The sequence below is a fragment of the Chiloscyllium plagiosum genome, chromosome 27, assembly GCF_004010195.1.
Source record: "Chiloscyllium plagiosum isolate BGI_BamShark_2017 chromosome 27, ASM401019v2, whole genome shotgun sequence".
NCBI lineage: Eukaryota > Metazoa > Chordata > Chondrichthyes > Orectolobiformes > Hemiscylliidae > Chiloscyllium > Chiloscyllium plagiosum.
The window spans coordinates 5232973-5305061 of record NC_057736.1 but is presented as its reverse complement, the minus strand read 5'-3'; the positions used below and the strand labels follow the sequence as shown (position 1 = coordinate 5305061).

The 72089-nt window shown below is 40.5% G+C and overlaps 1 protein-coding gene and 1 long non-coding RNA gene across 2 annotated transcripts; one reads left to right on the top strand and one right to left on the bottom strand.

The window, feature by feature from the left end:
* Positions 1–32723: 32723 nt before the first annotated feature.
* Positions 32724–34778, bottom strand: cited4b (Cbp/p300-interacting transactivator, with Glu/Asp-rich carboxy-terminal domain, 4b). Its single transcript, XM_043717269.1, has 2 exons — positions 34623–34778; positions 32724–34326 (listed from the first exon to the last, which is right to left on the bottom strand). The coding sequence occupies exon 2, from the start codon at positions 34285–34287 to the stop codon at positions 33637–33639; it is 651 nt and encodes a 216-aa protein (XP_043573204.1). The 5' UTR covers positions 34288–34326; positions 34623–34778; the 3' UTR covers positions 32724–33636.
* A 171-nt stretch (positions 34779–34949) lies between these two features.
* Positions 34950–42180, top strand: LOC122563487. The gene is made up of 3 exons (XR_006315618.1): positions 34950–35207; positions 35717–36139; positions 39059–42180. It is a non-coding gene; the product is annotated as an uncharacterized LOC122563487 (long non-coding RNA).
* Positions 42181–72089: the final 29909 nt, after the last annotated feature.

The following is a 72089-nucleotide window of genomic DNA, read 5'->3' as shown; positions in this document are numbered from 1 at the left end:
CTAGGGATTCTGTGATTCTATATTAAAACTATTCTTTACATTTGGCACAATCACAGCAGATTAGAAGCTAATGAATGTACTCTCCCATTCAAGAAAGGAAGGAGAGGAAAAAGGGAACTGCAGGCAAATTAGCCCAACATTAGTCAACAATGAAGTACTGAAATCTATTAAGTCAGGAAATTGGATGGTCTACATCTTAAACAGACTGGAGCCAATGTCCTTGAGGGAGTTTTTGCTACCGCTGTTGGGGAGGTTTTAAACTAATGTGGCGGGGGCTGGGAACCAGAAGAGAAGACAAGTAGACAGCGAGGTGGAAACTGGAAACTGTAAGAATAATGAATCTAGCATTAATAAGGGGAAGAGTAGGCAGAGAGCAGGTGAACGCAAAAGAACTGATGGCCTGAAGAGCATCTACTTTAATGCAAGGAGTATAGTGGGTAAAACAGATGAACTTAGGGTTTGGATTGGTGCCTCGGAATTATAACGTTATTGCAATCTCAGAGACTTGGTTGAAGGAAGGGCAACTAAATGTTCCAGGAAATTGATGTTTCAGACAGGACGGGGAGGGAAGTAAAAGTGGGGAAGGAGTTGCATCGCTGGTCAGGGATGATATCACATTTGTGCTAAAGGAGGATGTTATGGAGGGCTTGAGTAGTGAAGCATTATGGGTGAAGCTGAGAAATAAGAAGGGTGCAGTTGCATTGTTGGGGCTGTATTGCAGGCCTCCCAACAGTGAGCGTGAAGTAGAAGAACAAATAAGTAAACAGATTATGGAAAGATGTAGAGGCAACAGGGTAGTGGTGATGGGAGATTTTAATTTTCTCAACATTGGCTTAGTGTCAGAGGTCTGGATGGGGCAGAATTTGTAAGAAGCGTCCAGGAGAGTTTTCTAGAGCAGTATGTCAATAGTTCGACAAGGGAAGGGGCCATACTGGACCTGGTGTTGGGGAATGAGCCTGGCAGGTGGTAGAAGTTGCAGTATGGAATTTCTTTGGGAGCAGTGACCACAATTCTATAAGTTTTAGAATACTCGTAGACAAAGATGAGAGTGGTCCTAAGGGAAGAGTACTAAACTGGGCCAAGGCCAATTATATCAAAATTAGGCAGGAGCTCAGACACAGCTATTTGAAGGGAAGTCCACATTTGATATGTGGGAGGCTTTCAAAGATAGGCTAATGATAGTGCAGGATAGGTATGTCCCGTTGAAGGCAAAGGTTAGGAGAGGTAAGATTCATGAACCGTGAATGTCAGGAGAAATCATACGACTAGCCAAGAGGAAATGGGAAGCATACATAAGGTCCAGGCAGCTAAGAACAAAACGGGCCTTGGAAGAGCGTAGGAAGAGTAGGACCAATCTTAAATGAGGAGTCAAGTGGGCTAAAAGGGATCATGAAATAGCTTTAGTGAGCAGAATTAAGGAGAATCCCAAAGCCTTTTATTCTTATATAAAAAGCAAGTGGGTAGCTAGAGAAAGGATTGGTCCACTAAAGGATAATGAAGGAAGGCTGTGTGTCGAACCTGAGAGAATGGGTGAGATTCTGAATGATTACTCTACATCAGTGTTCACTGAGGAGAGGGACATGATGAATGTTGAGTCTAGAAATTGAAGTTTGATAACTCTGGATCACGTTGACATAAGTAGGGAAGATGTGTTGGGTAGGCTAGGGGTTATTAAGGTCGAAAAATCTCCAGGAGCAGATAGGATCTATCCCAGGTTGCTGAAGGAGGCGAGAGTGGAAATAGCTGAGGCCCTGGCAGATATCTTTGTCACAACCTTAAACACAGGTGAGGTGCCGGAGGACTGGAGGGTTGCTCATGTTGTCCCTCTATACAAGAAAGGTAGTAGGGATATTCTGGGTAACGTCACACCAGTGAGCCTGACATCAGTGGTGGGAAAGTTGCTGGGGAAGGTACTGAGGGATAAAATCTATTGATATTTAGAAAAGAATGGGATTATCAGTGATAGGCAACATGATGTTGTGCAGGGGAGATCATGCCTTACCAACTTAATGGAGTTCTTTGAGGGAGTGACCAAGTGGATAGATGAAAAATGTGTTGCTGGAAAAGCGCAGCAGGTCAGGCAGCATCTAAGGAGCAGGAGAAGCGACGTTTCAGGCATAAGCCCTTCTTCAGGAATGAGGAGGGTGTGCCAAGCAGGCTAAGATAAAAGGTAGGTATGAGGGACTTGGGGGAGGGGCATTGTGAATGTGATAGGTGGAAGGAGGTTAAGGTGAAGGTGATAGGCCAGAGGGGGGGTGGGGGCGGGGAGAGGTCAGGAAGAAGATTGCAGGTACGGAGGCCGGGGGGGGGGACGGAGATAGGGGGGGGGGAGGGGAAATGAGGAAGCTGGAGAAATCTGTATTCATCCTTTGTGGTTGGAGGGTTCCTAGGCGGAAGATGAGGTGCTCTTCCTCCAGATGTCGTGTTGCCATGGTCTGGCGATGGAGGAGGCCAAGGACCTGTATGTCCTTGGCAGAGTGGGAGGGGGAGTTAAAGTGTTCAGCCACGGGGTGGTTGAGTTGGTTGGTGCGGGTGTCCCAGAGGTGTTCTCTGAAACGTTCCGCAAGTAGACGGCCTGTCTCTCCAATGTATAGGAGGCCCCATCGGGTGCAACGGATCCAGTAAATGATGTGTGTGGAGGTGCAGGTGAATTTGTGACGGATATGGAAGGATCCATTGGTGCCTTGGAGGGAAGTGAGGGGGGAGGTATGGGCGCAAGTTTTGCATTTCTTGCGATTGCAGGGGAAGGTGCCGGGAGTGGGTTGTGGACCTGATGAGGGAGTCGCAGAGGGAGTGGTTTTTCTGGAACGCTGATAGGGGAGGGGAGGGAAATATATCTTTGGTGGTGTAGTCTGTTTGGAGGTGGCGGAAATGACGAAGGATGATACGATGTATCTGGAGGTTGGTGGGTGGTAGGTGAGGACCAGTGGGGTTCTGTCCTGGTGGTGACTGGAGGGGCGGGGTTCAAGGGCGGAGGAGTGGGAAGTGGAGGAGATGTGGTGGAGAGTATCGTCAACTACGTCTGAGGGGAAATTACGGTCTTTGAAGAAGGAGGCCATCTGGGTTGTTCGGTATTGGAATTGGTCCTCCTGGGAGCAGATGCGGCAGAGGCAAAGGAATTGGAAATATGGGATGGCGTTTTTACAGGGGGCAGGGTGGGAGGAGGTGTAATCTAGGTAGCAGTGAGAGTCAGTCGGTTTGTACTAAATGTCCATGTTGAGTCGGTTGCCTGAGATAGAAATGGAGAGGTCTAGGAAGGGTAGGGAGGAGTCTGAGACGGTCCAGGTAAATTTGAGATCGGGGTGGAAGGTGTTAGTAAAGTGGTTGAACTGCTCAGTTCAGTTCAGTTGCCAGACCATGGCAACATGACGCCTGGAGGAAGAGAGCCTCATCTTCCACCTAGGAACCCTCCAACCACAAGGGATGAATACAGATTTCTCCAGCTTTCTCATTTCCCCTCCCCCCACCTTTTCTCAGTCCGAACCCTTGGACTCAGTATCGCCTTCTTGACCTGCAATCTTCTTCCCGACCTCTCCGCTCCCCCACCCCCTCTCCGGCCTATCACCCTCACCTTAACCTCCTTCCACCTATCGCATTCCCAACACCCTTCCCCCAAGTCCCTCCTCCCTACCTTTTATCTTAGCCTGCTTGGCACACTCTCCTCATTCCTGAAGAAGGGCTTATGCCTGAAACGTCGATTCTCTTGCTCCTTGGATGGTGCCTGACCTGCTGCGCTTTTCCAGAAACACATTTTTCAGCTCTGATCTCCAGCATCTGCAGTCCTCACTTTCTCCAAGTTGATAGATGAAGGAAGGGCTGTAGATGTCATATACATGGACTTTAGTAAGGCATTTGATAAGGTTCCCCATGGTAAACTAATAGAGAAAGTGAAGTCACATGGTGTGCAGGGTGTTCTAGCTAGGTGGATAAAGAACTGGTTGAGCTACAGGACACAGAGAGTAGTAGCTGAAGGGTGTTTCTCAAAATGGAGAAAGGTGACCAGAGGTGTTCCACAGGGGTCAGTGCTGGGGCCACTGCTGTGTGTGATATACATAAATGATCTAGAAGAGGGCACTGTTGGTATGATCAGCAAGTTTGCAGGTGACATGAAGATTGGTGGAGTAGCAGAAAGCATAGGAGACTGTCAAAGAATACAGGAGAATATAGATAGACTGGAGAGTTGGGCAGAGAACTGACAGATGAAGTTCAATTCAGGCAAATGTGAGGTGATGCATTTAGGCAAGTCTAATTCGAGAGCGAATTATACAGTAAACGGGCGAGCCTTGGGAAAAGTTGATGAGCAGAGAGATCTGGGAGTTCAGGTCCATTGTATCCTGAAGGTTGCTGCACATGGGGATAGAGTGGTCAAGAAGGCATTTGGTATGCTTGCCTTCATTGGAAGGAGTATTGAATATAAGAGCTGCCAGGTCATGTTAGAATTGTACACGACATAGGTTCAGTCGCATTTAGAACATTGTGTACAGTCTGGTTGCCACATTACCAAAAGGATGTGGACACTTTGGAGAGGTTGCAGAGAAGGTTTAGGAGGATATTGCCTGGTATGGAAGGTGCTAGCTATGAAGAGAGGTTGAGTAGGTTAAGTTGATTTTCAACAGAAAAAAGGAGATTGATGGGAGACCTGATTGAAGTCTACAAAATCATGAAGAGTATAGACGGGGTAGATAGCAATAAGCCTTTTCCCAGGGTGAAGGATTCAGTAACGGGAAGTCACGCTTTCAAGGTGAGAGGTGAAAAGTTTAAGGGGGAAACGCATAGCAAGTACTTTACAGAGAGGGTGGTAGGTGCCTGGAATGCGTTGCCAGCAGAGGTAGTAGAGGCAGGCACAGTAGATTCATTTAAGATGCATGTGGACAGATGCACGAGTAGGTGGGGAGCAGAGGGATACAGATGCTGAGGAATTGGGCGACAGGTTTAGACAGTAGATTTGGATCGGTTCAGGCTTGGAGGGCCGAAGAACCTATTCCTGGGTTGTAAATTTTCTTTGTTCTTTGAACAAAGGGACAGGAGTGGACCATTCAGCCCCTCAAGCCTATTCCAACATTCAATGAGATCATTGCTGATTTGTGGTCTAACTCCATTTACCCCCTAGGCCCATATCCTTTAATGCCTTTGCCTACTAAAAGTGCATGTATCACAGATTCAAAACTGGAAATAATTTATTTATCTACGGTGTTGTTTCCTGTTAATTGTTTGAAGATTTCAATCAGATCACCCATTAATCTTTTAGATTCCAGAAAAAACAGGCTTCAAGGAAAGATATCTATGGAAGTCGAAAAAAATATTACGTTTTGAACAAGTCAATATGGTTTTACAAAAGGGAAATCCTGCTTGTCAAATTTATCAACATTTCTTCACCAGTGTGACTACTAGAGTAGATAAGGAAATGCAGAGCAAATTTGGGTTTCTAAAAGGCATTCAACAAAGTACAACAGAAGAAGCTACTAAGTGAGATAAGGGCTCATAGAATTTGGGGTGATATGTTAGTGGAGAGGATTGTTTACAATAACAGATGGAATAACAGAAATAAAGATCAAAATCAGAAGTCACCCAACACCAGGTTATAGTTCAACATGTTTATTTGAAATCGCAAGCTTTTGGAGTGCTGATCCTTTATCAGGTGGAGTCTTCATTTGATGAAGGAGCAATGCTCCAAAAGCTTTGTGATTTCAAATAAACTTGTTGAACTGTAACCTGGTGTCAGGTGACTTCTGACTTTGTCCACTTGTGTCCAACACTGGCACCTCCACATCAGGAATAAAGGAAGCATTTTCAAGTTGGCAGGTTGAAAGTGCCACAAGGATCAGTCTAGGCCTCAATGATTTCCCATCTATTAATCACTCAGATGAAGAGGCAGATAGTAATGTATCTAAGTTTGCTGACAATATGAAAGCTGAGATTGCAAGCTTTGAAGAGGCCACAAAAGCTGCAAAGAGTTATGGGCAGGTTAAATGAGTTAGCAACATGTATAATTTGGGAAAGTTGAGATTATTCACTTTGGTTGTAAGACTTGAAATGCAAAATATCTTTTAAAAACGTATTCCGAACAAAAGTCACATTGAACTCAAGACATTACCTCTGTTTCTCCTTCTGTAAAAGCTTTCCACCAGTTTTTGCTTTTAGTTTAGATTTCAGGCACTTGTAGCTTTGTTGCTAAGGTTAAGTGAAACTTGGAAATATTGGCAATCAGATAAACCAATGTGCTCATGCAAAGAATTTTTAGATTAGATTCCCTACAGTATGGAAACAGGCCATTTGGCCCAACAAGTACACCCTGACCCTCTGAAGAGTAAGGGCCTGTGCCCGAAACGTCGAATCTCCTGTTCCCTGGATGCTGCCTGACCTGCTGTGCTGTTCCAGCAATAAAGTTTCAACTTTGATCTCCAGCATCTGCAGACCTCACTTTCTCCCCTCTGAAGAGTAACCCACCCAAACTCATTACTGCACCCTATATTTACCCCGACTAATGCACCTAACACTATGGGCAATTTACCGTGGGCTGCACATCTTTGGACTGTGGGAGAAAACTAGGGCACACCCGCGCAGACACAGGGAGAATATGCAAACTCCACACAGACAGTCACCTGAGGCAGGAATCGAAACCAGGTCCCTGGTGCTGTGAGGCAGCAGTGTTAACCACTGAGCCAGTGTGCCACCCAGTTTTAGCATCTAGGGACAGAAAGAAATTAGGAAAGCAATGGAAAGCCTTTTTTGCAAAGGGATTGGAGTTCAAAAATAAAGAGTTGCAACAATTGTGCAGGGCTTTGTTGAGACAATACTTGAGATACCATGTGCAATTTGGGATTCCATGTTTATGGAATATTGGAGGCAGTCCAATAAAGGTTCATCAAATTTATCCTGGCGCAAAGCATTATTCTTGATGGGATGTTGATTAAATTGAATTTATATTCTCTGGAGCTTAGAAGAATGAGAAGTGAACCTCATTGAAATATTTCATGAAGGAGCTGGACATGACCACATTGAGAGTGCCCCTTATGCAGAGCATCTAGAACAAGGGGATACAGTTTCAGGACAAGGGGCCAAGTATTTAGGAATGAGATATGGGGAACTTCCTTCATTCAAATGGTTATGGATCTTTGAAATTCTCAGAGTTATGGATAGGCCACTATCAAATACACTTAAGGTCCAGTTATACAGATACCAGAGAATCAAAAGATATGAGGAGTTGGTGGGAAAATGTAGCTGAAGACCAAGCTCCAACATAATTGTATTGAATGTGCATCAGGCTTGGTGAGCCAAATGGTTCCACTTCTTCCCCTATTTCTGATATTGTTCAATTTCACCAGTGAAGTTTGAGCTTGATTACACTCTCTGAGGTAAATGCCTACACTGCTATGTAGGTGAAGGAAAGTGGATTAAAAATTAGAGCCTGACCTTTTTGGAATAAAATTCAAAAAAGACTGTTGTACATTCAACAGGTGATGTAAGTATAGAACACTCTTACACTTGGCAGTAGATTGTTTTATTTATTCATAGGACATAGGCTTCAATGGCTGGCCCAGTATTTATTGTGCATCCCCTGAGCTGTGGTGAGCTGCCTTCTTGAACCATGCAGTCCATTTAGTCTAGAGACACCTCAAAATACTGTAAGAGAAGGAGTTCTATAATTTTGACACAGCAACACAGAAGGAACAAAAGATGTATTTCGGAGTCAAGATGGTGAGTGACTTGGAGAGGAACTTGTAAGTGGTGGTGTTCCCATGTATCTGCTACCTTTGTCCTTCTAAATGGAAGTGGTCGTGGGTTTGGAAGGTGCTATCTAAGAAGTGTTGGTGAGTTTCTGAAAGTCATTTTGTAGGTGATACTACTAAGCATCGGTGGTGGTGGCAGTAGATGTTTGCGGATATGCTGCCAATCAAATGGCCTGTTTTATCCTGGATAGCATCAAGGTGCTTGAGTATTGTTGGATCTGCACCCATCCAGACAAGTGGGGAGTATTTCATCACATTCCTAACCTGTGCCTTCTAGATAGTGAACAGGCTCTGGGGAGTCAAGAGGTCAGTTACTCACTGCAGGATTCCTAGCTTCTCACCTGCTCTTGTCATCATAGTATATTTATATGGCGAGTTCAGTTTCTCGTCAATGGTAATCCTCAGGATATTGATAGTGTGGGTTTCAATAATAATAATGCTATTGAATGTCAAGGGCTGATGGTTAGGTTTTTCTCATCGGAGTTGGTCATTGCCTCGCACATATGATGGAAATGTTACTTGTCATTGTCAGTCCAATCCTAGATACTATCCAGGTCTTGCTGCATTTGGACAAGGAATACTTCAGTATCTGAAGAGTCATGAATGGTGCTGAATGTTCTGTAATTATCAGGGAACATCCCTACTTCTGACCTTCTGATGGTGGAAGGTCATTGAACCAACTGATGATGGTTTGACCTAGGATGCTGAGTCAATTGCTAACTTTCAATATGAAATTGATAAAGCTGTAAGGGATATGTGGCAAAGATGGGTATATGGTATAAAGTTGCAGATCAACCATGAACTCATTGAATAGTGGGACAAACTTGAGTGACTGAATGGCTTTCTGTCCTATGGAAGTTGATTTGTGTACTGTGCCCCACATGGAGTGATGGTATTACTTGATGTTTGATTTTTGTCTGTGAAGGTGATCATTGTTGAGAAATCTTTTAGTGGGTAGAAAGAGGTGATTTATGTTTTAGGATCTGACCTGCGGAAGAAATGGTACGATTTGTAATGATAATGTTAAACCTCATGAATTGCAGGCAAGGCTAACTACAGTAGTCCAGTCAATCTAATATTAACTGGATTATATGGCATTTTCCATAAGCCTCTGGTTGCTATGAAAGCAAAACTTTCCACAGAGGAAGTATTTTAAAATGTTATAAGACCCAGAAGCATCATATTAGTAGTTTTGCTTTGGCAGACAAAATCTTTATATCTGGGTGAAGCAGAGTACCTTAAGAGACAAAGACACATAGATAGAAAACGGGACGGAACACCAGCACTTCACCTGAGGCACACTGATGATGTTACTTACCTAGCATGGTGACGAAACTTCTGAAAGGAAACCTTCCAGCTCAGCGAACACACTTACAACCTGAACCTCAACCGGAGCTACAAATCTTCTCAAAACTTGCAAGCAGAGCACCTCAGTTTTGTAACAGAATCACAGGACACAGCTTTAGTTGCCTGTGCAAAGTGACTGAATCAAAGGTAGAGGCAATTATGGAGTGTGACATCTTATTATATTGTACTTTTGCAAAGTTAGTATTAATTATTCTTTACTCCGTTTATGTACTGTGGTGATTTTCCTGCTTAAACCTTTGTGATTAATGTTTGGCACTAATTTTGATCTGAATGCATAATCATGACTGCATTTACTCAACTTTTTTAACCTGAATTCAGGGAACAATACAACTTGAAAATAAAGCTGAAATACTGGCGAACCACCTCAGTAAAACAACTTAAGTTCGTTTGCTGCACAGGTTGAATTGACTTTTCTTCCCCAATTTCTCTGGCCATTTTTTATTTCCTCTTGCGAAAATATTTTGATGCCGAGATGTAACATTAGATTATTTGTGCCTTTAATTACTTAGGCTGAGCAGAATCCCAGAATCAAATTCTATGAGATGATAATCAAGTGTGAGAGCTTGTGCTTGCTATTTGCCTTCATCCCGACCAACATCTGACCACTACCCAGTAAAAATTGAAGGATCCAATGTTTGCCTTTGATAAGGAATATGTGTCAGTGCTATTATCAGACAATGCAATTATGTGTTGCATCTTGGGAATTTTTTGTATACCTTCATAGATGTGAGTGTCACTGTCAAGGGCAGCATTTATTGTCCACCTTTACTGTCCTTGAACTGAGGCTTGTTGCACCATTTCAGAGGGCAGTTAAGACTCAACCACATTGCTGGTGTCGGGAGTCACATGTAGGCCAGACTGGGTAAGGATGGCAGATTTTCTTTATGTCATGATTGGATCCAGGGCCTAGTGATCTCATTGGTCAGGGTTATTAACTTGGACCAATCAGGGAGCCCTGGCTGACAGGTATAAAGAGAAGATTGTTCTGTTCACACTGAGAGCTGGCTCTGAGGGAGCTGGATCAGTGTCAAGAACTCTGCAAAAACAAACAGGAGTATCAGAGAGTGTGTTCACAAAAAAAAAGAGAAAATTCTCCTCAATCTAGGGACTGGATTTGAGCTGGTTGGTCAGAGCCCATGTACTCTGCACATGTAAATAAAGGGTGACTGAGGGAACTATTGGCCTTTGTGCAGTTATTTCACCTTCTCTAAAGGATATTAGTGAACCAGATGTGTATTTACAAAATCAACATTGGTTACATGGTTGTCATGACACTAGCTTTTAAATTATGGTTTATATTAAATTCAAATTTCACCATCTTGTTGGGATTGAACCCATGATCCCCAGCACATTACTCTAGGACTAGAGATTAGTAGTTCCATGACTGGTCCACTACATCAAAGCCACCTTTTTTGATAGAAAGTGTTGAAATGATCTGAAGCATGATTTGTATAGAAACTTTGTCAGCCAGTGGATTGTTTTTCATTCTTGCTTGTATTGCTGGTTATAGCCAATGTTCATCGTCCAGTCTTAATTGTTCTTGAGGGTGTGGTGGTGAGTCACCTTTTACAAAACAGCTGCAGGACTTGCTAGGCCATTTCAGAGGGCTTTTAAGAATCAACCGCCTTGCAGTGGGTGTGGAATCATATGTAGGTCGGACTGCATCTACACTGCAGAGTTCATTTAGGAAAGGACATTAGTGAATCAGTTGTTTTTGTAGCAATCTTGTAATGTTATGCACCATTAACACTACATTTTTAAAAATTACTCAATGACTTATTTGCATTATTCAAATTTAAATTTTGGTGTCACCATGATGGTTATAACACACTTGATTTTTACTCCAGTTTTAAAAAATATATAAATTTGCTATAGTTTGACCAGACCGTAGAGCACAGATGACTGGTGCTGGCTTAACCTGAGGGTCACCATGCCTCAGGTGAGGGGAGGTCAGGTGAGGGGTTGAGTCCTTCATGGTAGCCTCAGCTGGCATGGGGATTGAACTCATGCTGTTGGCATCACTCTGCATTGCAGACCAGCCACCTAAGCTGACCAAACCCAATTTTCAGATTACCATATATACTTGTGTAAAAGTCGACCTCATGTAAACGTTGAGATCTTATTTTTGGCCAAAAGATCTTGTATTTTTCATATATTTTGTGTGGAGGTCGACCCTACTGTATTGCATTATAAACCTCTTACAAAGGTCACTGCATGTTCCCATTAACCCACTTAAACAAAATCACATCCATTCATTCATACTGGTAACTACTCATTGCTCTTTGTTTACTATATTGCATCTCCATTCATTTAAGACACTACTTATCCCACTTGATTTATTACAGCACGTTTTGATTCACTTATTCATTCAGACCAGTACTACGTCTATTGGTACTTATCACACTTTGTTCACTAGGTACATCCAAAAGTTAATATCATTAAAAAGTAAATCATTTTAATTGTGCCATAATATCTGAATAAAAGTGAGATGTATTGGCTACATATATCTTTAATTCTTTGACAAATTTATTAATGTTGCTGAGGTTCATAACATATGAGAGTAAATGGGATGGAAACAGAAGAATTTGGTGGGAAAGTTCAAGATGCTTCCACATTGAGAATTTAATAAATGTTTCATTTTAAATGTGCCATTATACCAGGCCATGATGATGGTGAACAGCGAGATTTGGCAGGATTTCAATGAATCTTTGACACGTTAAATTTTTGTACCAGTAAGTATAAATAAGATTTCCTACCATTAATTCATTCTTGTTTCTCTTGCTTTTATCCAGTAATTAACTTTACCATAATTAATTGTATTTTTCCTCTTTACCCAGGATTTGTTGAGTGACCAAATCGACTTCTGCTAATAATATGATGTTTAAAACTGTAGCATAAATTTCAGCCCCTCCAAACTAGTACCTGTGTATTAGGCGACACTATGAATTTAACCTTTAAAAATAGTCTTTAAAATATTCAACTTTTACACGCTTATATGCGGTAATAACCATTTTGTAATATATGACTAAAGTATTGCTGCAAAAGTATTATTTTATCAAAGGTTCTTGTCTAGCGCTCACAGGTATGTTAGCAAATTGGCTTGATGAGTTCAAGACAAAAATATTTGACAAAATATGTCTTTTTTTTACCAATACTTCTGGATTACATGTTCGGTAGCATTATTGCCATGCTATTGACCGCTTTTAAACTCAGCATAGAAATGAAAAGAGAACAATGAATGCACCATATTGTCCAGGCTTAAGCCCAGTGATCAAAAACTAATTGGCAACATCGTTTTTCTATACCGTGTCAGTGTAATGGAAGGTGTAATGTTTTTGAATCAATCAGCTTACATTTTGTTTGATGAATTCCTTCAATTTTCTCTTTAGCAATTGGTTCTAATGATTGCACTTCATTTTCTAGATTGGCAATCTTCATTGAATGATTTTGTGATGTAGGAGAACTGCAAAAGCTCAGAGGTAAAATAATGCTAAGAATGTTATGAATAGGGTAGCAAAACTCTGCTTTGATCATTGGCAGTTTTCATCCTACGAACTGCTGTTTATTTTCTATATAGACAGGAGATAGTGCAAAAACAAGACTTAGAGGATGGTCACTGCAAGTGAGTAAAGATATTTCATGTGGCAAGCCAACAGCAAGTTACCTGTTTGTTAAAGTCATCAATGTACAGCTACAGTCACAGGACAGCAGGGCAAATCAGTTTAGTTTATTGGTCAAGTCACTTTTAAGGAGTCACCAAGGAGTCACTTAATTAAGATACTTTCTAATCAATCTGTTCAGCTATGTTATTACATACCTCTGGAGCAGGTGGGACTTAAACCTGGGCCTCCTGGCTCAGAGATAGGGGCATTACCACTCCACCACAAGAGACCCCCTACCAAGGTGATTAATTAACTGTAGCACCAATAATGATTCAGCTAGATGGCCTTTTCTGGAAAACCCCAAATCTATTTTCTTTCCAACACAGTCAGTCCTCGATTAATGTGGTTTCGACATAACACTGCTTTTACTTTACTTTCATGATTCAAATAACACGCGGCTGATTCCAAAAATGCAGTTTTTACAGGATAAATAGAACTGCAGAGTAGTAAATACATGCCAGAACTCCATATTCCTGGATGAGATCCTGTTCACCAGCTCATTTTGGCTGTTGCCTACATTAGTGAACCTTGATAGGTTATTTTAAAAATGATCCTTACCGTCTACCTCTGGATAATCTTATATATGAGTCAAGAAGCAATTCAAAGGTACTCCTTGTGTCCACTTTCATGTTTATTTTGGCATTTTATTTGAACTTTATACTTGAATTCTGTAACTGTTTGATGCTCCAGGAACATGATTTGAACAGTTATATGGGGTTCTATGAAAATGTCTGTTTCAAATCATGCAGTTTTACTCAACACAGTGATTTTCTGGAACAGAATCACTGTGTCAATTGAGGACCACCTGTATGATGAGAATGTAACATTTGAATAATGCCGGCAATTCTTCCTAGATCGCACATTGCCCATAAAAAGCATGATCAATTCAATTCTGACAATTACCACCCATCATCTTACACTCAATCATCAACAAGTAGTTGTTGACAGGACTGTAAAGAGGTACTCACTCATCAATATCTGTTTACTGCTGCTCATTTTGGGTTCTTCCAGGGCCAACCAATTCTAAACGTCATTGCAGCCTTCGTACCAATATGGAGGAAGGAGCTGAGCTGCAGAAGTGAGATGAAAATTAATATCCTCAGAACCAGCTTGACTGAGGAGTCAGGGTATAATGGAAGTTATTGGAAATGATGGAAAGCACTCCAATTGTTGAAGTCATGCTGTGTATAAAGGAAGATGGCTATTGATGATAGATGCAAATTATCTTAGTCGTAAGGTATTGTACAAAAGAATTTCTGGATTCAACTACCTTCAGCTTACTAATGACAATCACAGGACAAAAATGAGGTTATTTGGTTTTCGTTTGCTGTAGTTCATGCATCAAAACATAGATAGCAATTAGGATTGGGTTCATAAGATGCAAGGAACATACTTGCAATGCAAGTGCCAGGCAATGACCATCTCCATCAAGAGCAAATCTGACCATCTCTGCAACATGTAACCACATTACCACCACTGGATTCACAATATTCAACATTCCAGGGATTGCTGTTGACCAGCTGGATGAGCTGTATAATACTGTGATTGCAAGATCAGGTCAGAGGCTGGGAATATGGAGTTGTGTAACTCACTTCCTGACTCCCAAAGCCTATCCCCCATTGACAAGGCACAAATCAAGAGTGTGATAAGATTGCCTTCACTTGTCTGAGTGCAGCTCAGGAAGCTTGGCACTACAGACAAAGTAGGGCACTTGCTTGACATCAGGTCTTCACTTGAAATATTCACTCCTTCCCAATACCTTCCAAACTCTCAATCTCTACCATCAAGATGGACAGTAGCAAAAGATGCATGTCTAGGAATAGCACCACATGCACATTCTCCTCCAAGACACACTCCACCCTGTCTTGGAAATAAATCGTTTTGCCTTCACTAGGTTGGATCACGAAACTCTGTCCCTGATGGCACTGTGTATATTTCTGTGCTGTGAGCTCTCCGAAACAGGTTCCTCCAAGATCATTTGTGAATTTCACAGTTTGTTAATTTTCTCAGATGCACTCCGATGTCCAGCGACACATGAATTCAAACAGCAAAGGCAGTAACTGCACAAATTCACTGCTTTTGCCAGGGTTGGAGAATTTGAGCTATAGGGAGAGGTTGAATAGTCTAGGGCTGTTTTCCCTGGAATGTCGGAGGCTGAGGGGTGACCTTATAGAGGTTTATAAAATCGTGAGGGGCATGGATTGGATAAATAGAGAAAGTCTCTTCCCTGGGGTGGGAGAGTCTAGAACTAGAGGGCGTAGATTTAGGGTGAGAGGGGAAAGATATAAAAGAAACCTAAGGGGCAACTTTTTCACGCAGAGGATAGTACGTGTATGGAATGGGCTACCAGAGGAGTGTTGAAGGCTGGTACAATTGCAACATTTAAAAGGCACCTGGATGGGTATATGAATAGGAAGAGTTTGGAGGGATTTGGGCCGGGTGCTGGCAGGAGGGACTAGGTTGGGTTGGGATATCTAGTCAGCATGGACGAGTTGGACCGAAGGGTCTGTTTCTGTGCTGTACATCTCTATGACTCTATGTACCTATATCAGAAAAACTCCAGCAACTCAAAGAAATAGTTCACCACCACCTTTTCATGGGCAAATGGACAATAATGCTCACTGACCAGCTAGACATACATTTCAATATGCATTAAAAAAAGGAGTAATCTTATTTGTATTTTCCTTGAAAATGCCTTAGTTCTTTAATGAGAGAACATTGTTTCCTTACACGATGGATGATGCAAAACATGAAGATTTATAATCAGATAATAAGTTTGGAAAAGAGAATGTTTACAGGATAAATCTTCTCCTGCATGCTAATGAGTCACACTGAGTACGTTGTTCAGTTGTCGACCACTCTCTGGCACTGTACCAACTAACCATTGCTCATATATGAACATTGGACAATGAAATAAATTTGCCAATCTGCATATGTTTTCATATGGTGAAGGGGTTGGTGGAGGATGTTGGTGGGGAGGTAAGAAGGGTCAAATGCTGAACAAAAATCTGAATTTTGGTGATGTGGGCTTCTTTTCATTCTGTAGCCCTAGAGTGCTGAAGCTGTTTTCACCATCCTGTGTAACAACTGCCTGAGATTCGTTTACAAAATACAGGCTCAGATCTGAATTCTTGTTTCTGAAACAGTGACGGTTTGAGCTGAACTTTCATCCATTGGGTACTGATAATAACAAAATCATCTGCCAACCATCCTGAACTGTGTACAGCTGTGTTGTGTCACCATTCACCTTGAAATAAAGGAGTTCTGGATCGTGTTATTCAACGTTTCTATGGTGTTAGAGCCATTTGCCTGGCTACTGCTGGCTGTGTAATGATCAAGCCTCTGATTCGAATGATCCTGAGTGGGTCACATTATTCAACATGCATTGCCTTATGGTGAAATAATAATAAGCTTTCAGCAAGGTCAATGATTTACAGTCCTCTGCTCCATCTGAACTGAAATAACCTTTTCTTCTGAGAATCTGAATCAACTTCGCATAGAATAAACTTGGCTGCCACAAGGTGGACTTCTGCACAGTTCAACTGTGCAGTTCAAACACTTGGCTTATGAACAAAATACTGACAGCATATAAGCATCTCTCTTTAAACAAATGTGATAATCTGAATACACACATTAGACATTGATTATGTGCAGAGGCGTCAGTCCATGAAAAGATTACAAAATGTGCTGCTTTACAACAGAATAAGTGCATGTGTGCAGTAAGACAAATTAATCTCAGATTGATTTGGTTCACTTCTCGAGAACGATCACAGACTTACAGAACGTCTTTGTTTCTGTTCTGAAGAGCTGACTCTTGCATGATGGTGCTTCTCCAATGCTAACTACCCCCAAGTACCTCTCCCAAGAAAAGCATTTCTCGTGAGTGTGTTCTAGTACAGTTGCCATAGTCCAGAGGACTAAAGGGCTGCTCTCAGTGGCATCTCTTCAAGGAATTGTCAATTTGTGCTGACCATTCTGCTGTCACTGCTGTCTCTTTCTCACCTTTTCTTCCCAGCAACATTTCTCCCAGGTCCCCCCAACCATTGGAACACTGAGCTCGTAATATTTTGTGATTTATCTCTACCTTGCCTCTTCCAATGCTTGCACCCAGTTCCAGATAAATGAGAGTCTCTTTCTGCCCCATGCTTGCTGACATCCATCAACGGGTAGGTTTCTTCAGGGAACATCGAGTCATTACTTTTTTCAAACTTAATTTATTGGGCTTTGGGTGTCACGGGCAAGGTTGGCATTGTCTTTCCTGGTTGACATTGAGGAGGTGGTGGTGAGCTGCCTACTTGGAGCACTGCACACCACACAGTGAATGCTCTCTCACAATGCTGTTAGGCAGGGAGTTTTAGAACTGGGACCCAGCGACGAGGAAGAAACAGCAAAATGTAACCAAAATCATCAGGGGCATGGATAGGATAAAAAGACAAGGTCTTCTCCCTGGGGTGGGGGAGTCCAGAATTAGAGGACATAGGTTTAGGGTGAGAGGGGAAAGATATAAAAGAGGCATAAGGGGCAACTTTTTCACGCAGAGGGTGGTGTGTGTATGGAATGAGGAAGTGATGGAGGCTGATACAATTACAGCATTTAACAGGCATCTGGATGGGTATGTGAATAGGAAGGGTTTAAAGGGATATGGACCAAGTGCTGGAAAATGGGACTAGATTAGGTTAGAATATATGGTCAGCATGGATCAGCTGGACCGCAGAGTCCGTTTCCGTGCTGTACATCCCTGTGACTCTATGACCGTAAATGAGGAAACTGTGTGACTTGAGAGGAAACTGAAGAAGATTGTCTGACCTGGCTGGTGGAGGTCCTGCTGAAGAGGCCTCAGCAGGTTTCCACAGTGCATTCTGTAGACAGTGCACATATAACCACAGTGTTTTAATGGTGTAAGCAGAGGATGTTTAAACTGGAAGGTGGAGTGATGACCAAATGGACAGTTTTGTCCTGGATTGTTGGTCTTTTTAATTAGCCTGTTCAGGAATGTTGTGCCTTACTTCTGGAGCAGGTGGGACTTATACCTGGTTGCCTGGTCCAGAGGTAGGAACACTACCAGTGCCCTGCAAGACCCCCGTCAGAATTGTATCAAACTGCTCAAGATTTATTGTAGCTAAACTCATCTATGCTAATATTACAATGGGAGGTGAATCATTTGCTGTGAAATTCACTTGATTTTCTTTATAACAACTTTTTGTGTTCCTTTCCAAGTCTATACGTTTCCTCTCCTCCCACTGACTGCCATTAGCCACTTTAGGCTTGGAGATACCAATTAGTGCCATTAACCAAAGAAAGATTTTAAGCCATGTGGTAGAAAGTTTCAAAAACTGTTTTGCTTTCCTCTTGGTATGCTATTAATCTGAAATGTTAACTACCTTTTTGTCTTCATGGATGCCCCTGACCTGATGAGTACTTCCAGTATTTTCATGTATTTTGTCTGGGCTATTCAGAGATGTTATGACACATCTTAAAACAAGTGGGACTTGAACCCAGGTCTTCTGGCTCAAATGAACCACTGCATATCAAAGTCCTACAGACTCCGCTGTGTACTGGAGCCCTAGGTACCCAGTACAGTGGAATACTTGCATGTGATTGTCTGGTTTAGGACTGCTGGTATTGTGCTTCTCTTGTGACGTTGCTTTGGATGTTCCCTACCTCCATGCGGGACTGCGATTTTATCAAATGGCATTGGATGATTGCTTGGATTTGAATGATGCTCTGTCATTACTGAACCTTGCAGGATATCTGGACAACCTCTAATGACAGAAATAAATGCTAGTGTTTCAGATATTGTCTGTTGTGTGCAGACTGCAAATGAATACTGAGAATGTAATAGAAATGATTTGTCAAGCTAATAAAGGTGGAGATGCTGGATACATATAGAAATACTGTCAAAGTTAATCTAATTTTAAAATATTCAGTGCAATCTAATTCCCCAAGAGATAGTCATAATTTTTTATGTAACAGTGCGTTTACATTAGATATTAAGCCCAATTCAGGAAATTACTGTTAGCTGATTATAGCAGAAAAAACATTTAATTCATTTGATGACATTCCAAGAGTTAACCAACTTACTTTAATTAGTTTAATGCCTCTGCTGAAATAGCAAGCATTAATATTGTACCCAGTAATTTCAAAACTAAATAGTCCATTACTGCTACTGCTTGTAGCTGCTCCCGCCAGGAGAATGTGCTGTTATAGTTTGCCACAATGGGTTACCTTATGCCATCCTCACATATCTATTACCATACAAGCATACTCCTAAGAAATAAGAATAGACCAGTTGGCCCTTTGAGCCTGATCTGCCATTCAATCAGTACAAGGCTGATCAGCTTTTAATCTCCACTCTACATTCTGAGATAACCTGATAATCTTTCATCCCCTTGGTAATTAAAATCTATCTACCTCTTCCTTAAAAACATTTAAAGTGTCTTCATTCACTGCCTTTTGAGGGAGGGATTTCAAAGGCTCATAATCCTCAAAAAGAAAATAAAATGTTTCCTCACCTCTGTCTTGAATAAGGGACTCCTCTTTTTTAAACTATGACCCCTTGTTCTAGATTCAGGAGGAAACATCCTTTCCATGCCCACTGAGTTAAATTCCCTCAGGATCTGGCATGTTTTGATTATGTCACCTCTGACTCTCCTAAACTCCTGATGCTTATTCCTGATGAAGGGCTTTTGCCCGAAACGTTGATTTTGCTGCTCCTCGGATGCTGCCTGAACTGCTGTGCTCTTCCAGCACCACTAATCCAAAATCTGGTTTCCAGCATCTGCAGTCATTGTTTTTACCTAAACTCCTGTCCCAGCCCTTTCTCAGAAGGCAACCTGCTCCTTCCGAGTATTAGACTGACACTCGCCTGCTGCCATTCTGTTGACTGCCATGATCCAACTTATGCTCAGGTCAACCTCTCTTTCTACTGCTGTCACATGAGAAGACATTACTGTAGCTTTTCAGCTCTGACCATATGCCCAATTTTCTCATTGTCCTGAGAAACTCAGAACAGTTCTGATGAAGAATGACTGGACCCAAAACATTAACTCTGCTTTCTTCTCCCAGACCTGCTGCATTTTTCCAGCAATTTTTAATTTTTGTTCCTGATCTCCAACACCTGTAGTTCTTTGTCGTCTATGACTGGCATTTTCTTTTCTGAATGCCCACTAGTTTCCTTTGAGCTGAGCGTGTTTTAAAAATTGTGGTTTTGTGACATCAGCGATGTTGCAGTTGTCATATTTATTGCCCATAGAAAGACCCTGGGGGGTTTCCCAAGAACTGCAGCTCTCTATGTGCTTCTGGTTCTCTCATGGTGGTGATGGGTGAAGGATATCAGGAATCTGACCCAGGAATCTGACAAGGCAGGGAATGCTGTTGAATCCAACAGATTTGGAAAACCTTCCGTTGCATTTTACCATGCGCTATCTTCATTCCTATGAATCATAAAGGCAGTCACAACAAAAAAAGTCTCTGTTCTTGCTTAACTCTGCGTAAATAAAAGTCTGACTACTTTTGATTTAACTCAGTGACAGATCTACCCAGGTTTCGTTAAGAATCCTGTCATAGGAAACATTCCAGCGTTAAATATTCTCATAAACCAACAACTTCTCCATTCAATTCAGAGTCATAGCAATATACAGAATCGAGAGTGTCTTGCTGGAAAAGCACAGCAGGCCAGGCTGCATCCAAGGAGAAAGAGAATGACATTTCAGGCATGAGCCCTTCATCAAAAAAATTCCTGATGAAAGATTTATGCCCGAAACGTCGATTCTCCTGTTCCTCGGATGCTACCTGACCTGCTGTGCTTTTCCAGCAACACACTCTGATCTCCAGCATCTGCAGTCCTCACTTTCTCGTCATAGAGATGTACAGCATGGAAACATTCGGCCCAACTTGTCCATGCCAACCTGACATTCTAAATCAATTTAGTCTCATTTGCCAGCATTTGGCCCATGCCCTTCTAAATCCTTCCTATTCATATACCCATCCAGATGTCTTTTAAATGTTGTAATTGTACCAGCTTCCACCACTTCCTCTGTAGCACATTTCACACACGTATCGCCCTCTGCATGAAAACATTGCTCCTCAGGTCCCTTCTAAATCTTTTCACTCTAACCTTAAACCTATGCCTTCTAGTTTTGGTCTTCCTTACCCTGGGGAAAAGACCTTGACTGTTCACTGCATTCATGCCCCTCATGATTTTATGAACCTCTATAAGGTTACCCCTCCGTTTCCAATGCTCCAAGGAAAATAGCCCCTGTCTATTCAGCCTCTCCCTATAGCTCAAACCCTCCAACCTTTGTAAATCTTCTCTGAACCCTTTCAAGTTTCACAACATCTAGGAGACCAGAATTGCATACAATATTCCAAAATGGCCTAATCAATGTCCTGTACAGCTGCAACATGACCTCTCAATTCTGAAATTCAATGCACTGACCAATAAAAGTAAGCGTACCAAATGCCTTCTTCACTATCCTGTCTGCCTGCGACTCCACTTTCAAGGAACTATGAACCTGCACTCCAAGGTATTTTTTTTGGCAACACTCCCCAGGACCTTGCCATTAAGTGGATACAACCTGCTCTGATTTACCTTACCAAAATGCAGCACCTCACATTTATCGAAATTAAACTCCATCTGCCACTCCTTGGCCCATCCGATCGAGGTCATTGTACACTGCGATAATCTTCTTGCATGTCCATCAAACGACCAATTTTGATGTTATCTGCAAACTTACTAACCATTCCTCCTAGATTCACATCAAAATCTTTGATATAAATGACGAAAAGTAGTGGACCCAGCACCGATCCTTGTGGCACACCACTGGTTACAGGCCTCCGGTCTGAAAAGCAACCCTACACCACCACCCTTGGCCTCTTAACTTTGATCCAGTTATATATCCAAATGTGAAATGTATCCAATTTGTGAAAAGTAAGTGAATATTTCTGAACATGTATTTCCCACAAGATATCCGTAAGCCTGGTATACCATCACTATCATGATTCAATACACCGATGTGTGTTTTAGAAGTCAAGGAAAAACAATTTACTTTAATCTATAACCTTCCACAACCTCAGAATTCCTATAAAAAAACTTTTAAGGTATGTGTCGGTTGCAATGCAGGAGATTTCCTCATTTCATTTATCTTCTACAATTGCTAGTCTAGCATCCTGTGAATGAATAAAAAGGAACAGTCTCCTTCAGCATAGTGTCCTGTGATTGAATACATCCACCTGGGCAGGCAGGTGAATTTAACATCACATTTGAAGGACATAATCTCTGAGAATGCAGCCCTCTCTGTATCACACTGGAAGTGTCTGAGACATTTTGTAATCACGACTCTGGAGTGGGACCTCCACCATCAACCCAAGTGTTGAGGGTGCTACACAAAGTCATTGTTTTCTCAAAACATGCCCTCCACATAGTGACTGTTTGAATCTCCATTACTGGAAAGGTCCAATATTGGAGGACCAGTCCACACTGCAGAAGCAATTGCATGCAATGGGTAACAAGGATGGTGGGTCTGTTACTGAGAGTAACCCAAAGAGATAAGAGTTAAAACACTCAGTTTGGTTAATTTAATTTCACTCACTTAACTACATTTAGAATATAAAAACATTACTATTAGTGAAGATGAGGATACTACCAGATTGTTATAAAATCCCAACTGGTTCGTGAATATGTTTTGAGAAAGGAAACTTGATGTTCTTGTCTGGTTTAGCTTATATGTGACTCCAGACACAACAATATGGTTTGCTCAGTTCTCCCGTGCAAAATGTCCCAGCAAGGCTCTCAGCTGTCATCACCCCCTTTTCAGGGGTATCTCAGTACAGGCAATAAACATTGGCCTTCCCAGGGACATCTACATCCACAATAAGAAAATGGTAGCTTTGGCCCTCAGCAACCCAGTCTTGAGAAATGGAAATGAATAAGTCAGGTGGCTATAACGCAAATTTTGGAATGTAGGTTACAGTGGATTTGATTAAATGTCTGGTTGATAGTCAAATAATCTGTTTGCAGGAACATGTGTCAGGGACTGGTGGATCCCAGCAGGTAACAACCAACCAGTTCATGGTAGAAAGATCCCTGTTTGTGTGGAAGCTTAACAGTTCAATCAATAGAGGGCACTGGTGTGTTGTTTATAGCAACTCACCTAAATTCCACTTTACCTCAAAGGCTAGATTTTTGAGAAGTTTCAATCAACAAATTCCACATTTTAAAAAATTCAGTGTAATTCTGTCGACGTACAACTGCTCAAATGTTTGACAGCAAAAAGTTATGTTATCAAAATGTTAATGTGTTGGAATCAATGCAATGAATTGCATTTTCAGTCAGGGCATTGCAACTTCTATTGTACGTTGCTGAGAACACTATAGTGCAAGTTTTCTGTGGTTATAACCTAAAGGTTGCTTTCCATTTTAATTCATCATCTTGCTTGCACACTCACATTTTTGCCTTGGGTCTGCAGCACTGTATCAGTTAAACCCAATGTAAATGTGAGGAACTGCACCTCATCTTCCAATTAGGCATTTTACCACCTTCTGGAGCCAACATTACATTCAGTAGCTTCAGACCATGCACATATTTCCCCCCTTTAATTTTTAAAAATCAGTTCATGGGACGTATCCATGACTGGCTGGGCCAGCATTAATTGCCAGTCACTAATTATTGGTGAGAAGGTGATGACTAGCCACTTTCTTGAATGACTGCACTCCATGTGCTATAGCTTGACCCACCTTGCCCTGAGGGAAGGAGTTCCAGCAGTCTGACCAGCGAAAGAAACGGCGATAGTTGGGAAGATGAGTGGCTTGGAGGAGAACTTGCAGGGGGTGTGTTCCATATATCTGCTTCCTTTATCCTTTTAGATGGAAGCGGGCATTGATTTGCTGGGTGCTGTCAAAAGACCCTCGGGGAATTGATGTTTGTCTGTTTTTTTGCCAAGTGTTAGTCTGTAGCTTGTTTTCAGGTTTGCTTTGAGACAGAGCTGTTCATTATTCTGCCATTAACACATTTTAACTCAATAAAAGTTTGGTCATTAATCATGGTTGATTGTCATAAAACTCCATTTAGTTCATTCATACCCTTTACAGAAGGAAATATGCCCTCCTTACCTGGCCTGGTCTATTTGTGATTCCAGACCCGCAGCAATGTGATATGGTTGACTTTTAATTGCCAGTGATACCTTCATATCATGAATGAAAATAAGAAGTAGCATTTTATTGCTTGTATACTTAGAAAACCAGAATTCACTCTCCTCTAGGTACCTGGTTCAGAAATGGAAGAGGTGGAGAACTGGGGACAGGGCTGGGCAAGGTCTTGGAACAGGACTGAAAAATGTGTTGCTGGAAAACAGCAATTAGTAATATTGCCTTTACATCAAATAACACTACCATATGTGCATACTTTAAGAATTGAACAGATAATGTGACAACCTTTGCAAAGTGTCTTCTTCTAGCTCAATATGGGTTCTGTGATCTCTTCCAGAGCTGATTTGTAATCAAAATTTGCACAATTCTCCATTAAAACTACACCAACCGCGTTATTGATTGCTCTATTTGTGAAGCTAATGGGTAGCTAAGTCAGAGACCAGACGAAGGTCTAAAGTTCAATGGGTAGTCTGTGCTGAGTTGGCTCATTTCACCTAGTGGTCACAGACAGTAGTTAACCTCAGTACATTGGCGAACGTGAGGACTGTAGATGCTGGAGATCCAGTGGAGAAAATTGATCAGCCAGGCTCACCAATCACTGTGTCAAAACTGACCATTGGAAAGCATTGATGTGATGGGGTGGGGATCATCTGGCATGTCTGTGGTAGCATTGACCAAGTCTCCTTGCTTGGTTTCACACAGGAACTTAAAGCAAGCTTTGCTGGGCTGCTGAAGCCAATGGAACCCCACCATGAAATATTACCTTTGAAAAAGGAAGGGCAGAATGTTGGCAGGAACAGAGTTAGTTTCACAAGTTGTTTGCTCATCTATAACCATCTACACACTGTGCCCATGATCAGACAAATGACGTTTTGCAACAATCGCAAAGCCTCATATTTACATTTTGCTTGTTAGTAACTAATGTCTGCTAGTTAAACTGGCATCAATGGGATAATATCTTTCTGTAGGAAACCTTTGTAGGTGGCCTAACTGAAGTTCCTTTTATTCCATTTTCAATTGTGCTTTATGACCTAAGCATCACTTTTAATAAAGTGGAAACTTTTCATTTCACTTGTGTGGGAAACCACAATTTCATTTATGATGTTGAGCAGTACAGTTGGTAACTGACATGAATCGTGCTAAACAGAGCATTGGTATATGCACAGCAGAACATTACTGTTTCCTGATGAGCAGGTGAATCTTGTAAGCCGCAATAAATCAAATGCTCAGATCTCCTACCAGCATTTTTCCTGCAACTTGATGCAGCTTTTGTCTAAAGATCCAAATCTAAGATGATAATTCTATTGTGTTCATCCTGGAGCTCAATTCAGATATATAATCAAAGTACAACGTCAACATTGGTATGACTTTAAATGTATCATCAACAACTGGTCATAAATCACGTAACTGTCTTTATGGTGTAAGAAGGCGTGCGTGTCAGCATATGTTTTTATTAAAACTCTCATGTTTGAGTCAAAACATTGAATTTCTAACTTCACTCAAAGACTTGAATGTATAATCTAGGCTAACATTGAAGGAGTGCCATCTCTTAATGGAGATGAAATCTAAGTTCTCAATTATTCAGCTGGATGTTGGAAGATTCCAGGATATCTTTTGACAAAAAGATGGATCTCTCTTGGTGTTCTGATCAACACTAATTTCTGCAGCAGCATCAAAACAGATTTACTACTCATTTATTTAATTGCTGTTTCTGGGGCGTTGCTGAGTATGTAGGTTGTACAGGAATGTAACATTGTACAACGTTACAAGGATAGGGAGGATTGTACAATGTTACAGAGATAGGGAGGGTTGTATGGACTTGAGAATATATTGTTCGTACTTTTAAAAATTCGTTCATGGGATGTGAGCATCCCTGGCAGACCAGAGATGATTCTTGGGAAAGTGGCAAGGAGTCACTTTCTTGAATTGCTGTAGTTCATCTGATGGAGATCTGATAGTGCTGTTGAGGAAAGGTTTCCAGGATTTTGATCCAGCTATGACGAGGGAACGGCAAAATAATTCTAATTCAGGATAATATGTAACAGGGAAGTTGCTGATGATGGTTTTCCCTTCATCTGCTCTTTTTATCCTTCTGGGTGGTAGAGGGTGCAGATCTGAACGGTACTGGCAAAGGAATTTTGGAAATTTGGTGCAGTATCATTCTGTGACGGGAGTGAACATTGAGTGAATTGTGAAGGGAGTGTTGGTCAAGCAGACATCTTTGACCTGGATGGTGTCAAGATTCTTGAATGTTGTTGCTGCTGTATCATTCCTGTCAAGTGAGAATATTGTATCACACCTCCGACTTGTGCCTTGTAATTAATGGAGAGGCTTTGAGAAACTAGGAAGTTTTATTTTTGAAACAACAGTGATTGCTGTTAAAAAGAGACACATTCTTTAGGGACATTCTGAGGTTCTGCAAGGCACTGTACTTACATGTTAGCATATATTATATTAGTATAAATGCTATAACAAACATACATTTAACTTTGAAAGAAAAATGCAAAATACACAAAATTCAGATCATATTCTACAAAGAATGAGATTGCTTCCTCCACAATGGAGTCTGTGTGCATAAGATTTGTGATTGTGAAGCTTACACAGTACACTTGGAAAGTGCTAACAAAATCTAATATGTGACTATCAAATAAAGAGAATAATTTCAATTAGAAGGGAATATCTTTGTTACTATGGCAAGCTCTAGGCCTCTGGAAGCTGCCTTGATTTTGTCATACTTGAATGTTTGCACAGAAGAGATAAACTTGAAATCAAACTGAAGTGATTTTGCATCTTTATATAGATATGTTAGTAATTCTGACTCAATACTGGCGTGCCCTAATATGAGTTTCACTATGACAATAGGTTCATGGAATTTATCAAGATTTTTAAAGAAAAATTCCTTCATCTGTTTCTTCACCAAACTGCCACTCTTCAGAGCTGAAAATGTGTTGCTGGAAAAGCGCAGCAGGTCAGGCAACATCCAAGGAGCAGGAGAATCGACGTTTCGGGCATGAGCCCTTCTTCAGGACCTTGCCACTCTTCATAATTTGACCATGATGGCAACGTCAGATTTAAGCACAGAATCCCTACAGTGTGGAAGCTGGCCATTTGGCCCATCAAGTCCACACCAACCCTCCAAAGTGCATCCCCCCTCCCACCCTATCCCCAAAACCCTGCATTTTCCATCACTAATCTACCTAACCTGCACATTCCTGGACATTATAGGCAATTTAGCGTGTTCATTCGACCTAACTTGAACGTCTTTGGACTGTGGGGCACCCAGAGGAAACCCACACAGAGGAAGAACATACAAATTCCACACAGTCACCCAAGGATAGAATCAAACCCAGATCCCTGGCGCTGTGAGGCATCATTGCTAATCACTGAGCCACTGTCGGAGAGTTCTTCATTTGCTATCAATATACGTACAATTTCTAATAGAAATGACAGGAGAGTTAGTTATCAGGAACTGGATCTGGCTCTTGTTCCCCCTCCTTAGCCCATATTAATTGAAGTAAATGTCACCCTTCAATTGCTCCCCAAAATTCAGCAAATAAACCAGAAAGATATTCCTACATCGACTGAGGTTACCATGAAGATCCTGCCCTCTCAACACCTGCCTGAGGTGTAGTGATCTTCAGATTAAACCCACCACACGTCTTCACTCTCCTTACTAACACAGCAGTGCTTTGGTCCTCTGGAGCTTTTACCAATATTAGAGATCATATATGAGTTTCTTGTGCTCTGAACTCCAGCATTACACTGAGCAGTATCATATCAATTAGACTACTGAAAGAAGTTTGATAAATTAAATCATGATCTAAGCAGACTGACAAAATATTTGCTTTACCCTGTCAACATAAGTATGTCATTTTAACAACTTTCAATTTATTGAATTTTCTAGCCAACTTCTGCAGCTCATTATCTACACCTGCCATATCGGCTACCATGGTGTGCCACACTAGTCTGCCTTGTGCCATCCTCACACATCCACTGTAACACTAGGACTACTACTCATCTTTTATTGTAAAGTCCTGCCATTCACAGGGATAACGTTCTTGGAAAACCTCACAAAAAGGTAAATTTGCAAATGGTGAACATATTTTATAATGGCAGTCAACTGAATAGGTTTCAGCCATCCAAAACTTTGATTTTTACAGTGTACAGAAAATAGGAAACAAGAAATAAAATGCTTGGAGATGTCCTACTGGAAAATAGATGTTAAATATTAAGTTATATATATTTTATAAAATATATATAGCTTAATATTTAATGTATATTTTATATAATATATATATAAAATATAAGCTACCTTTATTACAAGACTCTGCTTCAAAAAACAATATTCATTACAACAATGAAAACTCAGTAACACCCAAATAACACGCTAAAAACAAAATGACATATGGCTTATACATAGTGCATACTTTGTGATCCAGGAAATATGGAACTTGTACATCATGTACCCCTTCCGTATCTTTTTTAAACATTCATTTCAGTGCTTTTGTTCTGACATTTTTTTCCCAAGATTTCTTTTATATTTTTTTTAAAAATCATGGATAAATGATCATTGGATGTGCATTGAATAAAATAGCATATAGAAGGTTCTGCGTGATTAAGCAAATTTGTGAAAGGCAGGACTTTGTGTATGTACCTCATGATGAAGGCGCAAGTATCATACCTCCCAGTAGAATGGTGTCTGCTCATTAGACAACCTCTTGCTTTTTCTGTTTAGGCAAGTTGACAAGATGTATTCTCTTGCAAGATACCTTCCCTCTTTAAGTACATGCTGTGCGAGAAGAAAATGCTCAGAGAAAGCCAATGCTTTCCATTTCATGTGTGGCTGTATATGATACATCAGTGATGAGTTGTCACTGGAGTTTCACATACTCCAGAAAAATTTGAACCGGTAATGCATTAAATACTAGTAATTTCTACAACGAAATGATGTAGTCTAATACTACACAGTTGAGTAACTCTTTTGAGAACTATAGAGAAGTTAATAACAGCTTTCTATATGTTGTTCTCAAAATGATACATCTTATAAAAAAAAAATTGTATTCACCTGTATCCTGTTTATACGTTACATCCAATTCATTACCACAGGAAAGTATCAAAGGGCATGGCCTGGTCTCTCACAGCCTAACTGTAAAACAGCAGGCTACTAAAAGTAACACAGCTGCAGAAATCATTTCAATCCATCCAAATCCCTAGGTGCGTTACTTGCCTTGCAATATATCCTAGTGTGAGAGTTAATGTTTTCATGCAAATATCTAAAATACAGAAGTTGGAACACAGTGGAATATTTTTATGTATGGAAGGAAATCAGGGATGTACTTTGTAAATTATACTGAACTAATATAACAAATGACTCACAATGTTTATTTGAACATTTGATACAGGAAATAAACACAAATTGTGCAATTTATTTGCTTTGTGTGTTCTGACTTTAAAAAATCACATACAAAAGAGTTAAATCTGTACTTTTCTGCCATAACAGTCATCTTATTTAAATGGTTTGTGTTTTAGTTGAAACATTCAGTAAACTTGGATCTGTACTTTTTGTAATTTCAACAATTATTGCAAGTTTTACACTTCAATTTTAACTATTGGTGGATATGGAATGCAAATTGCCTTTGTGAACTTATCACCACCCCCCACCCCCCCATTGCAACCTCCATCCTGTGGAGGTGCTGTCATCTACCACTGCTGAGACTGCAGTTGTTGCATAGTTTCGACAGCCAGTTTCCAGTGTAAAATAATCAGAGCTAGTAATTTAAATGCAGCATAGCTTTGTAATGGAGATTGATTCATGTGAATGTGCTCATCTCCCACTCTTTTAACCTCACTTCACTTTAAGGTGATAATCAGTCTTGAGTAACCATGCAGAATTCAACTTGGCATTGAGTTTGATATAAAACATTTAATACAGTAGTATCATATACTTGGGAATAGCATCACCCTTACCTACTGTGACTCTTCCCTCTTTATATAACTGAAGGTGTACCTATAATAATGTCATACCCTTTCAACAATGCCATGGGAAATCTGCTACAAAATACTTTTTCCACTTAATAGTAGTCAAACTATTAAGTCTGACCTTGTAGCCTTCGAACCATGTAGTTTAACAAGACTATATAATTGTTACACAGCTGATTTTAATGTGTGCAAATACATGCCTGACTAAAGTCCATTTAAATCAAATATTAATCAAAATTAATATTTAAAACTGTAGACAGTTTGCTCTGCTCCACCTACTTTCATTAATGTTGTACACATTTCCTGTAGGTATATAACAAAACAGGAAACTGGTGGTTTCATGTGTTTGTTTGAGAAGTGCAGGAGGAATGCTTGATCAAGCATTCCGCACAGACTTCACAGGGTTAACCTACATCAGCAAAAAATAAACCCTGAGCAGTTTACCTCATTTACATAGAAAAAAGTCAAGAGCCTCCAGTTGAGGACAAACAGCCGCAACATCTGCAATTAATTCGTAGGCAAATTGTATTAGGTTATACAATGTATTTAACAAGTATAGTTAGCCATTAGTTAACTTTACAAAATACATCTTAATCAAGAGTATCAAAATCCATTGATTTTTTGGAAAGCTACAAACATCATTTGGGAATTGATTTGTGCACAATAACAACACAGAATTATCAAGACATCCTGAAGATTCAATGGATGAATACATCAACTAGTGTAAAAATAGAGTAGAGGTAAAAACAATGACTGCAGATGCTGGAAACCAGATTCTGGATCAGTGGTGCTGGAAGAGCACAGCAGTCCAGGCAGCATCCAACAAGCAGCGAAATCGACGTTTCGGGATTAAAAACAGAGTAGGTAGACTCTAACTTCAATCCTTGCAATAAGTACATTGACCTGCTTTTCACCTGGGGCTTAAGCAGGGCATTAGTGTCAGTGACTCTCAAAGCATAGGTCTAAACAAGTAGATTTTCCTATTTATTAAGGTCAGTTCTCAGAACAATTCCCCCCTGCCACTATGTCCACCTGATGGGCAGCCTTCATGAATCGCAAATTTACCCTTATCTTGACAGCATCATAATTAAAGCAGCTTTTGATAATATCAGCTGGGTAGTTGTACAGATACTGTGCTTGACTACTGTCTCTGGAAAACAAGTCAATGAACTAAATTGCAAATCCTGCTGCACATAAATGTCACTTAAAACTTGGAATCATTTAATTCTAAGGTTTAAACATTGAGATGCCACTAATAGTGAGCCGTTAAGCACTTAAAACTGACATTAATTCAGTGTTTTATGAAAAGGTGAGAAAATTGGGAGAGTACATGGCACAGTTGAAGTATTATGGATAAAGGGTCAGATTGTTGGTTAGACTGCAAAGATACAGCAAAAACAAACCCAAAAACAAACAAAACAGCAAGAAACATTAAAGCTAATCAATGATTTGCAACAGTTCCTTTTTGCACTAGGGCACCAATGGCAAAAGTGACTATAACAAACTCTTTTGGGATTATATTCCAGTAAGATTATGCATTTCAACTGTCACTCATTTAATGAGGTCACATTCTTATTATATTAGCTTACTGACAGAACAATTCTGCTAACAGTACAGATTAAAGAGGTAAGATATACTCAGGAGAAAATTAGGCTTTTTGACTAGTGGTAATTTCAGAAGGGATTTTGAACTTAAATTGTAAAACCTGCATGTCTTTTTCTTCCATATGTAAGATGACTACAATACATTGGAAGCTGAATAACTTGGACTACTTTTAGTCAATGTACTTTAAGCTTACAACTCTTGAACTTTTACCCTCTGATCATATTTCTCTATTTCCTAATATGTTGATTTCTCTAATTTACTCAAAAAGAACCACCTGTGGCCCTAGTGACCAGCATTTGAAATACAAAAGTGCAATGTTCATAGCTTAATGATTAAGCTATCTGCACAATTCACCAGCAGGAAAAAAATGTAAGAAATACACAATTTTACACAAGAATTTACAGCTTTGATTAAGATGATTTATTTTGGAAAAGGGTAGTTGGATTTAATAAGCCTGAAAAATGCTGAAATTAGGATGGGTGGTAGTATTTGCTTGGCAGAGCTGATATCTTCACTAAAGGATTATACAACTATTACTTAAACAGAACCTAGCTTCAGAATAAGAGCATCAGTAATTAGTTACAGATTCATATAATGAGAGTCTGTATCAAAAATACCCTATTATTACTTTCCCAAATTAGACCTATAGCCCATCCAAGTACTTTGTGAAAAGTTAGAGATTTCCCACCTCAATTACCCTCTCGGGCAGTACATTCCAGTCTCCCACCACCCTCTGGGTGAAACTATTTTTCACCTCAATTTTAAAAGGTGAAAAGATTGGTTGAAAGGTCAATAACAACATAACCAAAGGTCACAGTTAAAGCAAAATTTCAGAGTTTTTTGGTGCTATTCTTGACAATTAGGTCAAGGAGAGTGAACCTTTCTTCCAGATTTCCTATTTGTTCTGACTTTGAAATAATTGAGAAAAAAGTCTTCATTAAGTCAGATATTGCAACTCCAAACCCCATATGCCAATTGAAGTTCTAAAATTGGATATGCCTGGGTGTTATTGTAATCCTTCCTACTACCCCATTTCTCCTGGAACTGGACTTTAAGGAATTGAAAATTCGAACTCAAGTTTTAACTACAAAAAGATTTCATAAATTCGCTCCAGAATACCAGATGTATTCTTTAGTTTCTGCTTTGCCCTCAAATCCGAAATCCTTGGAACTACCAATGTCACGCACAATGATTGAAGCAAAAACAAACAAAAAAAAAGAGAGTTCGCAGTAACTTCAAAAGAAAAAAAATGTCTTTATTCGTTTGTGTCTCGCTTCATCGATCAACAATGAGGAGTTGCAATTCTCTATCCTGAACAGAGAGTGGCGGTAGCAACTGGCAGTAGTCGAAATTAAACACTCCAAAAAAAAAGCAAAAAATATCCAGCGGTCAAACATAAAGTACAACTCGACTTTACACTGATCTTGTTCATAAAATAGTTAAAGTTATACACGATTGCATCCGTCATAAACAGCTCCATTCTCAAAGTCTACCTTGTTTGTAATATTTATACACGATACAGCTAATACTCTGCAGAGTTTTCCAAAAGAAAAATTTAGACTGGAACAACGGTGAAAGTTCTGAAGTCTCAAGTAATTCCTTTAACAGGCAGCAATGCTGTTCTTTGAGAAACAATGCTCCTTTTTTTTTGCAGCTGGAATTTCATCCCCATCCCCCTTCCCACAACTGCTGGCTATGTTCTAATCAAAAAAGCATTTTCAATCAAATTATAATCAAAATTACAGACAGCAAGTCATTGTGCCAACGGACAGTTAAAAATGATCAGGTTGAAATTGCACCGAAGCCTCTCGCGTCAGAAGAGAATTACTTGGGAATGTTGTTTTGCTTTTGTTGCGAACTGGATTACTTCTGGATTAGTCCTGGTTTCAGGTGGTCTAAGCATTCCTCCCCCACCCCCCTCCCCACCCCCAAAATACACTCCCAAAGGGCCAGCTGCCTGTTTAAAAAAAGGGACAATGATGCCTGGGTGTACGAAGGTAGACAGCGTCCACTTTCCCAAAAATGACCCCTTTTCTTTCCAGGTGCCAGGTTTGAGGGGGGTTTGTTATAAGAGGAACTGACTGGTTACCTTCCTCCCACCCATTCCCTCCTTCCCCGGCTAAAGACGGAAAGGGGGCAGGCCGTTCTCAACAGCTCACGGTGCTCGGCTGCTGTTTATTGACAAAGTCTGAAATGAAATCGAACTCGTTCTGTCCCAGCCAGAGTTCCGGGAGCTCCTGAATGCGATCCAAGCCGAGCTCCAACACCAGCGATGTTAAAACGTCCTCGTCAATGAGGTCGGTGTCCATAACGTTCAAGGAGAGTGAAGGGGCAGCGACGTGTGGTATCCCAGGCAGAGGGGTCGGGTTCATGGGACTCCGGTACTGCTGGCTGCTGTTCACCATCCCGTTGTTCATCCCAATCAGCGGGTGACCGTGGTATTGGTTGTTCAGTTTTTGTAAATGCATAGTGGCCATGAGCTGTTGAGGGCTCAGAGTCCCCAGAAACTGCTGTTGCTGCTGCTGCTGCTGTTGCTGGCTGCTGTACATCACGCTGGTGGACATTGGGTGGTGGGTCATCTGTCCGGCTAGGTTTCCCACCCCAGGGCGACCTCTCATACCCCCGTTCGAGTCTATGCTAGCCCCTCCGTAGTGCAGGAGCGGGGCGCTGGGGTGGTCTCGCCTTAATCCAGGTTGCGGGTTCTGCAGTCCGTTTATCCCCATGCGGTAAGTCTGAAGTCCGTTGGTAGCATCAGGAAACCGCCCGGGATTCATTGACACCATCATGTGTTCCGCCATACCGAGAGAGAAGACGCAAGAGGAGGGAGAAGAGAGTCACTGTAAAACAAAATAAACACCAGAGACATTGTAACCCAGGCTGATCATATACACACGTACACAGCGTTTCTAAAATTATATTAGAATTGCATTCGTCCCTCAACTGAAAAACAAAACTTTTACAACTGCAATTTCTCCAGCGGAATTAACGAAAGCCAAACTCTGAAACGGATGCCCCAATGGTTCGTTCCTCGGTTAACCTTCAAATTTCATGACGGGGCATTTAAGAATTTACACACACACACGAAAGTACAACTGGGAGAAATAGCAAGCGAGCAGAGAGAAACATTCCCTACCTTAACAAGCCTCTTTCTCTTCCAAGAATGCAAGACTGCAAAAAGAAAAAAAAACCCAACGATGAAACCGCAATCGCCTATGAAATTTCGTACATTACATTAATTGCTTAAAATTCACTTGTGCCGACCTCCTGAAGTGTGTCTCTTGTTACTGGGGTAGATAGAGATTATATAGTGTTCAGGCTAACGCGGGGTGGAGTTTGCTAACGTCTTGTACTCCAGGCTGATTGGTTTGACGACGACGCGTAAACGTATTATTTTAACTTTGGTATCACCCAGAGCCCTCGATAAGCTGCTGTTTACTTTTTCTCTGACCAATGATTGGTCTCCCCCCCCCCCCACTCTGAGTTTCCTGAATGCATCAAACTGACTCCCTACCGCCTGTTTGTTTTTAATTAGAGAGGGAGACGTCAGAACTTCGTCTTATTTACATTGCAGTTTGCCACGGAATATGCCTGCAAGGGCTATCCTTTCTAAAATAAAACATGAAGTGGGGGAAACAAGCACCATTAAAATTATTTAAACGAGTCTATAGCAAGAAGTTATGTTTATGACTGCACGCCTGTTCGGTGCTAAGCCTGCAAGGTAAGTACAGCAAGAGGAAGATCGAATAAAGATTAGCAGTTCAGGAGAATAAATAAACTGAAGGTTAAAGTACAAATTGCAGTTCTACCTTTGAAAACTGACCTCGAAAGTGAACAACAAAAAATTAAAATGCTCGTGCCCAGACCAGGTTGACATTCCCTCATCTCCAGGAATATACAGTTACAAAGCTGGGTTTAAGGTAGTTTATTTTACAAAGCTCAATCTGATGAGAACTACATTTACATTGCATTTAACTTGGCAATTTATCTTGTTTGGTTGTTCCCTGTTATCTAAACTAAATAGGTCAATGTCATTTCTTGAAATTGCTTAATAATGATCAGGTATTTATGCTCAAATCAGTCTAGAGAAATAAAGCGATCTTCAGTGGAATTGTCATTCATAACGAATATGAACTCGTGCAATCGTTTGTGTTCGATGCTTTACTGGATAATACATCAATTTTATGATATTTGCCAGCAAGTGATGGCCTCTCACTTTTTGTTTTACAGCTGACATTGCGAAAATATTAGCAGTGCAGTGTCGAAGCAGCAGTGTGGGTACCGTATTGCAAATACCTGGATAAATCCACCACTGTACATTGCACTGATATATGCATCTGTACACTTCGTGCAAGTTGCAATCTTATAATTCTTTGGAACTAGGAGATCCACGCAGTCAACTTTGTCCATGACCTTCCCATTCGGTGGAGCGATATCACAGACTTCTAGTCCCAGTCCTTTCTGGAGGGACAGAAACGTTTAAGCGTCATTGTCATGGAGAAGGCGTCAAACTTTGCACTAAGTTGCAGTGGTAACGTGACATTCCCGGGAAATGGCCTTTTCAAGTTAGTACAGTGAAGGCAGCCTGATCTCAGGATATAAGGATGGCTTACAGCACGTTTCGCCAGACAGCACAAGTCAAACTATGCAAAGGTAGCGGGGGTCGGATTGGAAGGATGTTTTCATTTCATCCGTAGCTGTAAATTGTTGCTTGAATTTTGTACGCAAGTTTCAAGTCTGCCACCACCCACAAGGATCGCAAGACACACACAGCATCGTCCTACATTTTGTACGATGTTGGTAATGTAAATAGAGTGAAAAAAAAGTACCATCAAAGGATCAACCATTCTGGTTTTCAGTCAGGTTGTGTATTGCAGAATGCAAAGTTTCTTGATCTTGCAAATTGCTTCTTGGTGTCTGAGAGGTTGGTAGCAACACTTGTTTGATTGCACTTTTGGTGCATTTGATTGGGGTTTGGATTTTCAGTTTGGCTGATTACACAAAGCCCCTGAGCAACAATAAAAAATGAATAGCTGCATCTGCTTGCTCAACATATTCCTCTTTTTATTCTCCGGCTTTAATCTCCTGTACCAACAGCTGCTTCTTTGATATTTTAAAAAAGAGAATGGTCTGAAGATATCCCAACATGATCACAATATTGTTCTTTGACTAACCTCTCTGGGTGCATCATTTCAATGAAATTGAAATAAAGATTTGCATTTATATATATATTTTTGTCACTATCTCAAGATGAAAGGCGACCACAAAATGTAAGAGCAGAGCCAGCTATCAGTCCATCGGGCCTGCTCCATCACTCAATAAGGTCATGGCTGTTTGAGTGCTGGGTCCCTCTTTGTTCATGATTTATGTAAAAATACAGGAGAAAATGTGGGGGTATAGTCAGTAAGTTGGGGTTATTGGTTGGCAGGTTGATGGAGAACAAGAAGGTCTTAGCTTGCAGGATAACATAGATGGATTGGTCATTTGAACAGACCAGCGGCAGATGCAATTTAACCCAGAGAAGTTTGAGGTGATGCATTTTAGAAGAAGTAATAAGAGAAGGGAACATTGAATGAATGGCAGCTCACCTTGGAAGATCAGAAGAACCAAGGGATCTTGGAGTACTTGTCCATATGCCCCTGAAGGCAGCAGGACAGGTTAATAATGTAGTTAAGAAAACTTATGGGACACTATATCAGTTGTGACATCGAGTATAAAAACAAGGAGGTTATGTTGGAGCTTTGGTTAGGCCATAATGTGTGCAGTTCCAGTCACCACACTATAGGATGGATGTGATTGTACTGGAGAGGGTGCAGAAGAAATTCAGCAGGATGTTGTCCAGAATGGAGCAGTTCAGCTTTGAAGAGAAGCTGGATAAGTGAGCAGGGAAGGCTGAAAGGGGACCTGTTAGGGGGATATAAGATTGAGTGACATGAATAAGGTGAATAGAAAGTAGTTATTCACCATAAATGAAGGGTCAGTAACAATGGGGCATGGTTTGAAGGTTAAATGCAGAAGATTTAGAGAGGATTTGAGGAAAATTATCTTGACTCAGAGGGTGGCAGGAATATAGAAATGTACTACCTGGAAGGGTAGTGAATGTGGGGAACCTCAAAACCTTTAAAAAATACTTGGCTGAAGACTTGACATAACATTCAAGTCTATGAGCCAAGTGCTGGAAAATGGGATGAAGGGAGACTCAGAATAGTCTTTTTTTGATGGTACAGACTCAATATTTGTACTGTATGATTCTTTGATAAAACTATTCATAGTTTTCTAGGTGTGGGCTAACTAGTGCCTTGTATAGTTTTACTAAGATTTCCCTGCTCTCTTTGAAATAAATACCATTTGACTTTCCTATTTCCTGCCAAACTTGGAAGCTAGTATTTTATGACTAATGGATGAGGATTCCCAAATCCCTCTGTTCTGTAGCTTTCTGTTGTCTTTCTCCATTTAAACAATACTCACATTTTCCCATATTATATTCCATTTGCCAAGTTCTTACCCACTTACTTAACCTGTCAATATACTTCCAAACATTTGTTGTGTCATTCCTAACACTTGCCTTCCTACTTTGTTTTGTCATCTGCAAACTTGGCTATAGTACTTCACTTTCCTCTTGAAGTCATTAATATAAATTGTGCATAATTGTGACCCTATCACTGATCCTGTGGCACTCCACTTGTAACAGGTTGCTATTTTATCCAAACTGTTTGTCATCTATCATTTAGCCAATCCTCTATCCATGCTACTATACAATCTCCAACACCACGGGCTCTCAATATATTAAGTAGCCTTATGTGTATTACTTTATTGAATGTCTTTTGGAAATCCAAATACATTACATCTACTGGCTCCTTTTTATTTATTCTGTTCATTATTTCCTCAAAGAATTCCAATAAATTTGCCGGACAAGATTTCCCCTTCATGAACTAATTCTGACTTTGCTTGATTATATTCTATATTTCTAAATGCTCTGCCAATACATCCTTTACAATAGAAACTAGGGATTAATTATTGTGTTTAGTTGCTCTCTTGTTTTCCCCTTGATTATTTAGTATTTTGATGCTATTAATCTCTTTTATTGTGAAGACTGATTGAAAATACTTATTCAACTCCACTGCCATTTCCTCGCTCCCCCTTATTTTTTCTCCAGTCTCATTAGCTAAGGAGTGATGTTCACTTTGATCACTATCTTTTCTTATGTTTATTTAATGAAGCGCTTACTGCCTATATTGATATTACTTGCTAGTTAAAATTTATTATCTCCCCTTTTTTGGACATGTTTTGTTGATTTTTGAAACTTGTCCAATCCTACGACTTAACATTAGTCATTGTCACATGGTATGTTTTCTTTCAATTCGATGCTACCCTTAACTTCCTGAGTTACCATGTTTACTTTTGAAGCATCCTAGAATCCTTCTTCCTCATTGGGTTAGCTATTTCTTGTGAGTAATGGACTATTTTCTTAAATGTTTGCCATTATTCTTAAACTGTATTTTCTGCTAAGATCTTTTTCCAGTTCACTCTAACCAGCTCTACGCTCATTCTTTTGTAATTGCCCTTATATAGGTATAATACAGTTATCCTATTCAAGGAAGGGATTTGAATTAGAGGAGGGCAAAGGAAGTGTTTCAAAGATTCCCTGAAGACTTCCCTCAAGAAACGCAACATTGATGTTAACACATGGGAGACCCTTGTTCAGAAGAAACCAACTTGGAGGAAAGTCCTATATGAAGGAACACCATGCTTTGAGAACACCCATTGGCAAGAGTAACTATGGAAAACGAACCAGACAAAGGAATCCCAATGGTTTCAAGGCCAAGGACCATTCTGACCTCCTGGAAACACTTGCTAAATGTGTGGTCATCTCATCAGCCTCACAAGGACTCACAGAATCAGTGACCAGTGACACAGAATTTCTTGGATGGATAATCAGATTCATTAGCTTGTGTTTTCCGATGACAACAGTCCCACTGCACTGCAGTTGACTCTGAATTGTCTGTTAAGATCCCAGATGATGTTTTTACTGAACAAGTCAGATAAAAGACTGAAACATGGCTTATTAGGTCATATTTTGTTTATTTTTTGGTTTTAATTAGGTGGTTTCAAAACCGAAACACAAGGACAAAATGCTATACGTTGGATTTATCAATGATAATGAACTTTATTATGCAAAACAAATGAAGACAGAGCAGAATAAATCAAACTATTTTCACATAACGCACATTCAAAAATTTGCACCACATAGTCAATCTCCCAGTGCATGAAATTGTTGGAATTCTAAAGTGTATTCCAGTGAAGCTAGGTTTGTAGTAGATAGTATGAGAGAACCCCTGGCAGATTGTACTATGAGTGCATTAAGGAAAGGAGCATATTTGACTGGTCCATTCCAAACTGCATATCCTTTGGCTGTTCACAAATAAAGTTAAAAACCATACCCAAACTTACAAAGTGCACAACAGAAATTCCAATATTAGATACAGTTCTGCAATTGGACAGCATTTGTTACTCAATTCTGAGTGTGAGAAGAAATATATTGACAATTTAGAATTGTCAGTCGGATCATAGTATTGTACACTTGTGTGTACCGGAAGCTACATATATGGATTCACAAGATAGAGTATGTTGATGCACTGTGCCTGTTTCAATATAACAAAATAGATGAAAGTCTTATCTGCTTCACTTCTTTGGACACTGCCTTGACCAATCAAAGTCAACCTACCTTGTTTAAAATTTAAACAAAGATTGGCAGTTAACTCTCAATCATCATTCACAGATTCTCTCTCCATGGTAACACCTCTACCAATTGGAGTCTGTTTGCCAATGAATCAACATTCACCTGTCATACAGTATCAATGTGGATTTCCCTTTATTTTGGTCTCTCTCATGAATTGGCCTGATGAGTATAATAATCTGTGTGCTTTTTCAGCAAATGAACACAACTAAACAACTATTTGTGGACTATATTGCTCCTTTGGTTGAAATTCAGTAACTGTACAAAGATTAGCAATCAAACCAGGGACTTTATAAATCTAAAAGTTTCAATATTGTATTTGGTGGGATATTTACTGATAGAGACATTGGGGCTTGACAAAATTTACATGCTATCTTTGTATGACCAGCTTCAATAAAAAGAAAATTCTCCCCTTCCTCAATATATATATTTTGTTTCTCCGTGATCCAGTCAGTGGAAGAACAGATTTTTAATTCATAAAATGTGCTCTATCAAATACTCTCTTGTTCCTGAACTATGTTGAAAAAAAGCATAAGTTCATGGTTTACAACTCCCTGCATGTAAAATAAAGTTTTCTTGCAGTTTTGTGGGCACTTTTGCAGGTAATAATGAAAAGGGATTTGGGTGAAACTGCACTAATGTTGTCGATAATGTTGCAATAACCTGAGTGAGCATGGTTTCTTTCTGTTAATATAATTTAGTTGCAAGGCAATATCCAATGAAGCAAATATTTGACGTCCATGTATGTTATAGAAGATATACAACTCTAATCAGCACATAGCACTGCTCCTTCTAACATATCAATGATTATTTTTCATTTGTTGATGGGACATGACACTGCGGGTAAGTTATTCCCATTTCTTCCTGGTCCTTAAGAACTTGGTAATGAACCATTGTAATAATTTGTCTTATTGAACTGTTGTATTTTATGTGGTGTGGATTTATTCACAGTGCTGCTAGGCAGGGAGTCCCAAGATTTTGAACCAGTAAATAGAAAGTGATATAGTCCAATTTAGGATAGAGCTTAATCTGCAAGTGAACCTATGGTAATGTTCCCCCAATATGCTTGTAGCCCTTGCCCTCCTCGGTCATAGATGTTGTTAGTTTAGAAAATGTTGTCCTGGAAAATAATTAATAGAAGCTTTCTAGTTGCAGTTATTTCACACAAATAACTTCCTACTGAAACAAACATTTGCATCCCATGTAATGGCCTCACATTGACTAAATGTAAGTCTTATGCGCAATCAAATAAGCCTGGGTCTTGACAGCATGGGATATGTTTTAAACAATGCTGCTGGCATGAGTGGTCAAGACATTGTCAATTAATCAGTGGTACATTGTCTTCCAGAGCTGATAGTTTGTAAGACAAAGAAAGTGACTAGTTTGCAAATAACATTGAAATGTTGATGCCTGGGTCATCAATCCTTCATTGCTCTTTTCTCTGTTTTCTTGGTCCCTACCAACTTTTGTAGTGTTTGATAGCTGTTTTCTGTTGCATGCATCTTGTCAGGATTCATTTGTGGTTTTTTTGGGCTGCACATGTTGCTGTATTCATCAGTATGTGTTGCCCATCTCCAGTTTCTCTTGGTGAGTTACACTTTTGAAGTACCCAAGTCTGAGCGACGTACGTTGATCAACAGAACTGTCAGGGAGAGCTTTCCAGAGTTTTGACCTAGCAGCACTGAAGGAAGGGCAATTTGGATGGTGTTGGAAGTGATTTTTGTCTCCCTTTTTTATAAAACTGTTCTCAGTCGGTTGGAACAAGTATATATTTTTTCATTTTTAGCATGCTTCAATTAAACTTAGTTAACCAGATTAATAATAAAGGAAAGCTAATTCCAAGGTTTTCTTGAGTGATAGATTGGAGTGTTATTATCTCCCCCTAAAAAGAGTCACATCAACAAAAACACACACACGTCCAGGCACATACACAAACACGCACACACACAAACAGAGAGACACACACACAAACATACACACATGCACAAACATGTGCACACACACACAAACACACACATGCACAGACATATACATACAAATACACACATGCACACACAGACATATGCACAGATACAAACGTATGCACACGCGCGCGCACACACACACACATAATGAGCTTACAATGAAGCTTGTTGGAAAGCAGAGTGTCTAATACAGACTGGAAGGTAAAGCCTGTATATTTTACAATTTTCTTTTAGAGTTTGTAAAAGTGAAAACTGACTCTCAATGGTTTGGCTATTGTCCTGTCCTGTCAGCATTGGGAAAGCTTGCAGGTAACCTTGATATCTCTGCCAACAGTTGTTTGCCAAGTAATATTTTCATTTGTATTGGTTTGCTGAAACTGAGACAAATGAAGGTAAGAGATTTTCGCATTCTTGCTGTGTTCAGTTCATATTGCTTTCTCTCTGCATTTTTGCTCAAAGCAAAGTGAAGTCAGAAATCAATTCTGAAGAAGGTTCACTCAACAGATGCTGCCAGATCTGCTTTTTTTCTCCACCAATTTCTGTCTTTGTTGCTAGCAAAATATAAGTTGTCTGGCTCAATTTTCTTTTTCAGATTGAACACACCATAGGTAACCTTTCATCTCCAATATGAGAAGTTGTCATGTAAGTGGGAGTAAAACAAGAGATGCAAATTTCTTGACATCTCACTAAGTTTCAATACCTCTTGATTAAAATGCTAATTCCAAGACAATTAGTTTTCTATGCTTCTTGTATTGCCTGGGCTTATCATGGGCTGACAGCAGCAAACTTAGGTTAGCAATGTCCTTTTTAAAGCCATTTTTAAATCTTGAAACTCTCAAGTATTAAAGTCAAATAGGGGCAGCATGCTGGCTCATTGCTGCCTCACAGCACCAGGGACCCAGATTCAATTCCAGTCTCAGGCAACTGTCTATGTGGAGTTTGCAAATTCTCCCTGTGTCTGCGTGTGTTTCCTCTGGGTGCTCCGGTTTCCTCCCACAGTCCGAAGATGTACAGGTTAAGTGGATTGGCCAGGCTAAATTGCCCAGTGTCCAGGGATGTACAAGCTAGATGGATTAGCCATGGAAAATGTCAGGTTACAGGGATACCGTAGGGGGATCAGTTTGGGTAGGATACTCTTTGGAGGGTTTAATGGCCTGCTTCCACACTGTAGGGATTCCATAAAGTCAAATGATCAATGCTGAATATTGACCGTCTACTTTACAATCCTTAATTGGTCTGTAATTTGGAGGGGAATTTACAGAGGTGGTGTTCCTGCGTCTCTGCTGTCATTGTACTTCTAGGCTGTGCAGGTCAGGAAGATTGAAAGACACTGTTGAAGGACTGTTAGTGAGTTAATGCAGGGCATCTTGCACATGGTAGGCATTGCTTCGACTGTGCATCGATGGTGAAAGGGGCGAATGTTGGTGGTGGTGCATGGGGTGCCAATCAACACGGCTGCTTTGTCCTGGATGATGTTGAGCTTTTTTAATACTGCTTTAGCTGTACTCATCCAGGGTAATGGAGAATGTTCCCTCACTTTCCTGATTTGTGTCTTGCAGCTGTTGGACAGGTACTGGGGAAACAGGAAGTAATTTACTGGCTGCAGAATTCCCAGCCTCTGACAGGTTATGATAGCCATGTAGTTATGTAGCCTGTCCAGCTCACCTTCTGGTCAATGATAACCGCCAAAATGTTGATAGTGGGGAATTTAGCAATGGCAATGCTTGAATATCATGGAGAGATGGTTAGATTCTGACCGGCTGGAGATGCTAATTCCCTGGTCTTTTTGTGGTGTCAATATTACTTTATCTTCAGTTAAGCTTTAACTTAACTTAGAGAGACCCATATTATGTCATGCAAATTCAAAAAGAAAGACTCCAGTAGGTTTAATCCATCACCATCAGGTTTATTCGGTTTATAATTTGCTGTGATTGCCATCGATCTAGAGTCTTATCTCATGTTTGAATATCTTTAAATTTATCTGCTGCTGAAACCTTCATTACTGCTTTAATTTGCTCAAAATTTCACTATTCCAATTTTGTCCTGGCCACCCTCCCATAATTTGTACTCTAAGATCTCCAGGTAATTCAAAACTCTTATTTCCTGTGTCCAACTTTATACTAAGTCTTGTTGAATTGTCCCCATTGCTGACCTAGATTGGCTCTGGTTAAGCAAGGTCTTAATTTTAAAATTATCGCCCTTGCCTTCAAGTCTCTCCACCTCTCATTCTCCATTCGTCACTGTAATCTCTCCCTTACAATTTCCTGAGACCTTTACACTTTGCCAGTTCTGGCCTCTGGAGAATTCCTAACTTCAATCTTTGCTCCAGAACTTACTGCATACCTAGCTAAGCTGTTCCAGTACAGTTACAACACTGTCATCTACCTGACGATGTGGAAAATTGCCCAGGTATGTGCTGTACGCAATACCACCCCATCAGTTTACTCTCAATCATGAGTAAAGTGATGGAACATGTCATCAACAGTGCTATCAAGCAGCAGCTGCTCAGCGATAACCTGTTCAGTGACGCCCAATTCGAGTTCCACCAGGGCCATTCAGCTCCTGACCTCATTACAGCCTTGGTTCAAATATGGACAAAAGAGCTGAATTCCAGAGGGGAGGTTAGAATCACTGCCTCAACATCAAGCCAGCATTTGATTGAGTGTGGCATCAAGGAACTCTAGCTAAACTGAATCAATGGGTATCGGGGCAAAGTTTCTGCTGGTTGGAATCATACATGGCACATTCATGACTCCTAAGATACTGTTGCATTGTTCAAATGCAACAAGATCTGGGCAATATCTGGGCTTGAGTTGACAAGTGGCAAGTAACATTGTGCTGCACAAATGCCAGGCAATGACCATTACCAAAAAGATATAACTACCACCCCTTGTCATTCAATGACATTACCATCACTCAATCTCCCATAATTAACATACTGGGGTTTACCATTGACTAGAAACTCACTGGACTCACCACATAAACACAATGGCTACAAGAGCAGATAAAAGGCTAAGAGTATTGTGGGGAGTAACTCACTTCCTGACTCCTCAAACCTTATCCATCATCTATGAAGCACAAATAAGGAGTATGATGGAATGCTCCGCAGTTGCATGGATGCATGCAGCTGCAAAGACACTTGACAATTGTGACACCATCCAGGACAAAGTGGCCCACTTGATTGGCACCACATCCACACGGACCACTGCCTCCACCATTGCTCAGTAGCAGCAGTGTATACTAACTACAAGATGCACAGCAAAAATTCACCAAAGATTCTTAGATAACACCTTCCAAACCCATGACCACTTCCATCTTGAAGGGCAACGGCAGCAGATACAGGAAAAGATGATTACCTGCAAGTTCCCCTCCAAGACACTCACCATCCTGACTTGGAAATATATTATCATTCCTTCGCTGTCACTTGGTGCAAATCCTGGAACTCCCTCCCAAATGGCTTTGTGGGTCTACCTACAGCACATGGACTGCAGTGGTTCAAGATGGCAACTCACCCCCACCTTATCTAGGGCAACCAGGGATGGGCAAGAAATGCTGGCCCAGCTCGGGACACCCATATCCCGCGAGTGAATAAAAGAATAGCTTCTTTTGTAAATCTGTTTGCTTCTTCATCCTCATTTAAGACACTCCTCAAGAGTGACTAAGCTTTTGGTCACCTGGCCTTGTATGGCTGGGTGTCAAATTTTTTCTAATAATGTTGAAACGGACAGTACAATTTTAATTGTATTGATAATGCTATAAAATGCAAGTTGTTGGATGCCTTGAATATCTTGCACCCATTAACCTTTCTCAAATGCAGTTTTGGATAATATATGCTGGAAGATGATGGATATTGCACCTGACCTTGATCGTGTTCTCATTTAACATCTGCATGTCCACACTTTACAGTACTCTTGACACTGCTGTGACAGAGATCAGATAACTCAGCACAGATTAGGAAGTTATCCTGGGAGCTTCTGGGCTTCTGTGGCTCATTGGAAGCTGGTTTATCTTACGTTGCCTCTTGAAAATTATGTCTGGTGAAAGAATGAGAGGGGAAATGAGAAACTATTTTACACAACAGATGCAAACAATCTGGAACACAGTGCCTGAAAGGTAAGCTTAATTGTGACTTCCACTAGGAAACTGGACATACGCTTAAAAGGAAAGAAGTGGTTGCTGAATGAAGGTAGAGCAAGAGTGTGCGTCAAATGGCATAGATTTTCCAAAGGACTGGTACAGCCATTTGCAGCAATGGTGGTGTAGCTGTATTGTTGTGGCACTAGTAATCCAGAGGCCTAGGCAAATGCTCTGGGGTCATAGGCTACAATACAAATAATGGCAGATTTAAATTCAATAAATTAGAAATATGAAGCTCGTAATAGCAAGTTGACAAATAACATTGATTGTTGTAAAAGGAAATCCTTTGTGTTCAATAGAGAAGGGATGTGCCATTTTAATCCAGACTGGCCTATATGTGATTCCAGACACACAGCAACATGACTCCTAACCGACCTCTGCCATCGTCCTAATGAGTCACTCAGTTCAAGGGCAATGAGGGATGGGCAACAAATACTGTCCCTGGAGTGATGCCCATGTCCTGTGAATGAATTTTAAAAATGTCAGGATGAATTTAATTAATCTGAACTGCACAGTTCCAGTTTCACAATTGAGCTGCAGTAAATGTTTTTTTTAAATCTCTTTCTAATAAACAGTTGTATGTTGTGAAGAACACAGTACCTGTTTTAGCACGCTTGTCAGAACATTGTGTCGTTTCCTGTTATTTTGTGGTTTGTAGTCCTGCTCGTACCAAGCTGCAGCATTTAGTATTGGCTGCAGAGTTTCCAATCAATTGACTGAGAATACAATGTGCACTTTGTCATATCAGTATTATTTTATTATATCTGCTTCTTATCATAGAAGTTCAGAACACAAACCCAGCCCTATAACTTCTCTGTCCTGTTGTGTGCCATAATGGAATTTGCAACAATGGGATTTATTAAAAGTCAGTGATTACTTAACATTACTGCCCACAACCCACTGTATTTTAACAATAGAGATCGCTAATGTGAGCTTTTAAACACTTAGGTTTGATAAAAAAAAAATTTTAACCAGAAAGAAAGATAAACTTGCATTTATATAGTACATTTTATGACCTCAAATGTTCCTTAGCTGCCTAATGAAGTACTTCTGAAGTGTGGTCACTATTGTAGAAATTCCTAAGACTTTCTGTTCCTGTTTCTGTCCAATGAGTCTCTATACTAAGGCCTTGATATGACCAAAGTCAACATTTTCACCATTCACAATGGTGTGATTTGTTCTGAATTCATAAACAGCTAGTGAAGATCTAAATAGAGGTCTGATAAAGTTGGATGACTGATGAGTTTGGTCTGTTGGCTAAAATAAAGGTAAAACTCATGAATCTGAAATAACTCCACACTGGAGAAAGTGAGGACTGCAGATGCTGGAGATCAGAGTCAAAAAGTGTGGAACAGCAGGTCAGGCAGCATCCGAGGAGCAGGAGAATCGACGTTTCAGGCATAAGCCCTTCATCAGGAGTAACTCCACAGAGGCCAGTATCCTGTCACCAAATCACCCTTTATTTACACATGAAGAGTTCTTGACACTTATCCAGCTTCCTCAGAGCAAGCTCATGGAGTGAACAGAACCCCTGACACTACTATTTATATCTGTCAGCCAGGCCTGTCAATTTTTTTAAATTCACTTATGGGACGTGAGCATTGCTGGCTGGTCAGTATTTATTGACCGTTCCTATTTGCCTTTGAACTGAATGGCTTGCTAGGCCATTTCAGAAGGCAGATGAGTGTCAACCACATTGTTGTGGGTCTGGAGTCAAATGTAGGCCAGATCAAATATGGATGGCAGATTTCCTTCTCTGAAGGATATCAGTGAACTAGATGGGTTTTTCTCACAATTGATAATGGTTTCACAGTCATCAGACGATTCATAATTCCAGATTATTATTGAATTCAAATCCCACTATCTGCCAGGTCCCCAGAACATTACTTGAGTTTCTGGATTAATTGTTGAGTGATAATACCACTAGTCCATTGCCTCCCCCTTGTAGCAGATTAACAATCCCAATCAGAGAGCTTATATTCTATCAGGTCCATCTGGCTGACCTCATTACAATCACTACAAATCATGATAAATTATATCAAAAATTATTATTGTCCTCCAAAGCCTCAATCAGAAATCCTCAAACTCTCAACTATGAAGACTTCTTCGGAGCTTGGTTAACTCTACTGTCTCAAAGACTTCTCTCATCACTCAAAATCTCTCGACTCTCTATAAAGCTCACACATTTTCTGGACTTAAAGAGAAGTCCTCATTCTAGTAGTGGTCCTTTTAGCAATCTCCACTTTCTCTTTTTAAAACTTTTTGAGCCTTCATTTTAAAATTACTATTAACATGATCAGTGCTCTTCAAAACTCCACAAATGCCATCCCACATCCTCCTCTATGTAACTCTACAATCAAGGCTGTCTACATAAGTTTAAAACCTTGTCTAAGACCCTCAAAGAAGGGAAATAGCTTCGCTCAGTTGGCCAAACAACTGGTTTGCAATACAGAATGATCTTCAATCTCTACCCTTGCCTGTGGCATTGTGACCCTCAGGTTAAACTACCACCAGTCATCTCTCTCTAATGAGAAAGCAGTCCTGTAAGACTATGGAAACTTTATCTTTTATTGAACAATGCCATCTCCTTTTGCAGTTTGTCCAGCATCTGACAATTGTCAGCTTTGTGAAGACTGAAGATGGCATTATCCATTAATGAATTCCTAATTTATCACTTGTGTCTTGAATCATGAACTAAGACCCTTCACTTGCAATGAAACCTAAAAAAACTGTTGGTCTGAAACATCAAAAATGCGTTATTCTAAGGCTGATCAATCCCACTGTAACATTGACACATATGCACTTTCAGCAGGATTGCTAGTTAGCAATTAGGATCAGGAAACATGGTGATTATTTCTCCTGTGACTGAGATCTAAAAATGGAAATCCACTGAGGATCAGTTTAATTCTTTCCCTCCATTATCTCCATTGCAGTGACAGCAACCATCATGTGACATAGTTATTCAACCTAATCAATATCTTCTCACATAAACACTACTGAAAATGGAAAGGAACTGAGAGTAATGTAGCCTTGATCAATAGTTCTCAAGTTCATCCATATTAGCTGTATTAAAAGGCTTTCAGTATGTTATCATGTCCACCTGATACATGTGCGTGTAATTGTCTTTTTCCACTATGTACATGAACATCATTAAAATGAATCAGAAGGCATCCTTTAAGAGCAATCAATTTCCCGTAGGTTTGCTAAGTCTGGCATGGTGCAATAATTCAATTCAGAAATCCTGGGTTTCATTCCCCTGGTCACTTAGCAAGTCAATTCAATAAGTAGCTGAGCCATTCAGTCGAGGATGATCCCAGACTTCTGCTGATTTTGCTAATCTCGGCTGGGGCGATATTTAAAAAGTTAGAACTAATTTTAATGCCAGAAATAGGGAATTAGGCAATGCTGTAGGTCCAGATCACTGTATGTCTATGATGTTGAGTGGGTCTCACCCTTGTCTGTGATGCTGCCTCCTATTGTGGAATTACTGCACAATTATGAAGAAATTGCTTAGTCAATCACTACAGTGTGGAAGCAGATCATTTGTTCCATTGAGTCCACGCCAACCCTCTGGGAAATAGCCCACCCAGACCCTATCCAGATCCCTGCAATTCCAAATTTCCCATGGCTAATCCATTTAACCTGCATATCCCTGGACACTGGGATGATCAATCCGCCTAACCTGAACACCTTTGGATTGTGGGAAGAAACCGGAGCACCTGGAGGAAAGCCACACAGACACTGGGAGAACATGCAAACTCCACGCAGACACTGAGAGATCATACAAACTCCACACAGTCACCTGAAGCTGGAATCGAACCCAGGTCCCTAGTGCTGAGAGGTAGCAGTGCTAACTGCTGGGCAACTCTGTCACCCACTATTACAGTCAAGGGAATCTGAGCTGCTGATACAGGTACTGAGTAGAGGATGGAAAAGTGATAGGTGCAGTAAAAATGCCAGCCCTGACTGGCAGTCATGTTGCTGTATTCTTACTATTTGAAGATCATGGGCTCTTAGATGATAGTGGAGAACCACATTGTGAGAAGGAGTGAAGATCGATGAAACAATGCCATGTGGAAAAGGACACACAGATTCATCACACAGTGACAAAAGTGCTACAGAAATGGGTTGTGAGCCTTTTTCTTTTAATGCTTATCTGTCAAAGGAAGGAAATCTTGGAAATATCGCTGTAGTTATATTTCTGAAACTGTAGCAGCTGTGCGCACCACCTACAAGATGCACTGCAGAAATTCACCAAGGATATTTAGGTAGCACCAACCAAACCCATGACCACTTCCAACTAGAAGTCAAAGGCACCAGATACATGGATCACCACACCCTACAAGCTCTCCTCCAAACCACTCACCATCCTGATTTGGAAATGTACAGCTGTTCCTTCACTGTTACTGGGTCAAAATCCTGGAAGTCCCTCCCTAACGACATTGTGGGTCTACCTACAGTGCACAGACTGCAGCAGTTCAAGAAAGCAGCTCACCAACACCTTCTCAAGGGCAACTAGGGCCAGGCAATAAATGCTGGCTCAATCAGTGACGCCCATGTATATGAGTATATTCTAAAAAAATTGTCATTAGGACAGAGTGGTACTGAGTACCTAAAGATTTAAGCAAACTAAAATGAGTGATTGATGCTTCTAATAAGAAACAATTATTAAACTCAGTTATTCTAGGCTGCAGGTGTTGTTCTGGCAGCTATCACCAGGAAGTTATGACAGGATGTGCCTTCCTCACCATTTTCTCAGTGTGCTCAAATTGCAGCACCAGCTGACACATAGTTTCTCCATCCATAAGAACATCTGACAACTGGCAAAACTAACTTATTGAATGTGACATGCTTAAGTTTCTGCTGAGGGAAGGACTTGCATGTGTCAGCCTCTGAGTAGAAATCCAAAATATTGTAACTTGATATTGCATAATAATGAAAAAGAATTTCTGAAGGAAACATTATTTGATAATATTTTCCTAACAAGTAAAGGCTTTTTTAAAATGAAACTGTGACTGTTTATCAATTCCTACAAAATGATGCACTTTTCGAATGGACATATTTTGATCATCGGCAACTTGGCTCACATTTAAAGTACTTTTCTACTGAAATGGACAATGTGGGAAGCTCAAAGGAATGTGAAAATGGAACAGTTAGTTTCACAACAGTAAGAACAAGGAAACAAGCCAGAATCAACTATCCCAAGTCATTGTTGGAAGGTCATGATTATCTAGTCTCGTTGTTCTCAGGATAGTGAGACATTTCTCTGAAATGACAGGATGAAATTGTCCTGTCAACATGTGTGGGCCTGAAGATATTGTGAACAGGTAGCAATTGATTAAAGTAGATATAATGGATAAAGCCACTTTCTGAACAATAAAATCAACACATTCAAATACTGAGGGCGAGTATCATCGTGCAGATATTTTCTTCAAGTTCAAGACAGATTGTCCAATAGATAAGCAGAGTCTGAGATTTAGCTTATACAACATTCCGCCTAAGAAGTTTTCTCCCCGTCCCCCCCATTGTTAACCCATTGTACAATCATGTATAGAACTATATTACATTTACCATTACCACATCTCTGTGCTTAGTCTGTAACTTCACTAATACAGGTTGTCTGGATAGGTCACATCTTTCTCAGACTTCAGACTCACTTGAGCACCATTGATCCTGCTACTGATCTGTGAATCATGTTTCTGCTAAATGATCTTTTATCTCTTGTATATTATTTGCAGAAGACATTGTTCTTTGTAGACCTTGTTATTGGTCCATTATCATATCTGAAGTATCTGTATTTTCCAGAATTTCCTTGTGATAATTACCTGGAACTTTGGGAGCTGGTACAAATGCATCAGCTCCCTCCAAAAGCTCAAGCAGAACTCTCCATTCATAGAGAAGAGACAGCTGAGGAGGGGGCATGCTGATTGAGGGATACAACTTTATCAGGGGCAAGGACAGTTTAGAAAGGGAGAAATTTCTTCCATTTTGTAGAGGAGTTAATAACCAATGGCACAATTTTAAGCTAAGGATTGGGAGGTTTACAGAGAATTTCAGGAAATTCCTTTTCGCTCAGAAGATGGTGAGTATCTGGAACTCACTGCTTAAAAGGACCCAGATCCAAATCCCACCATGGCAATAGGAAAAAAATCTGGAACTAAGAGTCTAACGATGACCATGAATCCATTGCTGACTGTTGAAAAAACCCATCTGGTTCACGAATGCCCTTCAGGGAAGGAAACTGCCATCCTTACCTGGTCTGGCCTACATATGACTCCAGACACACAGCAATGTGGTTGCCCTCTGGACAATTAGGGATTGGCAATAAATGCTGGCATAACCAGTGACACTTACATCCCATGAATAAAATTAAAAAATAGACGTACACACACACACACACACAAACACAAACACACACACAGTCTTTAGGGAAAGGGTGAAAATACACAGATTTCTCTGAAGAGATTGGTTTTCTGAAAAAAAATACTTTGGTTAATGGTTTTTTTCTTGAAGAAAAAAGAATAAGGTCAGAAGTCACACAACAACAGATTTATTTGAAATCACAAGCTTTCGAAGCGCTGCTCCTTCAACTTCACTTCACTTCACTTCACTTCACCTGGCAAAGGGGCAGCGCTCCAAAAAATTATGTTTTCAAATAAACCCGATGGACAATAACCTGGAGTCATGTGACTTCTGACCTTGTTCACCCCAGCAGCACTTCCACACAAAGGAATAAAGCATAGAACATTCAGGAGTCACATGAGCATATGATTTAACTGCAGAAGTAGGCCTTTTGGCCCTTCATGCCTTATCATTCAGTAAGATTATGGTTGATCTGTTAGTGTTCCAAATTTGACATTCCCATCTACCCCGTGATAACCTTTGATTTCCTTGTCCAACTAGAATCTATAACCCCTTCCCCCTTTAAATATTCAATGATCCCCACCCTCACTGAGTTCAGAGGCAGGGAGTTCCAAAGTCAAACAACCCTCTAAGAGAGAAAAGCATATCTCCTCACCACTGTCCCGAAGGGAATTTTAAACAATGCTCCCTAGTCTGGATTCACCCGCATGGGTAAACATCATTTCCGTGTCAACCTTGACAATATCATTCAGGATCTTATAAGTTTTAATCAAATCTTTTCCTGTTCTTCTAAACTCCAGTGAAGACATCCAGCCTGTTTCCTCATGCAGCAACTTGCTTATTCCAGGTATCAACCTCCTCTGATCCAACTCATATTTCCATCTTTCCTTAAATAAGGTGACCAAACTGCACACTATTCATGATGTGGTCTCTTGTGTAACTGAAGAATAATATTCCTTACTTTGATGTTCATTTCCTCTTCTAACAAAGGATAATGTCAAGTTAGCCTTCTTCATCAATTGCTATACCTCACACCAAAGTTTTGTGACTAACGCACTGCATTGAATACCTCTGCACCACAAACGTTTGTAACTGTTCGTTGTTTAAATAATATTCTACTTTTCTATTCTACTTGCTAAAGTGAACTTCATATTTACTCACATTATACCAAATCTGCCAGGTTTTTGCCCACTCACTTAACCTATCTATATTAGTCTACATCAAAGTTATAGAGTTATAGAGCTGTACAGCATGGAAACAGATCCTTCAGTCCAACTCATCCAAGCTGACCTGATACCCTAAATTAATATAGTCCCATTTATCAGGACTTGGCCAATATCTCTCTAAACCCTTTCTATTCATATGCCCATCTAGATGCCTTTTAAATGTTGTAATTGTACCAGCCTCCACCACTTCCTCTGGCAGCTCATTCCATACACACACCACCTTCTGCATGAAAAGGTTGCCCCTTAGGTTCTTTTCAAATCTTTCCCCTCTCACATTAAACCTATGCCTTGTACTTTTGGACTCTGCTACCTGGGGAAAAGACTTTGGCTATTCACCCTATCCATGCGCTTCATGATTTTATAAACTTCTATAAGGTTTCCCCACAGCCTCTGACGCTCCATGAAAAATAGCCCCAGCCTGTTCAGCCTCTCCCTATAGCTCAAACCCTCCAACCCTGGCAACATGCTTATAAATCTTTTCTGAACCCTTTCAACTTTCACAACATCCTTCCTGTAGCCGGGAGATCAGAAATAAAAGCAATATTCCAAAAGTGACCTAAACAGTATCAGCCAAATGCCTGTCCATCTGTGACTCTACTTTCAAAGAACTATGAACCTACACTCCCCAGGATCTTAGCATTAAGTGTATGAGTCCTGCCCTAATTTACCTTTCCAAAATGCAACACTCACACTTATCTAAGTCAAACCCTATGTGCGACTCCTCGGCACACTGGCCCATCTGGTCAGGATGCAGTGTAATCTGAGGTAACCTTCTTCACTGTCCACTACACCCTCAATTTTGGTGTCATCTGCAAACGTACTAACTACCCTCCTATGTTCACATCCAAACCATTTAAATAAATGACAAAACACAGTGGACCCAGCACTGATCCTTGTGGCACACCACTGGTTGCAGGCCTCCAGTCTGAAAAGCAACCATCCACCACCACTCTCTGTCTTCTGCCTTCGAGCCAGTTCTGTATCCAAATGGCTAGTTCTTCCTGGATTCCATGAGATCGAACCTTGCTAAGCAGTCTACCATGAGGAACCTTTTTGAATGCCTTACTGAAGTCCATATAGATCATGGCCACCGCTCTGCCCTCATCAATCCTCTTCATTACTTCTTCAAAAAACTCAATTAAGTTAGACATGATTTCCCACACACAAAGTCATGTTGACTATCCCTAATCAGTCTTTGCCTTTCTAAATATGGAAACTAGAGAACTTGGGGAAATAAATAGAGACATCTTGAAAAATGTCCATATTACAGAGGAGGAGGTGCTGAACATCTTAAAAAGTATAAATGTAGCTAAATCCCTGTGACCTGGTCAGATGTACCCTAGAACTTTGTGGAAAACTAGAGAAATGATTGTTGTCCTGTCCCTCAGGATGCTCTTCAACAACTTTCCCAGCGCTAATGTCAGGCTCACTGATCTATAGTTCCCTGACTTTTCCTTACCACCTTTCTTAAATAGTGGCACTATGTTAGTCAACCTCCAGTCTTCCAGCACCTTGCGTATGGCTATCGATGATACAAATATCTCAGCAAGGAGTCAGTAATCACTTCTCAAGTTTCCCACAAAGTTCTAGGGCACACCTGACCAGGTCTCAGGGATTTAGCCTCCTTTGTGATGTTCAGCACCTTCACCTCTGTAATATGGACTTTTTTCAAGATGTCTATTTATTTCCTCAGGTTCTCCAGCTTCCATATCCTTCTTCATAGTAAACACTGATCAGAATACTCATTTAGTCTCTCCCCCATCTCCTATCGTTCCACACATAGGTGGCTTTGCTGATCTTTAAGGGGGCCTATTCTCTCCCTTAACCTTTTGTCCTTAAAGTATTTGTAGAATCCCTTTTGATTTTCCTTAACCCTATTTGACAAAGATATCTCATGTCCCATTTTTGTCCTCCTGATTTCCCTCTTAAGTATACTCCTTTATACCTTTATACCTTTCTGGAGATTCATTCAATCTCTGCTGTCTATACCTGACTTTTACTTCCTTCTTTTGCTTGACCAAAACCTCAATTTCTCTAGTCATCCAACATTCCCTGCACCTACCAGCCTTGCCCTTTATGTTAATAGGAAAATACTGTCTCTAGATTCTCATTATCTCATTTTTGAAGGCTTCCCACTTCACAGCTGTCCCTATACCTGTGAATATCCGTCCCCAATCAACTTTTGAAAGTTCTTGTTTAAAATAATCAAAATTGGCCTTCCTCCAGTTTAGAACTTTAACTTTTAGATCCAATCTTTCCTTTTCCATCACTATTTTAAAACTAATAGAATTATGGTTGCTGGCCCCAAAGTGCTCCCCCACTGACATCTCAGTCACCTGCCCTGCCTTATTTCCCAACAGTAGATCCAGTTTTGCTCCCTCTCTAGTAGGTACATCCACATACTGAATCAGAACATTTTCTTGTACACAGTTAACAAATTCTTCTCGATCTGAACCCTTAACACTATGGCAGTCCCAGTCTATGTTTGGAAATTTAAAATCCCCTACCATAACCAGGTAACTGAGATCTCCTTCCAAATTTGCTTCAGAATTTCCCACTGATGATTGAGGGGTCTATAGTGCAATCCCAATAAAGTGATTAATCCTTTCTAATTTCTCAGTTCCACCCAAATAACTTCCCTGGGTGTATTCCCAGAAATATCGTCCCTAAGTACAGCCATAATGCTACCTCTAATCAAAAATGCCATTCCCCTCCTCTCTTGCCCCCCATTTTATCCTTCCTATAGCATATTATATTTAAACACTTTTTTCTCCTGACCTCTGTGTCGTCTGCAAAGTTAGCTATCATGCCTCTGATTCCCTCTTCTAAATCATTGACATCAATTTCACAAGTTTGAAACCCAGCATGAATTCCTTTGGGTCCCCTCTTGTTATATCCTGCCAAATGCTGACAAAAGGGATTAGATTAATTTAGGATATCTGGTTGGCATGGATGAGTTGGACAGAAGGATCTGTTTCCATGCTGTATGACCCAGTTATGCGTGATTGCTTCTCTTTTTTTGCCAACTAACCACTCTTCTATCCATGTTATTGGTCTGGTTGTCTAGCATGTGTGATCAAGTAATTAATTACACATGACTGCTTCTTGATATGGCAAATACAACTTGCTCAGGAAATAAAATATTGAGATGTTTATTCAATCAGTTTTACAAAGGAATGAATAGGTTTCACTGTGACCTCAACAAAAGTGCGACTTTTTCAGAAGTGATCGGCTGGTCAACTTGCAAGCTTTCCTCCAACTAAGCTTGTTCATAGCAGGCTTCCCTCCAAATGAACTGGACAAAACAAGTACCTGTGCAAGGTAGCCACTGTTTAAAACCAGCCCAGCAAAACAACTATTTATCACCAGTCTTATGATTTATAGGAAGCTTTCTAAAATGTCACCAATTTACAATAAATCCAATTCCACAATCCTTCAAACCGTAGAGTCATATAGATGTACAGCATGGACACACACCCTTCAGTCCAACTCATCCATGCTGACCAGATATCCCAAGCTATTCTAGTCCTATTTGCCAACTCTTAGCCCATATCCCTCTAAACCCTTCCTATTCATATACCCATCCAGATGCCTTGTAATTGTACCAGCCTCCACCACTTCCACTGGGAGTTCATTCCATACACGTACTACCGTCTGTGTGAAAAAGTTGCCCCTTAGGTGCCTTGTAAATCTTTCTCCTCTCACCCTAAATCTATGCCCTCTAGTTCTGGACTCCCCATCCCAGGGAAAACACCTTGCCTATTTACCCTATCCATGTCCCTCATGATTTTATAAACCTGTATGAAGTCATCCTTCAGACTCCGACACTCCAGGGAAAACAGCTCCAGCCTATTCAGCCTCTATCTGTAGCTCAAACCCGCCAACCCTGTCAACATCCTTGTAAATCCTTTCTGAACCCTTTCAAGTTCACCACATTGTTCTGATGGGAGGGAGACCAGAATTGCACACAATATTCCAAAAGTGGCCTAACCAAATCCTGTACAGCTGCAACATGACCTCCCAACTCTATAATCAATGTTCTGATCAATAAAGGAAAACATACTAAACACCTTCTTCACAAGTTGAGACTGTGGTGCTGGAAAAACACAGCAGGTCAGGCAGCATCCGAAGAACAGGAGAATCTGACCTGCTGTGCTTTTCCAGCACTACACTCTCAATTCTGATCTCCAGCATCTGCAGTCCTCACTTTCTCCTACCTTCTTCACTATCCAATCTGCCTGTGATGTTCAAGGAACTATGAACCTACACTCCACGGTATTTTAGTTCAGCTACATTCCTCAGGACCTTACCATTAAGTGTATAAGTCCTGCCCTGATTTGCCTTTCCAAAATACAGAACCTTACATTTATCTAAAACTCCATCTGCCACTCCTCAGCCCATTGGCCCATCTGATCAAGATCCCGTTGTAATCTGAGGTAACCTTCACTGTCCAATACACCTCTAATTTTGGTGTCATCTGCAAACTCACTAACCATACCGCCTATGTCCACATTCAAATCATTTATATAAATGATGAAAAGTAGTAGACCCAGCACCAAAGCCTCTAAGCACTATTAAATATAGAATGTTTGCATGGGATAATGCTGCTCAAAAATCTTCCTGATTTTGTCCATCTGTTTGTCCATTGAGAATTTAAACTTGTAGCTGAATTCTCTGCTGTCTCATATTTGATGAGTCACTAACTTTCTTAGGTGGGTAAGTAAACAGGATCTTGTTGGGAATTAACAGATTAAAAGCAAGCAGCCCACTGTGATGGTCCCAATCCTTATGCCTGAGCCAGCCTGGTCTACAGACTGCAGCCTGGTTTGCATTAAAATGACATCTGATCCGGTCTGATCTGCTGTACTCCAGGGTTCCTGTGATAGCTCGGACAACCAGCTTAGCTAAACAAAGGAACTTTCAGGTGTGTACTTTCTGAAATGCTCCCAATTCAGCTTCAGGTAAGCTTAAGCCCCAACCATTTTGGAAACCCTTACTAGACTAGTAACATAATACATGCATTACATTAGATAATAAACTATTACATTTCAACCATGTCACATTTGGATGTAGGGTTCATAATAGTGAATTGTGCAGAACAGAGAACTTTAGTGGTAGATTTTATACAGGCTTTCAAAGCAATGAGGGGCTTTTATAGACTAAATAAGGAGGTCATTTCTGTTTGTTCATGTGATGTGGGCATAACCAATAAAGCCAGCATTTATTGTCCACTCTTAATTGCCCTTGAGAATCTATAGCTGTCAGAATCTATAGCTGTCATGATACACCCAGACTGTTAGCAGGTAACCTGAGGACACAAACTTAATCTAACTGGCAGAAGAACAGAAGGGAGATGACGAAACCTGTTTTTTATGCAGTGAGTTCTCATAATCTGGAACACACTGCCTGAAAGGTGGTCAAAACAAATTCAATTGTACCTTTCAAATGGGATTCTGGTAAATACTTGAAAAAAAGAAACTTTCCTGGGGTATGGGGGAAAAGCAGGGGTCAGGGATTAGCTGGATAGCTCTTTCAAAGAACTGGCACAGACTTAATGAGCCAAATGGCCTTCTTCAATGCTGAACAGTTCTAATTGTGTACAATCTCTGGACTTTGGCATGTAGGGTGTGCCATTTTGCAGAGAGACCGTGTGCTTTCCATATCAGACAGCAGAAAACTATGTGAATTTATCAGTACCTTTGGACACGGTAATAGGTCTGTGTATATTCTGTAGACGCTTGGGTGATACAGAAAAAGATACCTTCTTGCAATCAATGAAGATACAAAACATTGTGATTTTCATGTCTTTTTCTTATTCTCACTCACCTGCTGTACTTTGCAAAAGATTAGTGGCATTACGTCACTGGAGATTGCAAACTGAGCAGCCTTCATTTCCTCAGCTCTGAGATCATTGCATTACGGAATTGTTAAAGAAGGAGGCCATTCAACCAATCATTGCTACTCCAGCCTTCCGAACCAGCAATTCACTTCATACCATTCCCTCACCTTCTCCCTGTGAATCTGCCCTTTGTCCCTGTGCAAATGATAAGTCTAATTCCCTTTTGACTGTTTTGGTTGAACCCTGCCTCCTCCACACTCTCAGGTGGATGAGCAGGAAGCTGGAAGAACACAGCACCAAGAGGTGGAGAAGTAGATGTTTCAGGTGTAACCTATCTTCAGTACTAGGATTGGGAGTGAGTGGAGTTGCAGATAAAGGGGGTTGCGGAGGCAGGGTGCTAAGGACTGTTCCCTTTGAGAGTCCTTGGTTTGCGTCAATCTCCCCACCAACCCCGCTGATCCCCCAGGTAACATCTCCTGCAACCAGAAAAGATGCAAAACCTGCTGGTACACCACACCCCTCACTTCCATCCAGGACTCCAGACAGTCCTTTCAGGTGAGCTAGAGGTTCACCTGCCTCTCTTCCAACCTAGTTTACTATATCAGGTGCTCCCGATGTGGTCTTCTCTACATTTCACCAAGCATCTCAGCCAAGCCCACAGCCTGACCTCCCAGTCACCAACCATTTTAATTCCCCTTCCCACCCTCTCTCTGACATGACCATCCTTGGCCTCCTCCATTGTCACAGTGAGTCTGATCACAAATTGGAGGAGCAACACCTCATCATCCACTTCGGCAGCCTACAGCACAGAGGACTCTACACCCAGAGTTCTCCCAATTTCAAATAACCTCCCTTCCCAATCCCTCCTCGTCCCTTCCACTGCACCCAGCCACCAACCAGATTCATTTCTCCCATCAACCAACCAGCTTGTACCCTAAACCTGTCTCAGCCTATCCACACCTCATCACTCTGCTCCCCCCACCCCTTTACCTGCAGCTCCCCTTACACCCACCTCCAGTCCTGAAGAAGGGTTACACCTGAATTGTTGACTTCTCCACCTCCTGATGCTGCCTGGCTTGCTGTGTCCTGCCAGCCTCCTGCTTGTCTACCTTGAATTCCAACATCTGCAGTTTTTTTTGTCTCCACCACACTCTCAAGCTGCACATTTCTGACCCTAACCACTCAGAATGAGAATAAATTTTCTTAAATGCTTTTTGCTTGTTTTACCAATTGGTTTAAGTCTGTGGCCTCACATTCTTACTCCATTCCTGAGTGGGAGCAGTTTATTTCCATTTTTTTCCTGACCTTTCATGATTTTAAATAACATTTTAAGACATCTGCTTTCAGCATTCTCATCTCCAAGGTAAGGAGCTCTTCCTTCTCCAATCTATTTTCATCATTGAAGTCCCTCATTCCTGGAACCATTTGAATGAATTGCTGACATTAAACATTAACTGCACTGTTTCTTACTGTGACTCAGTCTTTAACTGAAACTGAAAGCTGATAGTTCCTCCCTCTCTTAATTCTTTCAGCAATTGACTGATTACCCTCCCTGACCCATATCAGTACCCTGAATACCATCTCCCCCAAAATCAAAATCCTTCTTTCAAAGTTCCTCAAAACACATCTCTTGCTCCAATCTCCACCAGCTCTAAAGTTCCCTGAGCCCTCCATTACTCTGGCTCCAGCCCCCCATCCACTCGCTCCTACTAATTGTATCAAGGCCTTCAAATGCCCGGGGCTCATTCTGAAATGTTTTTCTCTAACCCTCTTAAAATCTTTAATGCTCGCTCTCTAATAAAAATCCCTTTCAAAATGCTTTTCCTCAATCAAACCTTTAGTGACCCCTTCTTAAACTTTTAAGTTACATTATTAGGTATGCAGCCTTTATTTGCAAAATACGTGGTGAGATATTTTACATTGTTGGCATTGTACAGCCTCAAATCAATGTTACTGCTCACTTCATCACCAATTGTAAATTGGCTAATTCATCATGCATCTCTGAATGTACGATCACTTGCTTAGGTTGTTCAAATTAAGGACTAATCTAACTACTTAAAAATGTGAACGAAGAGATCCCACTGTCCTAGTTTAGATTAGACAGCAGTATGTACATTCAGTTCATTGCCTCACAAGTTTCACTCAATTAAACACAACATTGCTGGGATTAGATGATGATATCCTGCAGTGCAGGATGCATGAGACGTAAGCTCATATAGTTAAATTCAATGTTTTAATCCCCTGGGAACAGACTTTCTTTATGAGGTTACAGGTATGTATGCATTCCAAGTACAAAGATGAAGTGCTTGCTTTCACGATAGTCTAGTGGATTTGATTGATTGGAAGTGATATATTTGCTCATGTGGCGAAACCTCCCACAATGCTCACAAACTAGGAAAGGTACCTTATGGCCTTCAGTTTTACTTGTCAAAGAAAGAAACCCTACCAGCTGCTGGCAAATTCTTTCATAGAGATTTCATTCAGTCAAGTGAGTACCTAACATTTCAGAAATGGATTTGGTCTAGTTCAGTTTGATCATCAGTTTCTTTGAGAAGAATACACCATTTGAATAAAAAGCAGGAAGAGCCCAATATTTTTCAATTCAACAACTAATGAAAAATATTTCTGCAAATGCAGAAAACAGTTGGATAAGTTCATTTTATATACTTTTCTTTTTAAAAAAACTCAACAATAGCTCTCAAAATAGCTCATGTTGATAAACCATTAACAGATGTTTCTGCTGTTAGGAAGAGGCCATAAACACTTTGGAAAATATTGTACCATTAAGATTGTAGCCAATATTTTCTTGACTGTCTTTATTGGTCAAATATGGTCCTAAAGAAATATATTAGAGGACAAGAATTAGGAGAAGCAGGCCATTCAGCCTCTTGAGCCTTGCTCTGTTATTCAGTACGAATGTGGCGAACACAAACATACACAGAGGTGCGGAAGAAGCTCAGCAGGTCTGGCAGCACCTATGGAGTTAGAAACATAGAGTTAACGTTTCAAGTACAGTATGATCCATCTTCAGAGCCGTGTGCCTAGGTTTTCAGTCGTGACTGATCTGGTTATGGTTTCTACTCTACTTTCATGTTCCCCGTGTACACCCACACTTGACTTGCTTATCCATCAAAGGTCTCCTTAATTCAGCCTTAAACATATCCAATAAACCGCCTCCACTGCTTGTGGGGAAGAGAATTCATCTTCACCTTAAATGGAAGATCCTGTATTTTTAAACTGAGGTCTTTAATTTCCAGATACGCCCACAGGTAAAAGTGAGGACTGCAGATGCTAGGGATCAGAGCTTAAAAATGTGTTGCTGGAAAAGCGCAGCAGGTCAGGCAGCATCAATGGAGAAGGAGAATCGATGTTTCGGGCATAAGCGGCTTATGCCCGAAATGTCGATTCTCCTTCTCCTTTGATGCTGCCTGACCTGCTGCGCTTTTCCATGCCCACAGGTAATCCAAGATGGAGGATGGGATGAAACCGTGGCTGTAAGCACTGCTCCTTTTATGAGGTATTTTCAATGATGGAGCTGATTACTCAAATTTTAGGAGCAGCGATTACTTTTTCATAGGCTGTTGCATTGTTTTGGAACTTTGGAAAAACAAGAGATCAAAACAGTAGCATTTAAAAAGGAGGAAGAGAGACAAAGGCAGTGATCATGCAGGAAGTGAAACAAATGAGTAAGTAAATCTGCACAGCTGTCTGACCCAGCAGTGAACCTGTACAGCTGACTACCTCGGCTGTTTGATTTCAACTTTTTCACGCAGAGAGTGGTGCGTATATGGAATGGGCTGCCACAGGAAGTGGTGGAGGATGGTACAATTGCAACATTTAAAAGGTATCTGGAAAGGTATATGAATAAGAAGGGTTTAGAGGGATATGGGCCAAATGCTGGCAAATGGGACTAGATTAATTTAGGATGTCTAGTTGGCATGGATGAGTTGAACCAATGAATCTGTTTCCATACTGTACAATTCCATGACTCCGAGTAAAAGCATCCTCTCAATCCACCCTGACAAGTCCCCTCAGGATCCTATAGAATTCAGTAAGATCACTCCTCATTTTTCCAAACTGACTACTACATTTACCTCACATTTTCTTTCTAGTGGAGGTAGAGTCACTAAGAACACATTGAACATCCTTGAGAAATCTCTTGTACTTCAAAATTATTTACAGTTTGGTAAAAGTGATTCCTTTCAGTGTTATGTACAACTTTTAATTCATTGTGCTCATAAAGGCAGAGACCCATCGTTTGTGCAGCCAGCTTTGTGATGACCCTACTTTCATGGCACATTTAATTTTATTAAAAAAGACACAACATACAGTATTTCAATCAAAAATTTCAGGTTATTTTGTCATCAATACACAGCAAATCATGCAGTGATTGAAAGTCACCAGTGTACATTTCAAAAGTGAACTGTTGCAAACCAAATATGGAACATGCCTGTATGACAATCCACACATCATACAGGAGCATGACAGACTGGAGTTTAATCTTCAGCATAAGAGCTGTAAGGTGATGCTGCTGTCTTTTGGCATGCTAAATCCCACCTATTTGTTTACATTTGTCAAGTTAAGACCATAAGCTCATAAGAAATAGGAGTGGAAGTAAGGCCATTCGGCCCATCGAGTCCACTCCGCCATTCAATCATGGCTGATGGGCATTTCAATGCCACTTACCCTGTACTCTTCCTGTGTCCCTTAATTCCTTGCGAGGTTAAGAATTTATCAATCTCTGCCTTGAAGACATTTAACGTCCCGGCCTCCACTGCGCTCCGTGGCAGTGAATTCCACAGGCCCACCACTCTCTGGCTGAAGAAAGTTTTCTGCAGCTTTTATCTCCTGTCTCTTCCTCACCTTGCTGTTAAAAGTCTGGCTCAAATCCTTCTCTAGAACTGTACATCTAGGCTGACATTTCACTGTAGTACTGAGGAGGGAATTATTTTAGAAGTGGAAAGGGAGGCAGTGAGATTAAACAAATGTTACTATTTCTCAGGGAGTCTGGGTCACTTCCTGTCCTGAATGTATATAGTCATACAGACACTTGACCATCTGGAGATAGGTATATGTCAACTCATTTGGCTGAGATTGTCAGCACCCCAGGGAGTTCTAACACCTCTGCTTCCCCTTAAATTTATGCCATCTAGTTACAGACTCACTGCTGTTAGTAAACCTCAATTTAAATACAACCATTACAGCTGGTCAAATGAGGGACCTCAGATCTGTGTGCACTCTGACTGTCTCTCTAGATGATTGACCACAGCACCATTTGGAGATTACCACCAACAGTGATTCTGATTACAGTGGCAAGCTTCTAATGCTAATGGAATGATACAGCTGTGATTGCAAGTCACATGCTCTACCAGGAGTCAGTGGTTTCTAGCAGCACCTTGAAGTACTTTGTTTGGTCAGAGATTGTAAAATAAAATGACCACTGAAGGGTAAAATGGTCAAATCATTTCCATCCACCTTGATTAGGCAACAGAATGGTTGTTTTGTAGGAATTCTGTGTGACTGGGAAAGACGCCAGCTCAATAACTTGCAGCATCTTTAATGCTGTAAAACATTTTAAGGTGCTGTCAGGAACATTATCAACCAAATTTAACCACTCCAACCACCAAAAAAAAATTGGGCCATTTGAACAAATTGGTTGGTCTTAAGGAGAAAAGGACAAAAATAGTAGAGAAACGAAGAGATTTTAGAGAGGGAATTTCAGAGCTAAGCAACTTGGCAATTGAAGGCAAGACTGGCAAAGGTGGAGAAAATAAAATAGGAAACAAAAATAGAAAATGCTGGAAAGGCTCAGTAGGTTAACATTTCGGGTTCAGTCACCCTTCCTCAGAACTGATGGTAGCTAATAAAATTGGGGATGTGCAAACAGTCCAGAAGTGAAGAAATGCAGAAACCTCAGTGATTTGTAGGTCTCCAGGAAGTTACAGTAATAGAGTTAAAAATCACACAACACCAGGTTATAGTCCAACAGGTTTAATTGGAAGCACACTAGCTTTCGGAGCGACGTTCCTTCATCAGGTGAGCGTCGCTCTGAAAGCTATTGTGCTTCCAATTAAACCTGTTGAACTATAACCTGGTGTTGTGTGATTTTTAACTTTGTACACCCCAGTCCAACACCGGCATCTCCAAATCATGACAGTAATAGAGAGTATTGAACTCAAGTAGCATTCGATGCTACCAGAGAAAGTAGCCATATAACAAGAAAGATTTGAATTTATATAGCACCCTTCAGGACCCTTCAAAGTGCTTTACTGGCGATTAAGTGTCTTTGAAATTATGTCACATACTGAAGCTGTGGGAATCACCTGAAAAATGAGCACTGCATGACTCAATTTCTAAACCTTAGTATGTTTATTGACCACCCAAATCAAGACAAATGCTAGGTGAGGCATCGAATTGCTAATAATAGTTCATATACCTTTCTCAAGAAGGTAACGCAAAAAAGTGAGTGAAAACTATTACCAAGTAAATAAGCAAGAAACTAAAAGGTGTTGCCAGCACACCAAAAGCAAGTAGGCCTCAATAAGGAAAGATGTCAGTTTAGTTAGCAAGCGACTAAGTTTATAGGAGCAAAACTGAAGTTCATTACTATATTATGGATAGAAATTTGAAATGGATATAAATGATCATGAATGATTGGAAACAGCAAGTTCACACTCGTTTGGTGATAACAGCTTAATTTCATTTGACAGCTTAATTTCAACTGAGTACTTTTAGTGAATGACCAAAAATCCATTTGTTCAAATGAGGAATTGGAGGAGGGAAATTAAATTGCTCATTAGATCTGGATTAACGCAGGTGAAACAATGCAGATAAAAATGCTGCTAAAATAGTTATAAGTGTACAGTTACTAAAATCAAGTAGAGGTGTAAACAAGGCAGCTGAGGTCTGGGCACAATCGTGAAGGTGTCTCTTCCAACACACGGCACGGTGGCACAGTGTTTAGCACTGCTGCCGCACAGTGCCAGGGACCCGGGTTCACTTCCGCCTCAGGCAACTCTCTGTGTGGAGTTTGCACATTCTCCCCGTGTCTGCGTGGGTTTCCTCCGGGTGCTCCGGTTTCCTCCCACAGTCCAACAATGTGCAGGTCAGGTGAATTGGCCATGCTAAATTGCCCGTAGTGTTAGATGTATAGGAATGGGTCTGGGTAGGTTACGCTTCGGTCTGGACTTGTTGGGCCGAAGGGCCTGTTTCCACACTGTAAGTAATCTAATTTAACACAGGGTGGGGGAGGGGGGAAATATTATCAAAGGGTGGTTTTGTCTGAGGCTGTGCAAACCAAATGTGGATGTGCATGTCTGTGTGTTTTCAAATGTGGACGTGGAGGTGATTGTAGAATGTGGTGGTGATGGCAAGGAACTGTTAGCAGCACCGCAGAGTTTCACCATTTTCTACAGGAAGAAAGTGGCTGTCAAAGGCAATCGTGACTTTTGAAAGTTACATGAGAATTAAACGCAAATAAGAGAAAGCGGTTCTTGGCAAGGGAAGGCTGGCTGTGTGCTCAGCGATGACCATGTGTTTACAAACAGCCAGTCAACCCAGGCCAGTTTTCAAAAGCAGATTGTCACCAATTGCCTCTCAGTATAGCGCAGTTCTCAGAGGCAAAGAAAGTTTGTTGCAAAGCCTTTCAAAATGAAGTTGAAATTCTCTCCCCAGGCAAGGTTTTATGAGCACATAAAACTGATAGCTTATGTTGTGGAATCAGTGCTATTTTCTGTAATCATTTCTTCCTTGTTCTTGCTCCCAGCAAGAAAATAGATGCTAGGAAACACTGTGGCTTATTGAAGCTGATAAAGATGGCGTTTGCTGATAATAAAGGTAGTGACAAACCAATTTAGATGCCTTCAGTTTTAGTGTAGATGGTGATTGTTGACTTTATTGAAGTGCAGCTGTCTTCACAGTCAGAAACTTTTCTGCTATTCTCAAAACCATTTTAGAGTTCAAAGGGGAATGATGACGTCTCGGAAGGCAGAAACCAGTAGCACACATTTCATATTGGATAGATAACTGTCATAAGAATCTGCTTTGTAGCATTGATTCCCTTTTCATTGTTCATTTTTATTTTTTGTTCCTGTTTCCTCGTCTTTGATGTCCTTCAGAAATTCTGTACCTTTCCAGAGTTAATATGTGTGGCTTGAAAGTCTTAAATTCAATCCCAGTTTGAACTACGATGTCTAATCTTAGTTCAGCTCAGACCAAAGGTCAATTACAATCATTGTGAAGATAATGGTGAGCTGCCGTCTACAAATGCGTTTGTTGTAGGAAAACCCACAATGCCCTCATACAGGGCATTCCAGGATTTTGACCCAGCAACAATGAGGGAATGGTGATATATTTCCAAGTCACAATAGTGGACGGCTTGGAGGGGAACTAGTAGGTGGTGGTGTTCCCATGTATCTGCTGTCCTTGCTCTTCTGCACAGAAATGATCATTTAGAACTGAGGTGAGGAGAGATTTCTTCACCTCGTGAGCTGGTGGAATTGCCTGCAGTTGAAGTCAAATTATTGAATGTTTTCAAAAAGGAGCTAGATATATTTCTTAGGGCTAAAGGGATCAAAGGTATGGCAGCAAGTGGGAAAAAGGTACTGGGTTGGATGATAAGCCACGATCATATTGAATGGTGGAGTAGCTTGAAGGGTGGAATGGCCTAATCTTGCTCCTATTTTCCATGGTTCTGTGTTTGGATCGTGCTGTCCAAGAAGCTTTGGTGAATTTCTGCAGTGCACTTTATAAATGATACACACTGCTGCTACTGGATACATTGCATAAGTTGACTATTTGAATATCGGTGCCAATCGAGACAATTGCCAGAGTCAACTTCCTCAGGCAATAGAAAAGGAATAGGAGAGAACCAAATTGGAAAATAAAATGAAAGCAGGCAAGCACCCAGAAAATGATCATGAACTGCAGGCCCAAGGGGAAAGACCAAGGGAATGGACTTAATTGGAGAGCACTTTCAAGAATGTAGCGCAGGAATGACGGGGTAAATGGCCTTCTTCTATAACTGTGTTTTTGTTAAGCTCCCTTCAGATGAATCATCACCTGACTGTGTGAGAAGTGTCTTTTCATGCTGGCTTCCCAGAGCTATAATTAGGAATGCTGCCTAATGAAATCCTAGCCACAGATTGGTTTTAAACATACTATTGCTTTATCTATTGAGATTTATGAACACGGTAGCACTACAATACATTACTATGCACAATGTCTCCTTTAAATGTTTATATCTGAAACAAGCAATCAAGATATGTACAGTATCAATACTTTAGTATTGCTAGCCAGTATTTTAATGTTTAATTTTCATCATGATAAGCATATTAAGAGCACGTTGGAATGTTTTTGTGGGAAATCCTTCACTGATCAATGGTTTGGTGAGAATGCAACATTTTTTATGATACGTTACTGTCTAGGGGCAGGGGCTTGGTTGGTTCAGTTGCTTGGGTGGCTGATTTGAGATGCAGAATGATACCAAAAACATAGGTTCAATTCCCACACTGGCTGCGGTTACCATAAAGGCTTCCCTTCTCAATCTCTCTCCTCACCTGATACATCATGACCCTTAAGTTATGCTGACCACCCGTCACCTCTTTCTCATGAATTAGCAGCTCTGTGGCCTGATAGGATTTTGATGACTTTATATTTTAGAACCCCAACTTCCTGGTTTGAACCTTGGCCCAATACAAAACTTATGTACTGATCCAAAGTGAGTGGCAATCACTTTCTGGTATCTTTCCCAAAAAGTCTTTCTTTGTGCATGACTCTGTATTTGATTTGATTTATTACTGTCACATGTACTGAAATACAGTGAAATGTATTGTTTTGCATGATATCCACATAGATTAGACCTTACATAAGTACATCAGAGTAATAGAACAGAATACAGAATATAGCATTACAGCTACAGAGAATGTGCCGAGAAAGATGACCTCTAATATGTGGAAGGTCTGTTCATAAGTCTGATAACAGCAGTGAAGAACCTGCTTTTAAACTGTTGGTACGTGTTTTCAAACTATTGTATCTTTTGTCCAATGGAAGAGGATGGGAGTATAACCAGGGTGGGGGGGGGGGTGTCTTTTCACAAGGCAACAGGAAGTGTAGACGAGTCAATGCATGGAAAGCTGGTTTGTGTGATGGACTGGACTGTTTCACAAATCTCTATAATTTCTTGGGCACACCAGTTGCTGTACCAAGCTGTGATGCATCAGGATAGGATGCTTTCCAAGGTGCATCTATAAAAGTTGGTAAAAGAAATTGGTAAATCAGGTATCATTGATGTTGGCAGGCTAGTGATAGCCAAAAAATAACACTGTTCTGAAAAGACTTTGCAATTGTACAATTGTCTGACGTCTTACATCACTTTACAGCCAACACGGTACATTTGAAGTATAGTTGCATTTGTAAAATGTAGGAAATGTGAGAGCCAATTTGTGCTCAGCAAGCTTCCATAAATAGCAATGCAATAGACACAGGAATACCTCTACTGCTCTCCTTTGAAATTATGCCGTGACATATTTTATGTCCACCTGAAATGGCAGATGGAATGATGCACATTTTACACTAATATTTGCTGGGCCATGTTCATATCAGCAAGTGGATGCCTTTCTTGAATTTGGGAAAACTGAAGTCAGTTAGCTGCTTTCACCAGCATTCCTACTGAAAATTGCCTGACTGCTCACAATGCAGGGATTCAACCTGGGAATCCTCAATTTGCATGGCTGCTTGCTACATTACTCTGCACACATTCACTGAACACTTTTTTTTAGTCATATATTGTTGATCTATGAAAGCATTGATCATGATTCAAATGCTAAGATTGAACTTGCCTGTGTCATATGTATTTGACTCAAAAGAATATCCAGCAATTGCATTTACAGATGACACTAAAGTGTGTGCCAGATTTAGTAACCCAGAAAAGGAAGCAGTCTGCAAATCAACTTGGCTCAAGTAAGAGAGCTCAACGCTGGCAGATATCCATCAATGGAGACAAATGCGCAGTAATTCGCAAAAATAAATAAAAAGATAGAATGTAACACCAGAGAGTGTGAGTGAATGACTGCACGGAGGTGGAAAGGAATTGATCATTGATTTTCTCTAATACTTTAGATCGTGTCAGTAGCAAAAGTAATATTCTCCTGGATTATTTTACCTGGACTATTCATTACAAACTAATAGTAATATATAAGACATCAGTAACAGTTTGGGGGAACTGTGACCTGTTTTAGTCCTCCACACTTTATTACAGTGGTTTGACCTGTCATTGATCTGTACAGGACAGCACTGATTTGTAAAGTCACAAGTGATGCTTTGTGTTTGTACTCAATGGAAAAACAAGGACTTAGAAAAGATTTGTTCCAGATGCTTAGTTAGTCAAGTTTAGAGCTGCTATATAATAGATACTCAATATTATAAACTGAAGTCCACTTCAGGATCTAAGCATATAATGTTTACTTACTTCTGACAGGCTGGTGACCATTCACTTGTCCAGGCTATGCATCAAACTTAAGACTTTCAAACCACACACATCAACTCTGGAAAGGTAAATGACTTCTAAAAGAACCCAAATGAGAAAAAAAATCGAAAATGAACAATGTTTACATGTTAGTTATCCATCCGATGTGAAAAGCACACTACTGCTTTTTGTCTTATGAGGTCTCGTCATTCACCTATGAATGCTAATGTAGACATTTTCCAACTGTGAGAAGAGCAGAAAAGTTTCTAGTTGTGAACTGCTATTCACTGCTTCCTGTTGATGAGATCTTGTCATATTTGCCAACTGAGTACCAAGAAGTAATTCATTGTATGTAAAGTCCTTTGAAATGTCTGAAAATGATTTGATGGGGTATCATATAAATAGTATTTAATTCAGAACCAATTATAAGACATAAACATCTACACTGATTCTGAACAACTCAGAGTACTGATTGGAGATCAAACCTGAGATTGACTAATCTCTGCTCCCTAAAGGATTTATCCATGTGTCAACGGCTGGCTGTCGTCACAAAGTAAAATCTCAATACTGGCAGATTAAGAAATTCTGAATTTGAACAATCCAGAATATGTGGTTTAAAAGATTTGCTTACACAGGGCTAAGCAGATTCCACTTGAACCCTATGTTAGTTTGTTTTACATTCAATGGGTTTTTTATGTCATAAGAGATTGATGAAGTTTCTGAGTCTACAGTGTGGACTGTCATATACACAAAGCATTGGGACAATAATCTGATAGTACATCACTGGATTGGAATTCCCTGTTGCCTGGCAATGCATAATCTAATTGAAAAAGGGACTTCAGTGCAACTTTGGTTCCATGTTACATAGTTCCA

Coding starts and splice junctions, on each gene's coding strand:
- cited4b (XM_043717269.1), bottom strand. CDS start 34,287: ATGGCGGAACACATGATGGTGTCAATGAATCCCGGGCGGTTTCCTGAT.